Raw genomic sequence first — 72,089 nt, forward strand, 5'->3', positions numbered from 1 at the left:
TTAAAGCATCACGTAAAAAACTGCAGTTACGCTAATGCACAGTAAAAGAGGCTACTGCACATTAAGCATCATTTAAAAACATGAGGTTTTGGTACCATGCATTAGGACAGTCTAACGTGCATTTATTTAGTACCTCACATTGGAGGTTCTAAATTCAATGAGCACTTGGAAAAGTGCATGAATGCATGTGTAGACGCGCCCACTGTTGCTTTATTTTCTGTACTTCCATTTCTGACATTGTTTTAGTCATAAACAAAGTAGTTCTGGCAGCTGCAGGCCTATGATATAAATCCTATACTTATGTCAAGGTATTTCTCTGGGCCTCTCAGCCACTTGCTGTATCTAGAAACCCCGCTGACACTTTTGCAGCTCTATGGGATCTGCCTGCTATGGTCATATTTATACAAAGGAAGAAGATATGGCTTAGCGTTTCCAGACCTTATGATGGTCTCCTGAGCACTGCGCTTCTGTGCTGACAGCATACACACCGCCACTCTTAAAATGCTGCGCTGGCTTTTCTAGCCACTGAGGGCATCGTGTTTTGTACTACCCGATGATGTCCTTGAATGTTTGCAAGACGTTTGTAAGGAAATGCAAAGGGGAAAGACAGACACTTTGCAGGTTGTTTTAAAGTTAAATACATTTTGATTCAAACAGACCAAGCTATCTTGGATGATAGAAAGAACTGGCTTGATGGATAACAGAGGTTTATTAATCAAACAATTGACACAAGCTCAGTATGGCAACTGCGTTACCTAAGTCACTATAAAACCTGTTTTGGACTGTGTATAGTACATTAAAAATGTCACATTCTCCTGCTGTGATGACCGCAGCGAGCTGTATTTCATGGCGGTGGCATCACAGCTGTACTCTTTGTCTGATTTTCGGAGGTGCTGAGTCCCCGCAGCTCCCATTGACGGAGTGAACCTTTCATTATGAAACCACAAACCAAGGGAAACTTGGCTGGACCAGGGCCTCCACATGGAAACAAAACCAGTGGCATTGCACGTGTGTTTATTTTTATCTCTAAAACATTGCATTGAAACAAGATGTAAATTTTTCTGGTGAATCTGGTCAGGTGCTAATTTTATGAGACTGTTTTGTGGGTTCACTTCAAAACTTTCCTTCGGAGGTCACGTGGAATAAGTGACACGACTGATCTGGAGATGAAGAGCTTGACAGATTAAAATGAGAAGACGGTCATTCTTGCAGTGCGGAGATGCTCAAATGACAATGATAATATAGTCCAGAAAGATGATCTTAACAGCTGTGCTTTTGATGGACTTGGTGAAAGAGGTGAGTGCCAGGAAGGCCAAGAAGAAAGTGGTTACAGTAGTCAAGCTGGGAAAATACAAGGGCTTAAACAGGAGTTTTGACTGTACTGGTTGAGAAAAAAAAAAAAGAAATGTTATGGGCATGAAGCAAGAAGATTTTGAAGCAGGAAGAATGCCTTGGGCAAGGGTGCTGTAGGTGTCAAATATAACATCCATACTTCCTGGGTGAGGAGCAGGTTCTTCAAATACAGCTTGACTTTTAAAAGCGATCTGTGAAAAAGAACAAGATGGACATTTCTAGCTTCACAGAGTTCAAAATGCTCAGATTACAACGATCTGGTCAGAAAATATGGAGGAGACCATTTTTACATTCACAGCACTCAAAAGGCGGTCAACCAGTGTTACTCGAACTTAGGAAAACCTCAGCTATCAAGTGTTAAACACTCACCTTTGGCACAAAATGAAACATGGGCAAAAATAAACCCAGATGAGAGAAGCTTGAGAAGGGCATGAGCAACTGAAAAATGGAGGCTCGCATGGAAACAACTACTGGCGCTACAACCTGGATCCTGCGTGAGTATTAAATCAGCTTTCAAGAGAGGGCCCTGAATGATTCTCAATTTCAGGTCAAGAATGAGTATTTGATTACCTCCACATCTCTGAGAGCTGAGGAGGTTAGAAGAGAAGGCTTTTCTTTTCTCAGACTTCTCCTCACTCACTTGCTTGAAAACTTTTCTTTGTGAATCAAAAGGGAATTCTCCAGCTTCTCTCCCACAGACGCTAATCCCGTCTTTTGTTTCACCATGTGGTTGTGTAAGCAGTTCCCTTGAGAACGGGGCTCCAGGAATATATAATTAAATCAAAAGTTTGGCACTAATAATTGATTTTATCACTTAGTTGGGCTTTTTCAGCTCTTTGTGAGATAGTCACGGGCTGCCCATTTCGAGTGGTTTAATTACTAGGTTCCTGCAATAGTGTTAAAACCCTCGGATGCTTTTTATCATATATTCCGCCATGTGTCACGATGCTTTGTACCTTCAGTGACCTAGGAGGGGCTGACAACCCTTCAGAACATGCGCTGACAAAGCCAACATAGCAGCGATTGTTTTTACCATGAGTAATCACTAGGAGAAAGCCTCATGTTCTTGTTCTGACAAACGCAAGTGGATATGCTTAGTAAGCATCCAGGGTTATCGCCATCAGGCCGTCAGATGGGATGTAATTAGACACATTTTATTCAAAAGTCTGTCACCGAATAAAAAAGTATATGGGGAAACCAGTCAACATAAAAACAGCCTGTTGCTCGAAGCCAGTATTACATAATGAGTCCAATGTTTTATATTACAGCATCTCCACGGGACAGCAGATTGCCAAGGTCTCTTATCTGGCCCTGCCTCACTTCAAGGGCAAGATTATTGCCTGTTGCTCCCTTCTCAGTACTTTGCACCTTTCCCTTGCTTATTACCTGTATTGCAATAATGTCTAAAGGCACCAAACTGACACAAGTTGGTTTGGGACAAGATCTATCATGGTATTTAGATGATGGAGACAGGTTCCTGCTGGAGGTCTTGAAAATAATGATCTTCACTGAATTTTATTGCAATCCATAGGGCAAAGGCACTTAAGAGCAGACCTCCAAATGGAATTTAGGTGCCCAAAGCCCAAATTGCTAGGGGCTAGGTGGCTAAATACCTTGAAATACCTGGCCTCTGGGCTCCTTAGAAATCCCACAAGGCTCATCCCTGTGTCCCTAACTGCCCGTTGAAAATCTGGCTCCCTAGTCCCTGCCCCAAAAGGCATGTAACCTGTTTGGAAACAAAATGCAGTCGGTGAGTGCAAGAAAGAAGTGAGCGGGACAAAGGCAGGTACCGGATTGGCAGGGGCAGGGAGATCATATCGTTTATACGGCTTAATGGTTTCAAGCAACTGTAAAGTGTTTTTAAAACAGAACATCTGTTATCCCGGCCCGTCCTCCTACCTCCTCATGTACAGCTGGCGGATTTCTTGTAGACATCACAGTGGAGAAGGAGAAAGCAATAGTTCAGGGAGTGCCTTTAATGGGTAATGGATGTTGGTTGGTCAGTTAGATGTGCTAAGAAGATGTTCTTTGGGCTGGATTAAGGGTTCATTGCAGGACAGTGAGAGGGAGCAATAGAGAAGAGGGTTCAGTAAGCAAGGCAGGAGGGTTATGTTAAGTCTGAACTCATGTTGAAATGCTCAGAAGAAGCTCTTAGATTGGCTCAGGGGAGAGCTCCAAGCAACCAAACTCCCACCTCTTCTTACTATCAGATAACTCCCTCTTTAGAGCTTGAAATGGTCTTTCTCTAGGATTTTTGGCTGTATCCTTCCCATCTATCACACCCTAAATAACTTTTATCCACCCTTATGATAACTAATAATTTAGCACTGCAGGCTGCAGAGGCCCTTGGCTGTCTCCACAATCTTCATCCATTTCCATCTGGTGTGTGCCTTCATCTTTCAGTCGTCAGCATTTAATTTCTGTAGGCCTGACACCAGGTCATCTAGGCATCTTTGTCTTAGTCATCCAGAATGCCTTCTCCCCTCCAGCACCCTGAGGAGTGCTTTCTTTGGTGTCCAGATCGGTTCCATTCTTTCAGTGTGGTCCAGGCACTGTGGTCATTGGCTGAGTACAAACAGCTAAAAAGTCCAAGGTTGAGTCAATTCAATCTTTGTAGGTTAGTCTAAACTGCATAGATTGAAGTGATAAGCAAGTGAACAGGCATTCACTTCTGATTCCAGAAGTGCAGCTGCATTCCTGCAAGTGGCTCAGGCCAGAAGCCAGGGGTACTAAAGCACACTTCCCTGCTGGGCTGGAACAGACAGCTAGGGCTAAGGCTAGCCTACTCACCCAGGGAGGGAGGGTTTGTAGGGGAGATGCAAAGCATCCTGGGATGTTGGGGGACTGTGAGTTCACTTGAATCTGGAGGGGATCTGCAACAGAAGGTCAGTACAGACAACCCCCACGAATGGCGAAATCTGTGAATAAGGCACTGGGTTCATGAATGCAATCTGTGTTCATGAACACAGTGCTCCCGGCCACTGGGGAGAGGAGGGGGGGGGGGGCATAGCTGGGGCGGTGGGGCTCCTGTAAGTGTATAAAGTATATTTAAAATGCAGGCTTGACATTCGTGAATATTTGAAACCACAAATGCTGAACCCGTGAATAGCGAGGGTTTCCTATAAACCGATGTAACCTAAATCAGTTTAGTCTGATACTGCATCCAGGTTTGTCTTCAACCAGTTTCAGCCATTCTGAAAGTGTTTTATATGCACTGAACTTCCACTGTGTTACAGATTTGAATAGGTTTCTGATCCCTTATACGGGTTTATGTGTAACTAGCTGAAGTACCCCTTCTTCTCCCGGGTCGTTATTTTTATAATTGCAGTGGTTGTTTATTTTCAAAGAACTTAGTACAACATATTTGAGTCAAAAATATCGTTTATTTTTAAAGAACATAGCACAACATATTTAACATTTAATATTTAATGTGGAGCGAAAAAAAAGGCAAGCATCAGTATAATAAGGACAATTGAGTTGGAAAAAAAAGGCACGCGTCAGTATAATAATGACAATTGAACTGAATTCACTGCATCCTAAATGGAGTGGTACCAGTTCATTATCTGAGAAGCAAAGTAATCCCAGTCAATGGAAACCCCCCCAAAAAGTCAAGTGAAAAATAACCCACCTATAATTTTTTTGAGTGGCATTCAATGATTTTGGAAGGTTTAGAGTACACAGGACCATTCTCGAGTTGTAAGTGAACATACATATGTACAGACTTACATGTCAGTTAATATATAGAGATTTCTGTCCCTAGCCATTGTGTTCTGATTTCCTGAGTCAGGGTTGGGTCTCTGTATAATTGTTTTAATGCATTATAGGTTCCTAAAATGCCATTCTTCTTAAGCTGCTATGGGATCATATAGTGCCCCAAAGATTTTCCATATAATCTTCCTTTCAGAATAATCTAGTAATATCTTGTTTGCTTGTGATAGAGCCTAGGTTTGACTGCCGTAGGTTATACATGGCCTTACTATGGTTTTATGTACTAGAAGCTTAGATTTCCTGGGAATGAGCTTGGATGACAGGAGCTTGTGCAATGCATAGTAGGCTCTGTTTCCTGCTTCCATTCTTCTTTTAATTTCTTCCTTTATCTTACCAGCCTGTGCTGTGATACAGCCCAAATACTTGGTGTGAGTCACATGCTTAAAATATATGCCGTATATTGGCACATGAGGTCCATCCTTAGAGTTTTAAGTCTTTGAACATTTGGACTCTACACTGGAAATGTGTTTTAGACCAATCTTCTCCTCCGTTTTTCATTCTCTCTCTGTCAACTGCTGTAAAGACACCGTTCCTTGTTTTAATTCAAAAGTCACTTCAAGACCTGAAGCAAGAATTAGCCTTGCACCTGGAAACCAGTCAGCCTATTCTGGTTTTGCATTTACCACGTGACTCCACGAACCGTCTATTAGTTTAATGTATCAAGTAGGTATCTGTCAACGGACTCAGTGCAACCTCCTGGGAACAAGCAGGGCACTTTGTGCTTTCAATTCAGAGCTGATTTTGGAGCTGCGTGCACCGATTGCTCTATGGTAAAAATGCTCTAATGAAATGATAACCAGGCAGAGATTAGCATACCCATCTTCATGTTGTCATGTTAAGGTTTTCTTTAGTTTTTCTTCTAACTTGGAATGCGGTTTCATTTATTAACTTATTTGCTTTCCTCACAGGTTACTTACCTATCATCACTAACTACAGAACAAACAATTGCTATACAGTAATGAATAGCAACCTTTTTTTTTTTTTGTAGGCACACCTGGTTCAAATATTTAAGATAAATAGGAGTAACTTTCAAATTCTCTTCTTTGCATAGCATCAGAAAATTGTCGGCCGTCTCCATCACATTTGCTCCAAGACAGCTGCAGGGCATTTGCCAGAAATTTCGCTATTTATTCAGAAGCAAAGTACATTGTGAAGCCATGCCCTCTCAACGCAAAGTTAATGCATTAGAGGTGAATGTTTGAATGTACGTCTCTTTGTTCCTACACCCTGGTGTTATGGTAAGTTATTCTACACAGTACTGGCAAAAGCCAGTCCTAGTGTGATACCGCTGACTTCAGCCTGCTTACAACAAGCTTCAGTTTGTTCCAATAAGTTTAAACTTCCTTCTAGTACAGAAAAATCAGAAATTCACAGGAGAGGCCAAAAATCTATATCTTTTATGGCCCTAATCCAGGAAAGCACTTAAGCAATTGCTTAACTTTAAGCATGTCAATAGTTTCATTGATTTCTTGGTCAATGTACTTAAAGCTAAGCCAGTGTTGAAGCATAAGGCTGGATCGGGGCTTAGGATGATAATGGAACAAAAGGCAATGAATATCTGCAATTAAACTGATCAATAAAAGTATATCATGAGTCCTAACTGAGTGTTAACAGGTAACTGGAATTAGGAAGTTTACTACTGTAAGCCAAAGAGATGCTGGTATAAAGCACTTAATTAAAAGGGAATTAACACTTAATTTAATTATTGTGTATTTCTTTATGCAGTCAGACTTGGTAGACATACAGATCCCAGGCACAGGCACCTGGGATGTGTAAGACTCTTCCTCTGTCTTACCACAAATACCACCCTAGATCTGAGAAACCTCCCAACCAAACCAACAATTCATAATAAAGTTTCAGCTTCAGAAAAAGTTTTGCTCAGTTTGAACAATGGGCCCTTTGTTTCCTGCCCTTGCCTTTGGGGTCATTTGCAAACATGCAAAATGACAGTGCTACCCCACCCCTGAGATTTATGCATGTGGAGAGTTATGATTTAGCTTTATATTATACCCACTTCATGGCTCAACACCTCCTTGCCCCATTGAACCAAATGGCATTACGTTGCGATCTGTGAAATTATATCAATGTAAGACTGGTGCAATGGAAAGTGGGTTTAAAAGGCCACAGTTTGCAAGGACGTAGCAGATCAGGCCCCGTGCATTTATAAGGGATGATTTAAAAAAAAAACATTGCCAGCCCTGCAAATCCAACAATTACAAATCAGGCCCTGAGAAATTATCTTTAGTTAAAAAAGGATGAGGTTTCAACAAAACAATATATGCTGATTGCTTTCCACCTTCTGGTTTCTGAGCAGTGAGGTTAAACCTAAGTTGTATTTCCTACTTTTTTGGTGCAACCAGACTGATTAGAAACTTAGTTTTAAATAAAAGAAAGTTGAGATCCTCCCAGAATCCTTTGACTCCAGCAGCTGAGGCTTTAAGCAAAACACCAACCGTGGTAAAACTCCCAAGTAAAACCCGGAGGGTTTATAGTGTTAATAGCATGTTGATATTAACTCCCCAAGCTCGTGGGTTTTGAAGTGGTCACACACAGCAAAGCAGCTGTCAGATTTATCAAAGTATATTTATAAGGAAAGTATTCCTCCGAATAACAGGGCCTCAGGATTGAAATATGACAGTCACTCCGCCCCATGCCTGCGCTGTTCTTCATAAATCACATCCGACCTCCAATACCATGTGTATTCTTCAGGCCCATCCCAGGAAATTCTTCCCCAGCTCTCAGAGCCCTTGCACAGCTAAGACACAAGTAAACACGAGAGCAGAGTCAACAAAACGCAGGGTCTCTGCTCCCTTTCCTTCTCCTGGCGAGGGAGGAATGCTACCAGAGTCTGCCTTGCATTGCTGGGCTGGGCAAGGTCCTTTCTCCTTCCTTTGTCCTACTGAAAAATGAATGTCATGTCGTTTGGATGCTGCATTGTGTAGCAAAAACAAACACGGATGCTTAGCAATTCTATGGGAAAAAGTATGGGCATGTAGGGAGGAAAATGAAACAATAGAGCCCTAAACGACCTGCCTAATCTCATATATCATCAGCATAATTGCCTATTTCTATGTGAGCCAGTGTACTCATCCCCACATACCAGGCTCTCTCGCAATTGAGCTGTCTGATTAGTCTTGAAAGCACAAAAATCCAGTTCCTGCTAACTTTTCTTATTTCCGCAGACTGACAGAGGATTGGGACTGGGCTCTGTTCCCAGTTCTGCCACTCACTCACTGAGTCACCCTGGGCATAGCACTTCATGTGCCTTCCTGTCTGTGAAAAAGGGATATGGACATTTTTCTGTCATTTAAACTTACTGGGAAGCCCACAGAGGAAAATGACTGCTGTTAAACCCATTGGCAAAATTCCCATTGACTTTCAGGGGAGCATGATCAGGCTGTAAAGAGCACAGTTTTAGTATTCCACGTCTACGTGGACCAGAGGGAAACAAGGGGAAACAATGAGGAGATTCCAGCTAGAAAAGCAGAGTAGTTCTATTTCTTCTGCCTTTGATGAGTAGAGGTGGACAGGAAATTGTCCAGGCCCTGCTCCACATTGGGGATGGGATGGATTCTAGAAGTTGTGCTTTTGGTCTATGGCAGTCACAGACCTTACTGATGTCGATGAGCCTAAAAGCTGCATTTAGTTATATCTGAAACAAAAGGGGATGTTGGCCTCAAACCAGACTGAATGCAAACGGGACAGCTGGGGGTTGATCCAGTTCCAACTGTGTGGCTGTGTGCTGGTAGGAAACCAGACTAGAGGGTAGTCAGAAAAAAGAAGAAAAAAGTCTCAAAGGAGGAGACAAAAAGTTAAATGGAAAAGGAATAGTTGGGCTATCGGAAAGCAGCATGAAAAGAAGAAATTGCCAGGATTCGAGGGTCCAAACTTTCCTAGTTAAGGCCACTGTCTCTTTGGTGGTCACTGTCTTGCTATAGACCAAGCAACCAACACATCATAGTGCCTTTGCTTATCACCGTGTAGACTCTGACTGTGAATCTGACCTTCTTCCCCAAGTATGGCTCCATATCACATAAGTGGTGCTTTCAGCACACTTTACACTACAATTTCCTTGACAGATAGACATATCTACCTGCTGAAACCTGTTGCTATCTCCCAAGAGGTGAGGGAAAGATCAAGGCTCAGGTGGAGCATTGTTTCAGTGCATGTCAGGCACACTTCATGGCTGCAGTGTATCACAGTATTTCCTGGACTATAATTTCAATGGTGCTTCTTCATTTATACTCATACTATTCTCCTGTACTCCTGCATGCACAGAAAATATGGACTATACCCACAGAAGGGCTTGGGGCTACAGTGCTTAGCTAACTTTTAGTTGCCTGTTGTGGACACCATATCCCTGAGCTAGGTGCCTGTGTCTTGTGTGCAATGCATAAATTTGGAGAGCTAGGCTCCTCACAAAGGGAGGATCAAAACCAACTTTCTGATCAGTGAGGCAGTTATGGTCAAAGTTAAAGGCTGTCCTGAACCTAGTAGCTCATTGGGTGAGTATGTGGGAGGCATGACAGTTTCTGTAGTCAACACATGCAAGAGAGTGATGCGGAGAACATCATGTCTGCCTGACTTTGACTTCTCAGTCCCAATGAACAAGTGAGCTTCCACCATTTATAGGTGAGCCAAGTGGGAGCTGCATTCAGAGCAAAGCTTAAGCCCACACCTCCGGATTTGTAATGGGATACCATAACTGCTGTCTCCTTAGTCCTTAAGGCTAAGTACAGACAGTCAAAAAGCCCGAGGCTGAAGTGATTCAGACTTTGAAGCTTAGTTTAAACTGCAGAGATTAAACTGAGAAGCAATTGGACAGCCATTCACTTTTGATTCAGGAAATGCAGCCACATGTCTGCAGTAGCTCAGGCCAGAAGCCAGGGGTTGCTAAAGCATGGCCCTCTGGCATGTAGCCAGCATGGGCTGTGTTTTCACTTCCTCTTCCTGCTGCTCCTGAGGTCTCTGGGATTTGCAGTCCACGATCACAACAGCAGGACTCTGAAAGGTTGCTCATCACTGGGGATCCCAGCTTAGCAGGGAGTGGGAAGGGGAGGGAGGGAGGGAGCAAGGGGAAGACAGGCAGATGCCTGCAGTCTCTGCCAGAGCTGCAGCCAGGGAGCAGAGGCGAGGGGCCAGCCCTGCTGTGGAGCAGAGAGTCCAGCCCAGAGAGCATGCTGGGATGCTGGGGGAGTCTGATATAACTTAAACCTGGAAGGGGTCTGGGACAGACATTGCATAAACTGGTTTGACCCAAATCAGTTAAGTCTGATACTACATTCAACCAAGTTTATCTCAAACCAGTTTCAGTCATTTTCAAACTGGTTTATGTGCACTGAGCATTTGTTCCATTACAGGTTTAAACCAATATCTGATCACTTAAACCGGTTTATGTGTAATGTCTGTCCCTAGCCTTGGGCTTCAGGTACTTCCAGACAAGCTTGGAAGCAGGAGTTCAGGTACCTGGGGAATTTGAATGTAAAAAATGTATGATCCTACAGATAATAGGTGAGAGATTTTGGGCACTGCAGTTTTGGACTGAGGTGACTAACATGGGAGTTAGGTGGGATTTAAGGCGAGTCTACATGGTAAAAATACCATGCCTCTACACAGGATGTCTCTTCACCCAGAAGCAGTGTGGCTGTGTCCGGAGATACATTGGATGAGCTAATTAGTGCTGCTTGTTCACAGGGCTAGTTAGCCAGACAGCTGCACTGCTTCTGGCTTAGGAAGCAGCCAGTGTAGAGCTACATAGCCTGCTTGAAGGCACCACTGCTAAGGGCAGTATATTTACCATGCAGACATGGCTTTAGGCACCTATATCCCTTTGTGAACCTAGCCTTAGGTTTGTTTGGGGAGGGAGAAATTTTTGTGTACTACAATGTAGAAAAAAACTGAGGTGTGACAACCCCTCTGCAGGATTTTACTTTACAAAACCGGACTGTTTTGTTTGAAACTGTGCATGTCTCTTCCTATCTTCATTTGTTACATTCAGATCCTTTGGCTGAAATCTCCTCCATGCCCACTAGCAAAGAGGTTCCAAAGGACTTCCGGGTTTGATGGTTGAAAAATCTGTGGGTTCAAACCAAAGGTGGATGAATATATTGCAAAGCATCAAGCATATAATAAATACATAATAAAAAGGGTGACGGAAAGAGAGGCTATGCATAAAACTGGGAGTTGGAAATCTGTGTTTCGTTCTTCGCTCTACCCTGGACTTATTTAGGATCCTACGAACATGGACCTCTATGTTCAGAAAGACCAGTTTGCAAGATTGGAGCTTAAATGTTTCTGTGCCTTAGTTTCCTACTGACTGAAACTGGTATTCATACTGACAGTGTCTTTTGGAAGGGCTGTGATGCATAAAGGGTACGAAGCGCTCAGTTTATATTTCTATGACACATCTCATCAGAGATTCTCAAAGTACCAACATAAGATTTTAACTATCATGTTTTATGATCAAACTATTATTCACTGTGACTTAGGCTGTGTCTTATATGATGGTTTTGTTTAATATTAAGTTTGTCAGTGTTTTTCTTAAATTTATTTTCACAATAATTGCTACCATCTATTTGAACACAACTAAAAAGGACTAATACATAAAGTTTGAATACTGCAACCAAAACGTACCCTTAACCAGAATAAAAATCAACACATTAAAAAATAAAGTCAGGTTTCTAAGTGTAGAGCTCCGAAATAATATCAATAAAATTACAAGGCTTACTCTCCTTTCTTGTGACATTAATTAGGGCTCTTCAGCAAATTCTGTAGTTGCATGCACCTAACATAATGGGCTCCTGGCCCTTGTCTGTAGATTACATGTGCATTAAGGTGCTGTTTCTAATGCACATTAACTTTAGTACCTCCAATGTGAGGTACTAAAGAAATGCGCATTAGGCTGCCTTAATGCACAGTAACGAATGTGCACAGTTTTAAAGTGATGCTTAATGTGCAATAGCTTATTTTACTGCACATTAGCATAATTGTATGGTTTTTTATGTGCTGCTTTAATGCACAGTAAAATAGGCGACTGAATGCTGTGTATATAAGGGTTACCCAAGAATATTTATGTTGCTGCTTTCACGCCTATTATTATACCATACATACATATATATGTATGTGTATATATATATATATATATATATATATATAGTAATAAGTATAGATGTTATATATATATAATAATTATACCACACACACACACACACACACACACACACACACACACACACACACACACACATATATATATACCATATATAATAATTATATATATATATATACACACACACACACACACACACACACACATACATACATATATATGTATATATGGCATAATTATTTTATATATATGTGTGTGTGTATACATACATATACATATATATATGTATGTATGTGTGTATGTATGTATGTATGTATTTATGGTATAATAATAGGCTTGAAGCCGCAACACAAATATTCTTGGATAACCCTTCTTTCTTGCTGCTCTTGCTCTCCACAAACCCCTTGCCTTGTCTCCCTTCTGATTGTTGCTTCTGGTGAATAGACTTGTGGGAAGAGAGTTTTTATGAGTGCCTCCTTGAGCAGTGAGAGTGGTGCAACTAACCATTGACCAAACAGTGAAATGGGTCTTCAAACACAAGTTCATTTCTTATGGGACTGGTAATGTTTGGGGCCATTCATAATTATAGTAAGTAGACAGCAGTTTGACTGACATGATTTTTGAGCTAATGCTTTCCTTTAAGCTTTTATTATAAGTAAATCATCTTGCTTTAAAATAAGCCAAAGATATATACCATTCTATTATGATATGTTATAAAAATCTTTCGTTCCTTCCTAGATCAATGGGAGCTGCGAATGCAGGGCATATCTTAAGAGCAGGCCTTTTGAGTATAGCATGTGTGATTTACTGAAGGCCCCGCACAAATTATATTTGTCTTCAACCACACTTCATAGGCACGCCATTGACAATTTGCCTTTTGTTTTGAATACTTCCAACTGCAGAACAAGCTACATTTAATTGGCAAAAAATGAACTCATTCCTGGCTTGATGCGGGTCTCCATATGTCTTTTATAAATAAAGTAGCCCTTTTCAATGGTTTTATCACTTTCAGGCTATGGCAAAATAAGTATGATTTATGATGCTTTGCTAATATTTCCTGTGTAGAGGCTAACCTCAGATCGCTCGGCTTCTCCCCAAAAGTAGACAATTTAGCATCAGAAAACTGATGTGAAAATCCTATTTGTTTGTTCAGTTGAGGGATAGAAAACATGGGAAGCTTTGCAGTTTTTCACTGTCATTGCTGCTGTTATAGGCTCTATAGATGGATAAGTGTCATTAAAAGGCTTTAACTGCTTGCGGTGACAGAAGCTGGCTACGAGAAGTGCAGCCCTAATGGGGTGTACATACTGTATATGACGCTACAGTAATCATGGCCACCACAAAATGGCATGGTGATGATGGATCTGCTGACTGGTGGTTGTTTCTCCTTGACACTATTTGTACAGACCAGAACACAAATGAATGAAGTTTTTCATGAGCGTGTATAAGGCAGTTGGCAATGCATATACACAGCTGTAGGACATGACAGAACAGACCTACAGATTATTGTTTATAAACAGGTTCCTTTAAAGCTGAGGTCACAGTTGCTCTGCTAGAACTTGAAAGGTTCATTAAATCTATTGCTGCTGTCACCCCCCCTCCCATTTTTTTATTGTTGCATTATAATAAATAAATAAAATAAATAAATAAAAGGGCTTTTGGTAAGTTGGAACTGGCAGTTATTCAGATGCTGCTGCTTACCCCAGAGCTTGCTTAGATGAGCTGTTGTGCTGTAGCAGTAGCTGGATATCTCTGCATGGACGGTTCATCACAGAACTAGCGACCCACTGAGGGGCACATTCATCGGGGGCCCAGGTTGGCCAATGCTGCCATGAAGAACCACAAAATGAAGGACTTGGAGAGGTGCATGTGCTTGGTGCTGGGCCCCTGCCTATCTGTGATGTTCCCTATATGGCCTCAGGTCTGTCATTCTTTGTTGAGGCTGGGTTGTTCCTTGTTAGAAGTGTGGTGCCAATGAAATACAGATTAGATGACCCTGGGCACGTCTACATGTGCAATTCGTGTGATAAAGGTTTACTGAGCAGTAAGCCTTTCCTGGGAGCATGTCTACACATGCTCCCTGTTGGGAGTAAATCTGTCCCCAATGGGAAAAGCCCAGTACAGGGCTGCTTCAACCCTGCTGTAGCCCCAGGAGCAGCCAGGCTCCCCCCGGGTGCTAGCCCGGGATGTGGCAGGGAGCACGGGGCCAGGGCCCATGTGCAGGGGTCAAGGAGAGCCCTTCTGGCTGCAGCAGCAGCTGTCTCCTTGCCCTGTACACACTGGGAGGAGTCCTGATGTGCATAGGACTGGGAGACAGCTGCAGAGCTCTCCCACCCCGTGCACACGGGGACAAGCCCTATGCTCAGTGGGGCTTCCTCGCCCAGCCCGGAGCTAGCTGGGCACTGCCTCAAGAAGGACAGTTCCTGGCCAGCCTCGGGCTGTGCAGAGAAATCCTCTTGCAGCCCAGAGCTGGCTGGGAGCTGCCCCAGAAGCCAGACAGTTCCCGGCCAATCCTGGGCTGTGCGGGGAAGCAGGGAGCTCTTGACTCCCAGTGCTGCTCGACTCCCAGAAGTGCCCGGGACAGGGGTGGGAGCAGAGAGCTACCCCATCCCAGCTCTGCTCAGTGCCCAGCTCCTGGGGACAGCCTGGAGCTGAGTAGTGCCAGGACTGGGGGAGTTCCCAGTCCCCTGTGACTCCCTAGTGTTGGGGATGACTGGGAGCAAGTTTGCTCCTGGCCAGCATCTACACATACGCTACTGCGCAGTATCTATAGTGCAGTTAGTTTACTACCTGTAATTATGGGTAGTAACTAACTGCACAGTAGACTCATTTACCGTGCAGAAAATATGTGCACATGTAGACAGTGATGCTTTACTGTGCAGTAGATCAGTCTACTGGGCGGTAAAGCATCTATGTAGGCACACCCAGGGATGTCAGTCTATATAAGTAGTATTCCCAGTGGCGCTATTCTTGGTGTGTCTGCAGTGGTGGTAGTTTTGGTAGAAAATGCTTAGCTAGAGAAATACTGTGTAGATACAGATTCTGGTGACATTTTCCAAGAAATCAGGGAAGCCTAATGACTGTGAATGGCAAGGATTACCTTTTAATCTGGACAGAGTTAATATACATTGCTCCTGGTAAGGAAACTGCTGGTCAGTGCTAAGTGGTGCTTAACTAGGTGGTGGGGATGAAACTGTGGCTCTCAGTGTTTTCAAAGAAGTTATCAGACATAGTTATAAAAAAATAAGAAATAAAGGTCAAATCAAAAAGAAGAGCAACAAATGCACTTTTTACTCCTTGCTATGACACCGAGAGTCCTTTCAGTTTTAAAAATATAGCTTGTTAGACCGTAGCAGTATTATGAAATGCAATCTTTCAAGAGCATGAATCAGCGCCTCCCGCAATGACAAGATTTGCTTAAATATACTGACATGGAAAAATGTGGCATTTCAGATTCCTTTCATTTGCTTCCTGACGCTAGACTGTTTAGAGCTTGGTTTTTAAGATTCAGTGAGGGCTAGAAACATAATTTATTTTAAGTAAAAGCTGACAATACAATATCAAATGGAAAGGGATCTCCAGCTCTAAGGAAAAACACCGAACATTGCAAGACTCGCAATACAATCGTGAAGGCTGGCAACACTCCGTTAGTTATTTGCTGGGGTGAATGAGAGAGGGCCGTTAAGCAGGATTCTCCTGTCTTAGCGCGTGGTACTCTGAGACGTCTGCAGAGACACGTGTTGATTTCCTTGGATTAGCCTGATCATGGTTCATTGAATTTAGGTTTTTTTTCCTCCCGTGTTGTTGCTAATTCAGTAACAGAGGCTATGCTCATAAATGCAGTCAGGCACATTTTTCAAGGGAAAAGGAATCCCTTTTCTAACAAAGGTAGCTTCCCAGTCAAAGCACGTGGAGTGGTGAAACTGTAAAAACAAGCATTTTCTTTAATTCTGTCAAAAAAAAAAAAAGGACACAAACCAAAGCTTGGAAATGTGAATGTGAAAATCAGGACCCTGCAAATTTGATGCAGTGTTTGACAAAAGTCAGAAAAAAAAAAGAGCAATACAAAATTGGTGTAGGAAACATGCGTGGATGGCGTCTGGGTGCCAAGGTGCTTGGATGGGCTGGGAGCAAGACAGGATGTTTCTGGTTTGGGTGTCCTGTGTCATATATATTAAATACAGCATTCATCAAAAAGCGAGGCCCGGATCTCCTATCAGACCCCCATCAAGAGACCACTGCACCCATCTGGCACCCTGTGGATTCAACTGGACTCTGTGTGGGTGGTTCAAATTGCACATCAGGACCTACTGTGAATTATCTTCAAATATGCAAGTATTTTATACAATTATTCTGCCCACCATAACAGAGAAGCCCATGTAGTGTTCATTGCCAGTGTTTCTGCACCCATAAACTCCCTGGAGCTGCTGAAGTCAGTGCTGGTGTCATTGACTTCACTGGTGGCCCAAATTTCGCTCCAAGTATGTCCTCTTTCTATTCTGCCTTCCCAGCACAGCGCCTCATTTCACTAAGCAAGCTTGGAGTCTAAGGGGACCCAGAACACTGGTCTGAACTGCCTTTGAAAATGAAGGATGAATAGCAGTGATTAATAGCACAATAGGTGTATTTTACACAGCCCATCATGTATTGTGCAAGTGAAATCATCTTCTGAGAAAAGTAGTTAAATGCCATCCGTTTTCAGTTGATATTTGTTGATGCAAGGTAGGCTTGATGGCAGGCTTGTGCAATTAGTTCAGGTTCGCTACAGAGAGGCTATGCACAAACAATGGGGTTTTCGTGCAGAATAGACACGTGGTCTGTGCTGCCCAGAGTGTTTCATATTTAGAGACAAGCACAAGCCGGCAGTGCATCCCCTACTCCTTCCTCTATGGGGCACAAAGGAATCAGTTTGGTATGCACTCTTAATTTAATTGACCTCTTAATTATAGTCTATTCTCAGTGAAAAAAAAATCAGTAATAGGAATGATTGTGCTAATTAATTAATTTATTAACACATCAGGTGGGGAGGGGAGAAGGATCTATTATGATTAAGCAGTAGTGGGGGTGGGTGACAGGTGCGCCACTCGCTGCCACCACTACTGCTCTTCTTACCATAGCAGCACAGGGCACAGAGGGTGTTACACCTCTGTGACTAGGGGATCTAGGCACCTATTGAAGATACAGAAGACACCACCTGATAGTGTATTAAATCCTGGCTTCTGAGAGGAATATGTCCTAGCAATGCTATGTCTGGACCAGTGGTGTGTGTCCAGGAGAACTATTTTTGCTGTTGTTGGTTTGGCTCTTCTTGGCTTACAATAATGACACTACCCAGTCGTGAAGGGGATGGCTTGAGTCCTGAGTGACTTGAACCCCAGTCTACCCCAGTGAGGTGGAAGAGCAGAGAATGTTCTCCATAGAAACCACGAGCTTTTCTCTTCTGGAGGTCTTTGTTGGGAAGGAACAGCAGCGACTTCTTTGTAAAGAGTGAGTTTTTGGAGCAACTGCAGTGGAGATGTGTGTGCAATAAAATCCTAGACGCCACCAAACACACAGCTGGCTTTTGTGACTTAATACTAGACTCTAATGCCAGGGTGAGTAAAAGGAAGAGACTAATTTTCCTTAAAACTACAACACCCAGAAACCGACACATCTACCCAAAGATGCCATTATATACAGAATCCTTCATGCCTACTTAGACCAACTGCTGTGGTTTTCAAATATGCAAATGGCTAAATATTGTATCATATATTCTGTTGGCTAGTCTTAAAATTATTTGCTCCTGGCTTTTGAAATCAGGATAAATGGGTATTTTCAAACCATCAGCATTGGTGAGAACTTCCAAAATAGGCATGACTCTAGCAAGCTTTCCCAGCTGGGAGCGTTGTGCATGGACTATATCCAAAGCCAGCTGAAATCAAAGGGAATCTTTGCATTGACTTAAATAGGTTTTGAATTGGGCACTCTGAGCAGTAGCGTTGGCTCATGGACAGAGTGAAGATCTTCAGGTTAGGAGCTCCTCTTGTGATCCTTGTTGTCTGCATTCTCTCTTCTGTAAAATGGGGATAGTATTTCCATTCCTCGTTGTGGTTTAGCAAAGATTAACTTGTTTGCACATGTAAGGCTTATTGGCTAAGGTATGCCGGTTTGGGCCCTATGACAATTCACATGATCAGAGAAACAGTCTCTTCCCTTCATAAACAAATCACTGTTTATTCACTATCTGTCTCTCCTGAGAAATCCAGCTACAGGGGAGTGCGCCTGTCATTTATGTGAGCTGAATAGCAATTGTTAAAATCCTGCTTTCCACCAACTTGTGCTCCTACTGATGTTGTTCAGCATTCTCCATGTCAGAAACATTGGAAACAGATTTTCTGGGGGTGAAATAAAGAAATATTGAACAGTGCTCAAGAGTCCAAATGACAAAACACATATTCCTCCCACAGATAACATTTCTGCTTTGGTAGTGAACACTCAGGTTTCCTTGAAACCTCTATTATTGAGTTTTTCTAATGATGTTTGCTTTAGGGTTCTGGTGGCTTCAGGCTTTTTGGAATTATATTTAAGCTTTCTTAGCTTTCAGCACCATTAAACATATTTTGAAAACATATTAGAGGGCATACGAAAGCTTGGTTACGGCCAAAATTTAGGTTTGAAGACAAAAAAGATGAAAGGAGGGGGGAAAACGATTTTTAAAAATATAATTGGAAGAGAAATGTTTTTGTTACATTTAAAAATATATATTTTCAGTCAAATAGGTTGCTTTTCCATTTGCCTTGACAGGCCTGTGAGTTCAAACACATCAGCATTATTTTAATAGATGAGAAAAAAAAGGGAGTGAAACTGACCAGAAGCCAAAGTGAAATTGAATGGTAATTTCATGGGCAAAGCTGAGAGAAACGCAGAAAGTCAACAAATAATGCAAGGACTTGTTAGAGCCTGTTGACATTTCTCCAGCAGAAACAGGGTTTTTTGATGTAAAATGGCTTTTTTTTTTCCTTCACAAAAAAGTCTGGAAAAAATTCATTTCATTTGAAATGTTTTAATTTTTGAAAGAAAAAAAACTACCTCCAATTTTAGGAAAGAATATTCAAATCCCAGAAAATGTTACCTAAATTAGCAACATTATCAATTAGTTCTTTTTCCATTGGGGGAGAGGGAAGGGGGGGAAAAGGGCAGAGGGAGAGATCAAAAAGGACAAGTTTTGCTCTTTTTAAAATTTTTCCAGGGAAAATGTTACCAGTTTAAAATTGCCTTAAAGAGCCATACAAGAAAACATGGAAATAGAGCTGAATTATGCAGAACATGCATTAATGAAAATTAGCTAGAAGTTTTAGCAGGAGTGACAAACAATGAGGTTGCAAGAGTAAATATATTTCAATGGCAGGAATCATCAGGTGGTGATTTTACAAGTATCATACCTCAGTTTACTTTCTTAGTACTCAAGGAAGTTTTGGTTTTCAGGAAGACATGCTGTACTGTTAATCTGGGGTTATTTAAGGGTTTGGGTGTAGGCACAGCTAAAGCAGACTGTGCTCACTTCCTGGAGGCTCTGAATCAGAATTGAAGCAGAACGACTTCTTGGGACCTGGTGCTGAGCTGAGACCTAACTTTAGCACAGGTGCACATTAATAAATCACAGCAAGTCTGAGTAGACCTGGACTCTGAATATTGATTTGTCCTCCCTTAGGAAGCTGCCCTGTCAAATGCCAGACATTTGCTGCTGCTTGGAAGACAGGTAGCAGTCTTAATAGAATAGGGGACAACCATATTTTTAACAAATCTCATTTGAGTTGAAGATGCACCTAGACTCTGTCTCCGCTCCATCTTGAAGCAGTGGGAGGTAAGTCAGGACAGCTCAGACTCCACAGTGTTGTGCCGTTATCCCATTTTGGGTTACTCCTGCCCCCTTATATGCAAGTTTAAAAAAACCCCAACTTTTTACTTTAAAAATATGAGGTATTACTAGAAACAAAGGTAGTGATTAAAACTATGTAGGAGGTAGGTTGCCACAGACTTATACCAACTTTATAATTTTGCTAGCTTCATCTTCAGGCTCTTTAAAGTTAGTTTCTGCTTTGATGTTTCTCATACCCAACTGGCTACCTGGGAGCAGGGGAGGAGGCAGGCAGGTTGCCATTGTCCAGTCCCATCATGGCTATTCATGTTCCTCTCTTTTTGTCTTTTTAGATTTGTATCCCAGCATAGTCATCAGCTGCCTATTTGCTAACCTTGCATATGGCTTAATAAGGCAAATGCAACGTGCTCAGCCAAACTCTGTGCGCTACCATCTATGGTGAAAAGGAGTGACTTTCACAGGCCAGAAGAGTAAATTCCATGTTCTACATACAGAAATAATAAAATATAATAGAAAGCTACTGCCCCTCCTTGTTTGGGACAGGGATGTAGAAATGCTTACTTATAAATAGGAGAAAATGCACTCACTAGAAAGTAATGAAAGCAGCAATGTAGGCTGATATTTGGGGAATAATACATTTCTTTACCTGAAAGAGCCTAGCAGTAGTATTGTTATGCTGAGTGTGCTGGAAAGGCAATGACATTTTACAATCTTAACTCACAAGAAGATATGTTAAAAATCAAGCGCTCAGTAGTCATCGTGCCCACAAAAAAGGTAAAGGAGCCAGTAAACAGCTCTGAATTAGAATAAAACTGGATTATATTAACTTCACTCAGAAATCTGGCACAGAAGCAGCATTTATCTTAAAAAGTTACACCAAATATAACACAAATAGGAAGAGTCAGACAATCACAGAGAAATCGGGCTAGAAGATATCTGAGGTGGTCACCTACTCTCACCCCCTGCTGAAAGCAGAATCACCTCTGTTTCAATTTTGCCTCTCTTTCTCTAAATTCCAGTGAGGATCACTTTTGAATCACAGTACTGACAGAGTCTTATTTTCTTTCACATACGAACCCACCTACTCTTTGATTCATTTGCTCGTCCACGCTAGTGTTTCAGGGCAGGGCCCAGTATCTATCTAGCCACTGTTGGTTTCTCCCTGTGCAGTCTTGAATGCAAGGAGGTGAGTTGTGGCTGGTTGATCATTATTGCAGGAACACAGGACAGGGGAGAATTGTTTGAAGGTTTCTTAATCTTGATTTCCAGTAGTTGGACATACAGGTTCCAACGTTTTAGCAGGAAGTTCCCAAGAGATCTGCTTTTAAAGATCTTGCTGCATGTCTTGGGCAAAAGCCGGTCAAGACATCTCCATAGCAATCTTAGATCTTTTTTTTTTTTTTGCTGAAAAGGACACAATCTTAATTTTTATCTGGATTTCAGGAAAGAATTCCCTCTTGGCCTATGAACCTACCTGCCAAGTTGCAACCAAGAGGGAATTTCAACTGCAGAGTTGTAAACCCCACTCTATCGGGTAAATAATAAGAATGTAAGAAATGTTCTGCTCCATGTGTTTACACAATAGGGCCTAATGGCTCCAAGGGGGCCTTTAGAATTAATTGGGGGAATAATCTGTGTTTTAAAAAGCCCCTAAATACGGATTTCCCTAATCCACACTTTGAAAACCGTTTATGTAGAGTTACGCGATCAACTGCAACAGCGACAAGGGCATCTGCATCATGGTGCATCTTGTCAGATAATACCCTGCCCTGCCAAAAAGCTGCTTGAGAAAACAAGGGAACTTCATAGGCAAACACTGCTTAATCTCTCCATGGCCTGGGGGACATACTGGACACAAACACTAAAGATGAGAGCAACTTGCCTGTCTACAAAAATGTGCATGCACAAACCAATGCTTTCACAAGTGCATCCTGTAGCTGCTTAGGGGGCTGCCTGGGGACATTAGCTGTTGAGCACAGATCCTTATTTCAGCTGGTGCCAATGTGACACCGTGCTTATCCTGGGGAAAATAAATACCTGGGACCTTCATCTGGCATAAAGAAGGTCAGTCAATATTTTATCCATAATAAAATAAAACAACCACCATCTCTAACTACTACAGCAGCAGTGGCAACATGTTTAACAATGCAGGAAGCCATCCTTCTCATTCATAAAGCTGTGGGTTACTGGAAAAGTTCTCTTTCTGTGAGCAAGCAGGCCAGGGCTAGCTATTCACAGCCTACCATGCTCTGCACAAGCACTGCCCTATAGCATGGATCTGGGTGGTCGTCGTCATCATCATCATTTCATCTATTCAAAATGGGAAAATGCCACTCAGTCAGTATGTTGTGGATTTACACCCACTTTGGGCCCATGCAAACGCCTCCCAAGATTCAGGAAAATGATGAATGATGAATTCTTACATGCAGAAATAAGTATATCCACCAAAGAAATACAGTCGCTTCAGGAAGAAGGCTTTCAAAGCTTCAGTGAAAGGCCAACACAGAACATGTTGTGGAAAAGGAGTGAGGAGGACAGAGTTTGGCCAAAGGACTGGAGCCAATGCCTGGTCTTGTAAAAAGTGCCATAATATTTTTACAGGGGTGTAGGTTGTAGCTGTGTTGGTCTAAGGACATAGGCAGACAATATCAGATTCACCCAAACATCCTTGTCTGCTTATGATATTTTTACAATTGAGGAACCTCAAGTTTTAAGATCTTGATCAAAAGACCTTCAGATAATCATAGACACTTAAAATAATGCTTCTCTCTCTGTGACTTGGTACCATATATATCATGGTACCACAGTTGGAGACACCTTAAAAAGAGCCTGGTGGGCATGAGAGAGACTATTTCTGTTAGGACAATCTTCATTCTTTTTCAGGATATCCAACAAGGCCTGTGTACCTACAAGAACGATTATGAAGATGAAGAGGATTGGGTAGGGCACTGCTGGGGAGTCAACTGAATGTTGTCGTAGAGCTGGTCTTTTTATGATGTGCACATAGCCACTGTAATTTTGGGAAAGAAATATATCTGAAAAATCCTCAGAAATAGACCTCCCTTCCCCCACATGTATATATAATACCTATATGTTTAATACATAGCAGTTTTAAAACTTTGACCATGCTTACTCCTACATAATATAATTAAAGCCTACACTACAGAGTCTATAGGGATTCTGTTCCTGTGGCCCACAGTCTTAAAGGGGGAAAAAAGCCCATTCAGCAATGAAGTGGTTAAATCAAAATAACAAGAGTGATTTATCTAGTAGCTTTCTCTGGCTATACTCAAGGGGGGAAAAATCTACCTATTTGTCAAGTCATTGACAATAGCCTATTTCTTTCTTGCTACCCATACGCTTTATTAAAGAAACACTTGACCTACCTGTCATATCAAACTGCTTCCTTTATCCAAAACAGAATAATATAGACATTTCCCTTAAGGGAATCTTGATGCAAATATATAAGGACAGGTTGCCAATTTGTTGAGCATATTAGGGTACAGAAAACTGTCAGGGGAAACAGCTGTAATACAGACTGTTCTAACAAGCTCATTTTTCTTTTTTTCAGCAGCACTTTTGGTCTCTCTTTAGTTTATATTATACCATTTGTACATTAGGATTTTTATGGACAGCTGTCAGATGCAACTGTCTTTTTCATTGGGAGGGGGGAGGGAGATCTTGAGCTTCCTTGGCGCATCTCCGATCTATTGTTTAGTCTCTGACAATAGCTGTCACAAATCTTTCATTTGCAAATAGTTACAAACAAAGTTATCAGATGGAAAGCCTGGAACAAGTCTTTGAGTGGCTGGAAAAGAGACTTGGCTGTGATTTAGAAGGCATACACAGATATATTTTTTCCTGCATAGGCTTTTAAATACATCACAACACTTTCCATGTCCATTTGTCTGCTTGCACATTTACAGAAGCAACTTGAAATCCGGCACGCAAACATTGGCTTGATCAATAGGCCGGCTTTGAAAATGGTATAAAAGGGTCCAATTTAGGCCCTTTAGATCACCAAACTGCTGTAATGGCTTCAAGGTGGATGACAGAAGGGAAATGAGAAGTGCTTCTTAGTCCAAGAAGCTGATTTTAATGCATCGCTTTATAATGCACTCAAATCCTGACATAAGAGTTTTACTGCATTGTACAGACCCTAATCTTTTTTAAATTGAGATTTGTGATTTGTAGTGACTTTGCACTGAGATCTCCAGAGAGCAGGAATAGACTCTGCAACTTTACAGTTGTACAGTGGCTTGTGGACAAGGCAGAGACAGCCGTGATGGAATAAAACCCAGATGAAGATGTTAGGCCTAATTTATTTTGGCTGTGGCTCCATTGGAATCAATTAAACTACCCCAGGGATTAATGCTGTCAATTTATTTTTGTTTGCATATAGGACAGGGGAGATCATTGGCTCATACAAGTGACTCAGCAGGACAGATTAAAAGTACAGGCAGCTCCAGAGGTGGTGGAAATGAGTGTGTTTGGGCTGGATGACAGAACCCAGAACTGGTTTGTTCACTACACCGCAACCCCATCTCCATTTCACGGCTTTGGTTAATGAACTTGTCATCCTAGATTCTTTTATTCTATAAAGCGAGTATTAAAAGGTGATTATTGGATCCTGGACAGAGTAAGGGCCAGGCTCTGTGGTTCCTACTCGGAGCAAATGAAAGGGCAAAAGCTCAAAAAGAACAATTACAAAAACCACAGCCTCGTTCTGCGAAAGGATGTCTGGTTCCCAGAACGTGGTCGGCGCTACACAGGCTGCCTGAAGAAAATCTGGTAGGAGAGACTGTAAATATTTTATTAGGAAACGAGGAAGGAGCTGAATTCCCCAATAGAGCGCAGGGCTCCATTTAGATGCTCCCCATCCCTTTGAATGCCCGCATTAAATAAAAAGCAGGATATAAAACTTACTGTCATGCTGACATTCAAACCCTCCCAATGAAATCTTTATTAGGGTCAGAAGTGCTACTAGTAAAACCAATAGATTAACAATTTACTATGGACCTGATCCTGCAGTACTGATGCTAGTGGCCCATAAGCACTGACACCCACAGGATCCAGCCCCAGGAATCCCTTATGTGGATTATTTACCTGGATCAAAAACACCTGTGGTTTTGCACCCTGCATTATCCATATAAATGAGAGATGGGTCAGAGCTTGAGACTCCTGGTACAAGCTTTCCCCAAACCCAGATGTGTTCGGATTGTTTATTATGGTATTTATATTACAGTTGTAGCCGTCGGCCCCTGGCAGGGATCAGCATCTCAGTGCGCTGGGCGCTGTACGAAGTCAAACATACCATGACAAGTTCACTCCTGGACCCATGGAAATTTTGCCATTGATTTCAATAGGGTTTTTATCTGGGGAAAATAAAATTCATTCACACACTGTTTGTCTCCTGGGGAAAGGAAGATATGATACCTACTAGTGTCATTATTTATATATACAGTATTCTGCCAAAAAGGCAGGAGTTTTGCCGGCTTACACAATTTAAGAGAGAGCAGTAGGAAGCTGCACAGTAGCTATCAAGTGGTTCCTGAAGAGGAGGGGAAGAGATCAGTAGAAATGCCTTGATTAGGTTTAAAACAGGGCTCGCTCAGTGATGGAAGCATCAGCCCAGGACATTTATAAAAGCAGGCTGGGCAAAGCGTGAATAAATATTCAACAGGGATAATTGCTGAGAATGAGTGAGATGCCCTGGTTGATACACACCACGTCTTGCACCTAATAATCTACGTAAACATAAGGATCACATACTTGCTAGCTGATATAATGGAGCTCATTATCAGAAACCTGTCCCCCTTTTTGGTGCAGAGCTTGCATCTGTAATATATTTTAGGAGTCCAAACCATAGCCACAAGCATGGGGGTGATGGAGAGGGGAAAGGCACCTGATTAGAAATCCACCGCGGTGCATGCCTGGAGATATACTTTCAGATTACATATATAATTGGAACTTGGAGCCGAAATGAACCAAGTTTTAATTCCTGCCACTGACAGACTGTTTTGCCTTGGGCAAAGCCCCTAAAAATCTCTTGCCTACATTTCTTAATTTATGAATCACAAAAGTGATATTTGCCACGTTCTCAGGAAGGAATTGTGTGTTAATGGCTCCATACTTGGAAAATGCAAACTAGCCCACAAAGCCCAAATTTTGCAAACGCTTGCATGCACTCTCTATTCTACATTACATGTCAGACTTCCAGATCAGACGAGGGGAATGACTTGTGTGACTGCAAGGTGCAGGACACAGGCCACCGTGATTGCAAACATGAGAAACAATTCCTAACGCTGTTGTCCTAGGAAGCTTACATCTCTCTACATAGTGTGATCTCTAGTGATCTTCTACTATTATTTTTATTTCTTCATATATATAAGGTTTGGCCTTATACAAGTGGTCTTGCCGTGGGGAACTTCCAGTTTATCCCAGTAAAGGAACAGGGCCACTGTCTTGGGTAAGCAATTGTTAACAAATATCATTATGTACTATGGGACATTGGAACATGCAGTTCGCTTGAATATTGCTGTGAAGGAGTCACAGCTTGCTGATAAAAGGAAATTTTAAGCCCTTTCTTCTTAAATAATTTTCAGATGCCAATTGTGTCCCTTAGGCATACAGGTGAGGGTAGGTGGTCAATAGATTCAGGAGTTTTGTCCAACTTAGTGATATTTGTGAAAGCTGGCAGCCTGCTAGCTGAAATTATACAGCTCACTCTACACTTTGATACGTTACTCATTTGGTTTTAATTCTTTCTGCACCATGCGGTCACAGCTTGTTTTAGTTCCTGCTTATTTTTTCGCTGTTTCCAGTTATTTTCCCTTTTTTCCCCTCGCTGGAGCTTGTGAATTTCAAGGTCAGGCTGGAGTCAAACTTTACCATTTCAGTGATGAAATGCAAGCAGATGTGGCCGTTTCGTATGACATTGTCCACACCCTTCCCGTTGAGTTCTGTTCTGTGGGTGGTGCCTGGCAATATGAACAAAGTCTGATCGTTTACAGCTCAGGATTTCCATTTCTTAGATTCAGATTTCAAAGTGAATGCCAGCTCGGCTAATGTTTATCTAGGGAAGCTGAATAGGGAAGTGACTTGAAACTGAACAACACCGTGTAATGTAAACGCAGCAGGCATCCTATCTGTTTTCATAACCCTTAGGCCCATCCGAAGCAAGATGACAAACTTTCGAGTTACTGGTTTCTATAGTTGTGTTTTCCCCCGTCGGCATTGGGTGTCTAACGTCTTCCGGCTCATTGGGAACACCAGGCCATCCCTGCTAGTAACTCACTGACTTGCATCACAATGTTAGGTGTGGATTCACTCAAGTATGTATGAACTCACCCTTCAGCACCATCATTTTCTGTGACTACATTCATGTCACTCTGCACATCTATTTTTATGGATCCCGTTCATGAAGGAAAACCACCTGGACTACAGTAGGAAGGGCTCTCCCATTCCCAAACTGCTGTCCAAGCATGACGGTGGCCTTCTAAGGGAGGAGTTGCTTTGTTTCACACAAAAAGTAAAGAGAGGGTACCAGCAAATTGGCATCTATGGGCACCATTCCTCTTTCTCCGAGTTACATCTCTTCTCTCATCTGCTAGCAGTAGACTGGAACTACTGATGCAGTTGCAGGAGGAGGGTGCAGTCACTGTGAAGTATATTTTTATCATCCACTCTCCTAATTTTTTTTGGTACTCTAGAGTATAGTGAAGCAGGGAATTAAGCCCTGATCCTGTAAATAGTTACTGCTGGGAAAACTCATTATAACAGGTATTTCTATTGGCTTCTCTGGGACTACTCACATGGCAAAATCATGTGAGGACAACCGGGCCCTTAAAGTGTCACAGTAAAATGAATGGCATTAGAAATATAATAGCACCTGCATTTCTAGAAGAAAGTGAAATGTGTGCATGTAGCTAATCTATTGTCATTTTTTCAGTCCTCTCCTGACCTGATGAGAACAGCCCACGTGACACAAATGCGAAGGTGGGAGTGAGATCAACTCCTACCGCAATACTTATCTCAGACTTGGAACAGAAAATAAAATATGAAAGATTCTCACAAGCAGTGACCAATTTACTATGGCAAATTAGTCTCCCTGTGTACAGATGAGGATTAACAGATATATAAACTCTCGGAGCAGGAGATTATATCTGTCACAGCAAGCAAAGGGATACCAGCTCACTGGTACCCTCTCTTTACTCCTTGTGGGAAACAAAGCAACTCCTAATTTAACTTAAGCAGGCAGATAAGTGAGGGTTACAGCTCTTTACCTTTGCCATAGCGCTGCAAAGTGGGCAGAACATTCTCATGAATCTCGGCCTCAATATATCTAAATGAAACAACTATACATGTCCTGCCTGGTAATAGGATAAGATGAGTTCAATGCAAAATTTCTATGCGCTCGTTCACAGTGACAGACCCAGTTATTCCTGCAGCTCATGATCCTTAGATAATTTTCTTTCATGTTTTTGAAAAGTTCATGGCATTATTGTGCATTGGGCCGGTACACAATAGAATCTCACTCATTTACATTCACCGCTGGCAGACCCATTCACTATATTTTCTAATGAGTTCTTAGTAACGTGAAACCTCTCTGTAGTTTGTCCTGCTCCTTGTTTTTAATCTGCATTTAATTTGTGCAGGGAACGTGGGCGAGATGGCTGTCTTCATTTGTGAAGGCGAGAATGACCAGGTGAGCTGATCAAGTGAGAATGAGGGAATTTCGAAGTACCTTGAAAGTCATTTGGTGCTGGCGAGTTTTCTTTCCCTGCCTTGCATGTACTGGGAGTTACTTGACGGTTATTAGCATGCCACGAAAAGGTTAAAAAGCAAAACTAGCTAAATGATGCAAAATGGCATAATCTACCCCTAGCAAGATTGCAGTCAAACACCCAGACTCTTTTTTTTTCTGTGCTGCTTTCAATATTTAGTTCTTTTGGACAGGAGACGATAAAAAATGAGAGCAACTTCCCCAAAATAAAGCCAAACAAATCCAAATTTCAAGCCAGCATAACTAGAGGGGAAAGGGTCCATTACGGTCATAACAAAGCCTGCCAGCACAGCAGAAAAAATGTAGAGAGTGTTGGAAATATCTCACAAAAACCCAGGAGCTGCATATAGAGCAACAAGCCTCCACTTATACTATGGCCATGGTTTTGGTGGGGTTGAGCAAGGAGTGGCCTAAGGTAAAGACATGGAAAGCATGAATTTCAGAGCTGGGCTTGCAAGGTAAGAGCTCTCACAGACACGGATTAAGCTCAGAGGGGCACGTAACACAAGCGGACTGTACAGTCACATGCACGGCCAATTTACTCACATGCGAACTTGAAGTCTGAAGTGCTCCGTGCCGTTACCTGCGTCATACTTCACATCTCAGACACTGTGAAGGCGGAGGCTATATTCCTTCCACACGCGGGAGAGTGTCACTTAGCCGAAGCCAGTGGGAGCGCGGTGTGCACGGCGGAGTCAGGATCGCACCCTTATTTTGACTAAAGTCGATCACGCAAAGTCGTGCCGCTCGCTTCCCACCAAAAACTCTCCTCTGCCTCTTGGCCCTGATATTCCTTTCCAGTGCCTTTGCTTTATATTGTTTTGTTACCATTAGGATTAATGCAACCCATTTAGCAGGCTCAAAGGATATACTGTTTAACTCTGAGTTCATTACTAGCATACACACAATAGGAGTATTTAGTATGCTGAACTTTGGCAACATCGCTGATTATTAGTAGGGTTTTGTCCCAGGCATCTAGGGTGCTTTGGTGGTCTCCAGACGTGCATTTGTCTTTCCCTCCTTGGTTTTGAGAAATGGTGACCTTTTTCATTTGTCTGCTGCACAAATTTCTCACTTCTTGGAGACCCATGTTTGATTTGGTTTGATGCTAGCCACAGTAGTACCATTCTGGTTTCCACGTGGCTTTCCAGCGCTGCTCTGAACAGCCACCCATCTTGAGGTATGGAGAAATTTACACTAACATTTGGTTCTTTCTTCCTTCCTTTTTATGGACCTGAAGAAAAAAGTGCAATATTTGCCACTGAGAGAAAATCACATTTTTCCCACTTGCAGTGTGATTGCACGAGCTCCCCCCCACCTATTTTTTTTTAAGGTCAGATCTATCAAGAGCAGGACGGTATGAATTTCTTCACATATCGCCTCCCTACTCCTGTGATCGCCTGGAATAATTTTTGCTAACTTTACTCAATGCAATGCTGAACCCATGGTAAATATATTCTAAGAAACAATTACTGTAACTCTCAGCAAAATTATTGGGAAGCTCTAATCCAGAAATAACGCAGTATCAAGATGACAGAAAAGCTCGAGCTAGTATTTCTCTCAGGTTTTTTTCCCCCACCCCCGCCTACTAATGGTTTTGATTCTCATTATTTCTCAAATGCCGAGGGTAAAAACCCTCCAGCCTGCCAATTAATGGCCAATTTATTGATACAACTGCTTCCACCCAGCACATTTTTCTAGATGTTGAAGCTCTTTGGGAAAAGGCAATTTGTGTGGAGCTGTGTGGCAGTTTTCAAGGATTTCCTCTCGTTGGGTAATAGAGAGATGGACTCAGACTTAATTTAATTAGGAAACAGAGCTTTTTATTAGCTGACTTTAAATGCAACTGATTACCATAAATAGGAACCTGGGATCCATGTTTGCAAAGCACATTTATCTGTCTCACTTCCATTTTATTAACGGTTATTACTATTTTTTTTAAGAATGGGAAGAAGGATCTTTGAATTTCCTGAGCTTCTGTGAGACATTCAATATTTGTTTGTACATTATTCCAAATGTGAACAGATGAAATATATTTTTGCCATATTGTATCTGGGATGATTTGATTTTTATGCTGCTTAAGCATAGGGTACATTCAAGACATTGCTTCTGTGGCAAAAAAAGAAGACATACTATTTTATTGTTACTGGAACACATCAACCTATAGCTTGTTACTGCTGTTTAGCATACCATGCCCTTGATATTGGCCCATTATGTTCTGCTTAACAATTAGTCATAAAATATTTTATTAATAGTATTTCCTCTCCATATATTAGCCACACAGTATTTCAGCCCCTCGTGTACTTTAATTAAATTATTCCCCCAGTGCCAGGTTGCGGTAGTTTTCTCCTTGCTTTAGGGATTAAGAAGCTGGTCTAATTTTACTCCCACTGAGTTCAACATGGGTATTTACAAATATATTTTCCCAGCTAGGTTGGATTTGCAGAAGCCAAAAGCTTTCGCACACACTGTATACAAGAAGTTGCTATATGTTAAAGCAAAGACACCAGAGTGGTAAAGAAGCAGCCAAAACTGGCAGAAAAATGTAAATGCTGGGGTTATGGGAGGTATAGAAATAATTAAGGACGACTAAAGAAAGGAAGGTGGAAGAAATGTGCGTGGGTACATTCATACAGACATGCATGAAACACTAAAAGCAAGTGGCAGTTATGTTCAGTTAGAGAAAGTAATAACTGTGAAAAGATCTGGTTGCTTTATTTGTAATGTATATTTCTGTGTGGAATATTATATTTTAAATTTTTTGCCATGATAATACAAGCTATCACAGCGAAAACATACATACATGTGAAATCTTTGAAGAATTGGTGACATGACCAAGGTAACACAAGAAGTCAGTGGCAGAGCCATAAAAATCCCAGTTCTCTTAATCACATTAATTCTTCTCGTTATAGTCAATTGTACTAATAAAGCTGGATTGTTTTTTGGATCTTACAGTATTTGCCACACATCCATCTTGCTGGTCCATCATATACCTTCCGACTTTTTCCAAAACAACTGCTTAAACAAGGAAGAAAGACACTCTTGAAGCCCATCTACGAGAGCACTGCCTTTCCCTTCAGATCCCTTCAAAAGATCCATATTTTCCATGGAGGTAGATGAGAATCTGGCTACCCACTCACTTAAATGGGAATACTTCTCAGAGCAGATGAATTGCCAGCTTAAGTCTCTACATAACCCAAACTGCCCCTTGAGATGTTTAAGTAAATGCAGTACCAGAAAATACAAAAGGAGGGAGCTAGTGCCAATGTTCATAATCCAGAAAAACACAACGAGACCCATAGTAGCATAATCCTGGGGGATAATCTTTTCCACAACTCTGTATATTTTGGTTTCTTGAGATGAATAAAAGGAAAAATAGCTGCAATGAGTTTTCTTTGGATCCAAAATTAACATGCTGGAAAAATTAAGGGAGTCAGATACTTCACTTTGCAAAATTTTGAAACATTTTTCATTGCCACAAAGCAAATGCTTGTAGAGAAAACAATTATAGTGGAGAAGAACATCCCATCAAGTCAATTTTAGCTTTATTTTTGTGAACAGACTGATTTTTGGCCTATCATTACAACGACGATTATGAAAATCCTTTCAGTTTTCTACCTTTCTTGTATGCAACTGTTTCTGAAAGGTAGATCTGGTACATTATTTGTGGTGCCACAAAACTAGCCTTTCAGCAAATCTGCTGTTATTACAAAGTTTGACGCAAAGCAGATGGCACGGAAGATGGGCAAACGTATACAAGAAGAAAACTGCTTATGTCTAATAAGGAAACATTATGTAAACATTGTTTTAATACAACTGCGGGAACAGCTTTGAGATAGTCACCCTCCTACTTAGATAGATGTGTTTCATGAGCTGTACTGAACGCTGATATTTTGCTCCGGTAGCATGCATGTAATAATAAAAGTGAAGAATGTTGACTGCCCAGGTATACCCGAAAGCAAAGGTTATGTGCATAGGCTCAGGCTTGTATTTTCGATGATTGATGCCTTATTGTCTGTAGATGGCAGGCTGCCTGTCTAGGAGAAGGCACAGCTGGCTTCTTTTTATCCGAAGATGCATTATTGACTCCACACTCACAATCGCCACTGTTTGTTTCCTACTTTTAACCCTGTTGGAAAGTCCTGCCCAGGTCTGAGCTTGACCTTACCAGCCCCTTCAGCTAGTTCAGGGATGTCATTAGTAACGGCGACTAGCCTTCTTTGCGTCCACTCTCATTCCTTCTCTCTTCCTTAAGCTCCTGTTCTCATCTGATGTGTTTGCTGCACATCTTATGAAAATAAAAATCAACCCCTGACTCATTTGCCTCTCCAGCCACTGCCCCATCTGGAAATTCGTTGAACGAATGAAGTCCACATCAATCTGCCCTTGGTTCCTTTCAATGTCACGTCTGTCCCTTAGATTGCTCCAGATTTACCAGGGATTTTCCTTATTTTGCTATGGTCATCTCAAGGTCTGTACTCTATCTTAACCCTTCCTGGCTTGCCTGTTATGTCCCCATCCCTCTTCCTTCTAAGATTTGGAGGTGTGTCATTTTTCTCTGTTATCTGATCATTCTGGCAGCACCCTTGGATGACCATGGGCCTAATGCTTCTGACACCACCACTCTTCTCAAGCGTGGTTTCCCCATCATAGACACGCACAGCATCTTTCCCATAATGGCGGTTCCTGGAGCCCCTGACCATATTGAGTTCCCGCTTTTCCTTAGCAGTGTCTGTACATGACTATCCATCCCCAGTGACTCTAACATCAGTTTTGTAATGGTGAAGGGATTCTTGATTTTGGTTTTCTGTTGCATGAACTATCAGCAAGTGACAGTGCATGCTTCTGCTCCCTGCAAATTTTGGCATTGCTTTCTATCAGCCCATTGGGTTGGGAGATGGTGGGGAATAAATTGGGAGGTGGCCCATTGGGAGATGGTGGGGAATAAATGATGTGTCTACCACACACTCCTTAAACTCATGATCACTAAACTGTGGCTGGCTGTCAGTCCTTACTATGCCAGATCTGTTATGTCTATCAAAAATGGGTTGGACATTTTTAGCGTAGTGTCCTCTAGTAGGATATCTTCTTATTAGAGACGCACAGGTTTTACATAGACAAGCCTATGTCTACTTTGCCAATTTTCCTGTGGTGCCACCAGGCTCTTCCTTACCTGACCTAGCCTGGGTTTTGACGTATGTGACAAAACCTTAGTATTTTCCTTCAAATCATGGTTCACTTGTGGCCAGGATAAAATTTCCGGCCCTTCCCTTAGGTTTTCAATTCTTAAAGGATCTTTCCATGTTTTTTAACATATTTGTGTTACATCTTCCAAAAAACCATTTAAAGAGAATCCTATCTACTAGTGGGAGCTCTCCTTCTTTATTTTGATAACAGGCACTGGGAGTAGGCTGTCCTCTATACCATCACCAATTTGTGGTGTTTTCCAGGGAATTACCTAGAGTGCCAAAGCCAACCCAGATAGCATCCTCTGGACACAATGTCCCCCCAGGGCATGGGGAATGTGTATGTAGAAAAATATGTTTCCCTTTGAAAGTACAGGAAAATCTCTTTTTACATATTAATTCAATTCTTTGGGGCCTATTTATAACTAAAAGATTGTGCTATTTTTCATGCAGTGACCGGTGAGTGTATGAATTTTGTTGTCTTTCTGCTTGCTTTATGAATCCCAGGGCAGTAATGCCTCTTTTTTAGCTTGGCCTTAGGGGGAGAGGAAGTTTTCTAGGGACAGGAACCATTGGATTGTTGAGTTCTTTTACCTCTAATCTGGACTTCATTGAGAGTCTGTTGATTTGCAGACTTGAAATAACAGCTTCCTTGTACCCTGGAAATCATCCTCAAACTCTTCCTTTATTGTTTTAACCTGATAATGTGCTCTCTTGATGAGCCTAAAGGCTCAGCATCATTTTAACTGGAGAATCGGTACTTTTTCTAGGGCATTCTCCACCCCTGAGTGTGTTTTTTAGGCATGTTTTTTCCCCCCAGGAAGTTTTTTTTAGAGATGATTTTCTTACAACTGTGAGCCTGGAGTTTTACCTGTTTATCTTCTATTGCCTTTGGGTTTTCTTGCAGGGCTCTTATCACTATTCCTGGCATCACATTGTGTGTTGCACTTGTGTTCAACTTACAGGTAACAAATATCCCAATAAAGTGACTAATAAAGGTGGACCAGGAATTTGTCTCTTGCTAGCATGTGGGCTAGCGATCTTGTGAAGAATTCTTCTGAGCGAGAGGTGCGGCTGTCACCCTCATTGTTCTCTTATGCTCACTGGTGCGTCCACACGTACACATTTACTGTGTAGTAACCGAAAATTACTGCACAGTACAGCTGCATGTCTACAAGTGCATGCCTGTACTGCACAGTAACTATGGTGACTTATGCTGAGTTGGGTGTAAATTTGCTACCTGCATTATGCAGGTAGCAAATTTACACCTGATTAGTACGGCGCAGTAATGCACATGTAGATGCCTTACTGCGCAATAACACTGTGTGTGTGGACTGATTTGGGACTAACTTTAGTCCTAAGTCAGTCCGCACAGAGCGTGATTGTACTGTAATGGCTTCACGTGTAGATGCCAGCCTAAAAACCACGTATTGCGCAGTAAGTTACTGAGCAGTAAATGCATGTGTAGACACACCCACTTTGTTGGTGTTTTCAAATTCTTGTGAAATAATGTAATCCACTGCACTGTTGCCGGATGCTGGGAATGTCTTGGCGTGGCATGTTTGTCATCCCACATGCAGCTCCATGTGATAATTATTGTGGATTGTGGCTCCTCAGGACCTCTTGCCGCAGGGCACGTTCCTGGTGGCATTTTGGATTCTCTACACCGTGTCCACAGCAATACAGCACAGCCCGCCCTCCAGAAACATCAATCTGGACTCTTTCGCTTCGCAAATTCAGTTGCTTTATCAGGCAAATTCTAAGTTTCCCAGTCATCTCCCTCTCTGAGTGTTTTGTCTCAGATTCCAGCCATAATACAATGTTTTATTAGACAATCAGCTGGCTCCCAGAATTGCAAGACTGACTGATGGATAAAGACCAATTCACACACACTTCTGTCATTACCCCTTCTTTTTGCACTTTGTTTAAAAATCATGTATTTCACTTTTCCACGGGATGCTGCCCTTCAAATTCCCGCGTTGAGTTTTCACATTTCACCTTCTCCCCGTGAGTTCATTGACAGCTATTAAAATCCATTACAGGCTTCAGAAGCAGTTGGTGTCAGAGCTGAGACTACATTTTAAGTGGTTTTCTTTATTTTTTGCTTGCAGATTGAGAGCGAAGTGTCATTTAAACCTTCTCCCGTTATATTCCAGATTTCCAGAGCATTGCAAAAACTTTGCAGAAGCTTTTGATTTCTCCTTTATTACATGCATGGCATTTTCTTAGCCTGTTCTGCTCCTGGTACACAGCTGGTGTGTCTACACAAGACGCTCGTTGCTACTCTGGGCACTAACCTTGATGCGATGCTACGGCACAGGAGCAATTTGCTCCTGCACAGCTTGCCCTTGCCAATTGGGGCAGAAATGTGAACTCCTTTCTTCCCCAGACCCCTAGAGAAAGTACATACAAGTGGAGTCTGGGGTGTCAACCCCAAATGAGTATGTTTTACTATTTGAGTGGGGAAATAGTCTATGCTATTCCTTTCTAGGGAAACTGAATCCTGGAGGGCTCTGTGAAATGACTGCAAGACTTGGAAATCTAGAGCTCTTTAGAAAGGGTTTTTCAATATTCATGAGGGAATAACACATTATGTGCAAGTGATAATACCGTGGTCTATATTAATATTTCAGTTACAATCCTTATTTCCACTAAGGAGGAGATTCACTTTGTGCCACCTAGCGGACAAATAGGAGATTTTCAGTTCATGGAAGGAGGAGCAGAGCTCCTGATGAATGCATCTGCAACTTCATTTTGTTGGAAAATCTCTTTGATAACAAATTGATACACATTTCTTGTCATTTATAAAGAAAATAAGATGCTCTCCTCTGCTACAAGCAATATGAGGCCAGCATAAAAAAAAATAGTTCCCTTGCGCTATTATTTATTTCTTGATACATATTGTTTTTACATAGAGTGTTACTTTTTATACTCAGGCTAAGGTGGGTTTATCAAGGTTCATCTTTGGACATATCATTTGAAAAATGAAGAACCTTTTGCCACAGTGTAATGATCTCAAATAGGGATGGGAGCACATTCATTTGTTTTGCAGGAATTCATTTGCCCTTTGATATGTATTTGCTTCTAGAGTAATTAAACTGCACGGATTTCAACCCTATTCTAATGAATTAAGTTACTAGTAGAAAGGGAATGGAGGCAGAATTTTTAAATATATACTAGAGAACGGTCATGGAAAGCAATATATGAACTCTAAGCACAAATATTGCAGAAGAAATCTGAATCTAAGAGTTTTTCATCCAAGCAAGAGTCATAAATAAACCCTGAATCTTGGTGCTTAATTAAAATTAGCCAAAGCATCTCTAATTTCATCTTTTTCCAAGGAAATGCTTATAAATCCTCTGGATGTTAAAAAAAAGGAAGGAGAAAATTGCTAATAAAGACTGAATGTTGAAAAAAGTGATGTTTATTGCCAGATAATTTTTGCAACAATAACAACATTAAAAAGGGTAAAAGTTTCTGATATATATATATTTTTTGCCAGATGAACTCAAATTCTCTACATGGAATTTTTGTCATTGCTTTCAAAGGGAAATGATTTCGTTCAAAATCTCTTTACAAAACTCATCAGAAAGACTGCACGAAGTATTTTATAAGAATAATTTGTTGCTGATGTAGCCACGTAAAGGGAAAGATATAGAAGCTCAGACCAACCTGTCAAGAAATGCATGCTTCTGAATTAAAATGATGGGGGGAATCTCATTTAGCAGAATGTAGCTGAATTTTGGCTAGGACCCCAAGATTAACACCTTCATCCTTGGAAAAATTAGCATGAAATCTTTACTGACCACAACTCATTTGAACCTTAATATCATCCCTTATTTTTATGAATATTTTGCAATCCATTTTTGATGAAAAATTCATAATATTTAGTTAAAAATAGTTAAAAAGAACAAAAAGGGATAACTACCATACAGAAGAAATGCTTTGATTTTTAGCAAACTGAAAAGTTTCATTTGCTGTCTAAACCAAAACCATCAGAACATTTTTTTGCAATTTGCAATTGAAATGAATTAAATATTTTCCTTTTTTTTAAAAACTGAAACAACAAATCCTGAAAAATATCATTCTAGACTGACTCCAAAAGATTAAATCTGAAACAAAATATTTCATTTTGTTTTGAGTTATTAAATCCTCGTTAAAAACGAAAACAAAACAATACACAGTACACAAGCCAAGGTCAATTAAGAAATGAAAAGTCAGTTTGAAAGGAATATTTCAAACTGGAATATTTATTTTGGAAAATGGTTAAACAAAATGCTTTGATTTTTCTTATATTTCCCCCCTTCCATTTGGGCTAAAAATTGATCTGTACTTGCAAATACTTGTGGTCCCTTGAAAAATGTTGTCTAGCTCACTCATTTTTCTTTCAGTGAAAAAAAACCTTCCATGAAAATGATTACCTATAAAAAGGCGATGTATTACCTGTTGCAACCTCAGGGCACCTAATCCTGGTTTCCCGTGATGAAAGAAAGGAACTGGCATCATTAATATTTTTCGAGCTTGTTCACCCCTCTGCCATTCAGGTTTAGCTTGAGCGGAGTCACCCAGGAATAAAACCCAGTGCAATGAAACGAGGGATTAAAGCCTCTGAATTCAAGCGGATGCTACGTGGGAAGTGTAAAGCTAAAGATGAATTTTATTAATGCAGAGGGATGACACTCAGTCATTTTGCTATCCATCTGCCATTTAAGTAATGCACATTTAGGTGTGTAGGTGAGGAGCTACACCTTGAAGCACAACCTCCCATTTTCTACAGGAATAAAACAGTGGCATGAAAGGGCTCCAGAAGTACGCGGTGTATAGCTTGCACTGGGCATCCGCTACACGACATGCACACAACAGCAATCGCGGTTGGTACAGGAGCTGGACCAGCTCTTTATCCTCAGCTCTTCTCAACCAGTCTCACATGCTTGGGTCAGTCCCTATCCTGGACGAGACAGAAGAAGACAGCGAGCGGTGGGAGGAAATCCAAGGCGAACGGGTTCTGGAGGATAGTTTTAATCTGAGCGAGGCAACCTAGGAGCCAGCAGCAAGGAGAGCGAGGAAGTGAGAAAGGGCTAGAAATTGTACAGGACATTTTTTGAGGCAAGGGACTGGGAAGCACAAGCTTTTGGAGCTTGCTTTATCAAGCATGTTATAAAAAGGCAATCAACCCTGCTGCCATTTGGCAATTAGTCAAGACATGCTCACAAACAACCTGGAGAGCTGAACCTAAGCACCACTTAAGGCGACCTTTGGAAGGAAGAAAAACAAGTTTAAAAGAAAACAAATGTTTCATAGTAGCATTGGAAACAGCTCCGTTTGACTAAGGGTGTGTAAGAACATTCTTCCTGCTGGTGTGGGAGCTCTTTGTGTGCCCAAAAGTATGTGGCCACATGACACAGTTATGGCCTTCAACCTCTTTTCCTGCTGTGACGGCTCTACCTTTGCAGAGAAAGGTAGCCACCTTTATAAAAGTCCCACCTGTTGTTTCCTTGGAATTTGAATCTACTTCAAAACTCCACCGGTTTGAATGCAGAGCTCACAATGATGCCAATTCATCATTTACTGGCACATTCAAAGGGGTCCAGCATTTAATTGAAGGAAGTGATCGTAATGATCTGCTATTTACAATTTGCCAGAGCGAAACCACCAAAGCTAGCCTATACTAAACAGTGAGCTATTCTGAGAAGCAAATTTTATATTTATTCCTGGGTGTGGGGTCCTGATTTGATTTGATTTGATTTGATGTCAAGCTGATGATAGTGACATCTGATGAGGTCTTCTCATACAATTTAAGGTTAAAACAGGAAAAAATCGAATGAGATGAATTGAACAATCTTGTCATTTGGAATCAGATATTCTCTCCTTAGCACCCTGCTGTCTGGGGACATATGTCTCTATGAGTTATCGGCTCCATCTAATCCCAAACCAGAAAATCCACACCCAGCTTGGAACTGATCAGCTAGCAAAAAAAAAAAAAAAAAAAATATATATATATATATATATATATATATATATATATATAAAAATTAGGACCCAACAGTTTCAAACCAGCTTCCCTCTCAAATGCAAAAGCGCTTTGGGAGAGAAGGTTTAAGCTTGGACCAGACTTGAATGAAAATCCTACAACAAACATGTGAAAGCTGCAAAGAAATGTTTAAAGCAATTCAGATTGCTCAGCCATGTGTGGCATGCAGCAGACAGCCTGAAAGATCTGGTTTCTGTTAAACGTTGCTTTTCCTTGCATTATCTGCATTATAACTTATAAAATGGATGATTTGTATCAGCTGTTCAGCTTTGTTGTTATTGCCATTTTAGATAACACGCTGCTTGTCCCAAGTCTTCTTTTCCCGCAAAACATCCCAGCTATGTGAAACAAAAGATGCAATATTTTTTACAGCGCTGTACATAATTGCATTTGACAATAACATGGGCAACCTCTGAATCTTATGTGTTTGGGAAAACAGCTTCCTAAGATTCCAGGCTTGCATCTGGAGCCGTGTGAGTTAATACTCATCGGAAAGATGCTCTTTGTAGCTATACGGCAAACAAGGGAAATCTTCTATTTCAATACAGAACAGCTTGGAAATAGTTCACCACTGTGCACCAGGGCAGAAATTGCATAATGTCCTGATATTTTTTTCCATGGTTGAGGATACCCAGATAGGCATGTGAGGCTTATTTGGGACTATGTACCGTGCTATTTTTGTAGGGACCGGCTTGTGGTTCCAAAGGGGTCCGAACTTGGCTTGGGTATTAAGAAAGGGGGCATTTAATATGTTTGCAAGTGGTAAGCCTAATTTCATGGTGCGTCGGGGAATGTAACCTTTTGGCATACCCAGCACTGAATGGACATTCCCGATCACTTTATGACCATAGGGCTGGCAGATTTGTGCATGTGGAGAGATCTGTGGCCAGTGCTTCATATTTCTGTATTGATGAAGGCTGTGGAAGAGCAGTTAATCCACCTAAGAGGTTGGGATCTTCCCTGCAGCACTTTAAGGTCAATGTTTATGTGCTTCACAGGCTGCAGAAGCCTCTATTCAACCACAGACTCCTATGTGACAGGTTAAACAATGGGCCACCGGCTGAAGTTGATGAGAGTGCATTCAAAACCTGAAAGCAGTATTTGGCTTTCAGCTGGCTCATCTAAGTCCAGTGCTTTATAACAGCCTTCTCTGCGGAGCATTCACCATTTGCCTAGTAATATTCAGCACACTTATATCACTTTTCACCCATTAGCCAGTCTTCTTAACACTCATGTGAGGTGGGTGAGCAAGAATTACCTGGGTTTTATGGGCAGGAAAAAAGGGAGGCGGGGAGTTTAGGTGACTTGCCCGAGGCTATAGGGGGATTTGATGTCAAAGCTAAGCAGGGAGCTCGGGAGAGGTTATGAATGCCATTCCTGTGCCCAAAGCAGGAGAGCGGGCCCCTCCTTCGGGCTGGTGAAAATCTTCCAAGGGCCACTTGTGAAATGTACTTATCTCGTAAGCTACAAAAACTGTGACATTGCAACCAAAAGCTCCTCGCTGAACAAGCCTACTTTTCAGAGGAAATATTAAAGAACTTAACAACTTAACACTTCAACAGTGATAAAAACATATTTGTCTGTTACGCCAAAAAGGGCCGGCAGCCAACTTCTGTAATTGAAAAGACTTCCTTAAATATGTAACGCTGCATGAGCAGCAAAGGGGGCAATTCATATTTTTATGAAAACAAGCACAACCCTAATGGTGTGCTCGTATAATATATGCCTGGAGTGTAGGATTTTGCCATCTCTTTTCATTCCTATCTCCGAACAAGCTGGGAACCACTGCATATTTCAAGAACAATCTCAAATATCAGGGTAAAAACGTACGGAAAATGACTGCAAGCCACAGCATTAAAAATAGAAGGCAATATTTTACTTTCAGGGGGAAAAAAATAGGGTCAGATTTTCAGCTATTGTAAATCAGCCTCTTTACCAGAACGATATCATTTTACAGGAGCCGAGATACTGACCCTTATTAAATGCAATTCTGGATGCCTAGATATAGGGCATATCATTGCAAAAGTGTACAACAAATTATTAATCTATTTTGATTTAAAAACCTGTTGAAGGCTCCGTGTTGCATTTGTATCAGACAACTCCATGTGACCATTCATAATGCAGCTCTTTCCAAAACTACATTCCCCTCTTGCAAAAATATTATAGTTAAGGCTGCAAAGAAGTTTCTATTATAATCAACATGTTTCACTAGCACATCATTTTTTATAAAAGTCTCCATTAAGACTTGAACTCAAAACAAAGGGGATTTAGAGGGAAAAGTTTGAGGATAAACCTTCCAAATCCTTTAGAATCATGCTTTTTCTTGTTTTCATTTGGGGAAAAAACCCTTTCATGGACAACTGGAAAATACTCGTAGTGATCTCATTGACAGCATCAAGTGCTAAGTGCAATGACAATATCATAGCTTAAAATAAAAGGGCAAAATAATTTTACCGAGCTTTGTTGAAACTATTCATTTTGTTAGAATTGTTTATAAAATCTGAAAGAAAAATCGGATGTGGTCATATTGCCTAAAATCCAGAAGTATCTGCAAATCTGACATCTACATCCTCTTTTTCGGGCTTTACAGAGCCAGTCCTTTGATTGGCGTCAAGTGGCATAATTCCTTTGAAGCCAATACACACTGAATGCCTGTCCCATAAATGTCTTCTTCTTGCTTTTTTGGATGGAAGAAAGTTGCAAGGGTGCTGTGGATTTTGGGTTTAGAAAGAAAATTCTTTGCAGGTGGGTCACACGTTTGAGGTTAATATATCTTGGATTGTTGACAGTCATTCTGGATAACAGAAGCATAAAGAAATACCTGTTTCCATATGAAAAGTAGAGCTTGTTGGGAACTTTCTGATGAAGTATTTTTGGTTGGAAAATGCCAGCTCATCAGAACTAATGTGCTTTGCAGAAACATACTGGTTTTGATTTTGGCAGGAAGGTTCTTCAGATCCAAGGTGGAATTTCTGGTTAAAGCAAGAGTAAGCACAAGGTTGTCCATGCGCTTCCAAAATAGCCAGTACCGCAGTGGTTCTGGGAGAAAAACTCTCTCAAAATTATTTTTTCCCAAAAGGTCTTCAGTTCATTTGGGGATGGAGCCAGATGTCAACATCTTGAATTTTTTGCAGGGAACAGAATAGTCTTCCAGCCAGCCTCAGTAGAAAGTCACTTTGACCATAAACAGGATGAAACATTTATGATGCATCCTATGGCAAAAAACCAAATTGACTAGACAAATTCATGGGTGATAAGTCCATTACTTAAACACAACAGTCAGGGGTGTATCCTCTGGCATGTCTAAGCCAATGTGTGACAAATGACAGATCACTCTAGATATAGCCTGTTAATTTACTTTCCCTCTAAGTTAAGTTTAAAATGAAGTTTATTTCCTACCTATGGGGACTTTTTACCGTCTTGTACCATCTATACTTTTTCCAGAGCCTGACGAAGGGACTTTGATCCCGAAAGCTTGCAGAAAAGGACAATTTTCTTGCCATTTTCCAGTTGGTCTAATAAAAGGTATCCTTTTAGAACCAAGAGTTCTAGTTTTTTGTATGTCTTTCCCTCTAAGGCACCCACTCCTGCACTGTCAGAGAAAGGATATAGGGCTAGACAGACCACTGGTCTGACTCAGTATGGACTGTCTTATGTTCTTATGTTAATATGGGGGATTTCTGGTCTATCTGTAATGCCTTGCTCCGAAGTGATGTGCACACTGCTATGAAAACAGTCACTATGGGGCTGTTGCCTCCATGAAATTCCCACGCACTTCCATATGCCTTGCTCATACTTCAAAAGAGACAAGAGAATATAGAAGTCTTTTAAGGACAGAACTCAGGGGAGGAAAGAAAAGAAGAAAAGCGGCTGGTTGAAAATGCACCTAGACCTGGGAAGTGAGCGCCTGCAGCTGCCGAGCACACCGCCCGTGTGGCGAGGTGTGTTGTCTCCAGTGTTGTACAGGAGCCAGAAGAACACGTGTGTGCAAATGCTGAGAGGGATCACTGCCGTGATGCTCGTGTGTCAGCTCGGTTCTGCAATGGGGTTGCGCCTGAGAAATGAAAATACCATCTCCTCTGGGCACGTGGAGGATGCTAAGGATAGTGAGATACGGTAGTACTAAGCTCCTTCTGGACAAGATCTGCTCCCACCGGCTTTGACATAATGTGGATCCAGCTCTGAGCCTGTTTGCAAGGTCTATAGGTGCCTTAGAAAAGGGCTGATCATTATCCTTGAGGCTTTCTCTCTGCATTTCTGGTAACATTTTCATCCAGTGGTCTGCAGACGTCCATCTCAGTGGCCCACAGCTCTCTCCCTCACCAGCTGCTCCCAACTCTCGTGGTTCCAGGCATTGGGGTTTTCGTGCACACAATCCCGGTCCCTTTTTCCTCAAGCCCCAGACATTAAAGCCCCACGGCCAGTAAGTGTCCTATACATGAAATATTTTTTTCTCTTAAACATTAACAAAGCTTCCTTTGGAGTGTACTATGTGCACAGCTCCCTGAAGGACTCCTGTCTTCAGGCTGACTACAGCATGCTGCATTTACAGTACCTTTGGATGATGAGATGGGGGGAAAAAGGTTTCAGGCAAGGAGTGTATCATTTTTTTCCTTTTGTGGTAAAGCTTAAAAGATGCCTATTCGAACATTGCTCTAGTTAAAATCACTCCAATTTACTCAATCACATTTTCTGGTGCCCTCTGCTAGAAAGGTTAAGTGACTGTAGGACACACAGTGTCCTCCACATCAGCGTTATGACAAATAATAATTCCTATCCCGTGGTTGTTAGAATTGAAATGAAGAGACACCGAAGCGTTCCCTGAGTTTCAGGTGCTATGTCACAAAATGCTGGCTTGTTAGTTTTCTAGCTGGAGGGTGCACAAGAGCTGTCAGATCAAATGTGCATACGAAATCAGAAGGAAAACGGAGGGAGATATTGGTCCCGAATATTTAGTCACTTAGCAACCGCTCCACCTTGCCGAGAGGGTTGCCTCCAGCAACAAATACAAAAACCAGCCTTCTCGCTGCAATGACGGTGGCTGGGTGTCAGCATGCGTTCCCTCACTTTCTCTACACTCACGTCTATTCCTTTTGTTCGCTACCATGGAGGAAAATGGTATTTTCTTGCTCTTTAGTGCCATCAAGATTTTGGGGACTAAGGTTATGACAGCGGCCGAGAGAAACAGGTTGCTGCAATCCTCAGCAGCCACACGACACAGCTCCCCACATCCTTTTTGTCATTGCAGTTTGCAGAAATTGTGTCTATTCACATTTGCGTCACACTTAATGAACCATCAGTGTCCCTTGCAAATGATTCTGTTTAAAAACGTGACTGGTTAATAAATAATTAATAAATAATTTCTAACCGATATGACTTGGCCCATGTGCCGCACATTTCAGATAACCCATCGCTATGTGCCCATCCTAGGTCTAAGTGGTTGTTACTGAATATCTTTGGGTCTAGGGGTTAGATCAGGGGTGGGCAATTATTTTGGGCAGAGGGCTGCTTATTGAGTTTTGGCAAGCCATCGAGGGCCATATGACAAGCAGCCCAGGGCAGATAAATTTAATTTTCTAAATTTTTAGGGGCCCTGCAGGCCAGATTTTGCCCACCCCTGTGTTAGATGGAGATGTGCCTGATCAAAGGCTGAAGGGATCCATGACTTGTGAGATCTCCCAAGTGGATATAATTCAGACACAGAATCCAGTCCTTTATATTTAAGTGATGCACTTGCAGGAGTATGTACGTACACATGCATGTGTGTACACGATATATCAACACGCACACTCTATTCACATGTTCTGTTATTAAGACATGTTTTCCATATGCATTGGGGATCTCACCTGACAAGATATTTTTCAGAATATTCCCCTGACTTTCAAGGTTAGAACAGCTTTCATCAAAATCCTGTAATATGCATTGAATTTAGGTGCATTTAGACAATTATATATTTAATACCAGCCATGGATAAAACAATAGCAATACTTAATATTTATTCAGTGCTTTGTATCTTCAAAGGACTTCACAAGTATAAACAAACCCTTTCACCTCCCTATGAGATGGGAGACAGGCATAGAAAAATTAAGTGTCTTGCCTGAGCCCATCGAAGGAGCCAGTGTCAGAGCTGGGCTTACAATTCAAGGATTTCTGGTGCTTAGTCATATACTTAAACCACTACGTAATTCTGAAGAATACATTGCTACATTTAAACACCACATAACAAACATAGCCGAGTCATGTAGGCTTCCATCCAAAAAAGGATTCAGGGGCCTAAAGGAGGAATTTAGGTGCCAAAGTCCAAAGCTGCTATCCCCCAGACTGCTTTTCAGCTGCTGGCCCACCCTGGGACTGTATAAACTCATTGGTGTGGCTGTATTGGACCTGAAATTTCCCCATGCTCCTGACTTCTCCCCAGGTCGAGAAGTGTGTCTGCTTTAACAGGGCTGAAGAGGTCACATGTATCTCAAGCCTAAGACGCATCAGGATCCAGAAATGTTCCTCTGCCTAAGTCTCCTGGGAGGCTCAGTATATCAGGCAAGCCTCACAACAGGTCTGACACAGATGGACAGGATTGGGTTGCACAGAAAATACAGTGGTGGCTGCTGCTCTCCATTAACATGCAGTAGGACAAGCTACTGTCCTAGTGGTTAGAGCGTCTGCCCAGAAGTGGGAGACCCAGATGCTATTCCTTCCTGTGCCTCTGGAAGTTCAAGCCCATATTCCTTGCCTCTTGGGCATCTGTCTGGGCCATTGAGTCATGCTTACCCCTCCTTTCTTTCTCAGAGAATCTTGAATCCTTTTCTGCACAGCTTCAACAAGTGAGACTCTCAGCCCCTCGCCTATGGCCTTGAGGTTAGGGCACTTGCAGAAGTGAAGGAATTGAATCTAGATCCCTTAGCTTGTGCTTGGCTATGACATAAAGAGGAGGGCATCACCACTATCATTTCAACTGAAAGAACATGCTCTGTTCCTTGAACGAAAGGGGCTTTGGTACCTGTCCTCAAGGTACCTGTGGCTTCTGTGTGGACACAAATGCCACCCCACATCCCTAAGTGAAAGGGAAGACTGAAGACCCACTCTGTCCTAAGAATTTCCCTATTGGCAAGGCAGGGCCATGATGAGCGTGCTGACTTTAGGTGGACTGCAATTCCAAGGGCTCGGGACAGACATTCAAAAATCCTGAGCCTGACTTGATTCAATCTTCAATCCTGCCTTGGCTGAACTGGTTTGCAAGTGCACAGACATTCCCTCTGGACTGAGGAAATTCAGGCACATGCCTGCAGGGGCTCAGGCTAGAAGCTGGGGGGTGCTAGAGTAGCCCTCCTTTCCTTGCACAGCGCTGAGCTGGGGGTGGGGGTGTGACCAGGCCCCGGCAGGATGCTTTGATTAGAGAAGGGTGTAAACCTCCACCTTCCCTGTACCATCGTAGGCTTTTCCTTGCTTGCTGCTCAAGGGGCGGGAGTGTTGCCAGACCCTAGCCCCTGGCTAGCACTCTGAGGCAAATAGTGCATGCATCAGTTGATGATACTGAGCTTTTCAATCTCCCTTTTCCTGCTTCTTCATACTCTCTGCAAACCTGACAGGCGAGGGAGCCAGCAGGGAGATGATAACAGTGTTTATCGGCCCATCAACAAGACAAAAGCCTCTCTCATTAGTTCAAGCTCTTCTTAAACAGCTTTTTTCCAGGGAAGGAAGCAAGGGACATTACCAGATGACTTGTTGATTAGATCCAAAAAGCCCTATGCAGACACTGTCCTGTCTGCATGTCCCAGTGGACCTGGACACACACACACACATACACACACACACACACAGCTCTCAGCATCAGCTAGCTTACCATGTGCCTAGGGTCCATAGGGCTGGGCTCTGTGCTGTGGGAGATGGGAGGGAGGGAGCCAGGGAGGGGGGATCCTTGCTTGAGCAGCAAGCAGCGAGGTAGTGGCAGGGCGGGGGAAGCCAGGTAGACCCTGCTGTGCCTGTAGTCTCCACTGGAGCTCTGGCTAGGGGTGGGGGGGCCAGGCCTGTTCCCTGGAGCAGAGAGCACAGCCCAGCCCATCCCAGGGCTGCAAAGCATGCTGGGATGCTGGGGGACTCTGGTTTAACTCAAACCAGGAAGGGGTCTGGGACAGACATTGCATAAACCAGTTTGACCCAAATCAGTTAAGTCTGATACTACATTAAAACAGGTTTATCTCAAACCAGTTTCAGCCATTTTGAACCTGGTTTATATGCACTGAACTTATGTTCTGTTACAGGTTTAAACCAGTTTCTGATCACTTAAACCGGTTTATGTGTAATGTATGTCCCTAGCCCTAGGTGTCTAACTCTACCTGGAGTGTAAAAAGAGTGTAGATGTCTGATGCAGCCCCTGGACTCCAGTCTGGGACCCAGGGGCCTGTTAGTGAGGCAGCCATAATGCCTCACTTTTAGGTGTCTGAGTCTATTACTGGACCTGCCCATAGTCATTAAACTCAGTAATAAGCATCTGGTGTTAAAATAACGCATCATATCAACCTCATTGCCTTAGGGTTTTGTAAAGCAGGAACTTGAAGCTCAGAAATTGGAATGTGAATAGCTGTTAAATGGCACTGTGCAGTGTGTGAGATCTAATTCCTTATGCATAAGATGGCTCTTTTATGTTAAGTAGTGAATTCTCGTAGTAAAATTAAATGTAATATGAGCGTAGGAGGTTTGTAGGCAGAGCAGACATGCAAAGTATTGTGTATTTTACTGTGGAATTCACATGTATAAATAGGGATTATTAATCAGGTTCTCAGATATGTGAAACAATCCTCCAGCTGCAGCTCGTCACCAACACATACAATAAAGTAAAGCACATTCTCTCCTTTATTCAAGGCCACAGCTCAGAGCCTTTATTTACCTTCTTTACTTACTTGAGGATTTCCCTTGAAATCAGTAGGAGGATGAGCACAAATGACTGCTCAATAGTGGGAGTTAGGTCTTCTCTTTCAGGTGTTAGGATGGCTGCTGCCTTTTCGTTAGGTCAGATAATAATCATTTTACTCATGTTGGTTAGTTCACCTGTTGTCACAGTTAAGTCAAGGGCATGTCTTCTTGAGCAAGATAGTATTTGCTATGAATAAGGTGGCCCATAATGATGAAAGCAGATTGTTCAGGTGGACCAAATGTGAGCTTCACATGTGAAGCCCAAACGATGGAGACGTACGTGGGTTGCTGCATCCTTGCTGTTTTAATATCTCATCGTTCTCTGGCCAGTTATGTGCTGGATCCTGCCCCCTGACATTCTTGACAACCTTTCCTTGACTTCAGTGGGAACAGATCTATTTTTTATCAGCTCAACAGTCTTTAAGTAGTTTATCGTCTTCTACCATCGCTTTTATTAAAGGCCTGCACACCATTTGATGGATGCCACTACAAGTAATGCACAGAAACGGGTGTACCTTTCATTAAACCTAACCCACAAACCACTTTAACTAATTGAAAAAACATTTCCTTTTTCTTCTTTTTGGAAGAGTTCTGCTGCCTCTCTTCTCTGGGCTGTGTCCTGTGCAGAAAGAATGAGTTGCTACCCGTTATATGGCGTGTCCTGCCCTTCCCTTTCTCTGTAAACACGAACAGCTCGATTCCATGATGTGTTTTGATAAACTGCCAAGACCCAGCTAATGTACTGTTTGCTGACAAGTATTTGTTATTAATCCAAGAGCAAGGAGCTTGTGTGCTGTGATACTTAAAAAAAAAAGAAAGAAAGAAAGAAAAAAAAAAGAAATATAGAATCTAAATTAAACAAGGGTGTGGAATCTTAAAATACAGCTACTGTTCTTCCCATCATGCAGTTGCAAATATTCTGCCACTGGTATCTGGACGGGTTTTTTTTTTAAATATCACTTTACTCTTTGCTCTTCTGAACACGTTATAAAAGCCCAGCTCTTTCTAAAATACTTTGATAAAGAAAAGAAATAAACAAGGCGATCTGGAGTTTTAGGACAAATATAACACAGCAACACTGCGGCCGTTAATGACCTCAAGATGCATGATGTGGCTCTGAGGAATCTCATGGAGACAAGTGCAGTGAGAACGTGGATCTTTCTCTGAAAACCCAGGACTCTACAACTTTAAGTCTAGGACAGGGGTGGGCAATTATTTTGGGAGGAGGGCTGCTTACTGAGTTTTGGTAAGCAACCAAGGGCCGCATGACAGGCAGCCAGGGGCAGATAAATATTACTTTTCTAAATTTTGTAGGGGCCCTGTGGGCTGGATAGAATGGCCTGGCAGGCTGCATCTGGTCCGCGGGCTGCATTTTGCCTATCCCTGGTCTGGGAGAACCTGCATTGGCCATTAGCACTGAATAATACGCTACCTATGCTGATCCCAACCAGTGGAACACATGCTTACTGGGCCAGTTCACTCCATGACCAGTTCACTCCATGGTCAGTTCACTCCATGGCCATATGAAAGAAGTTTCCTTAAAGTTTCCTTAAAGACTCAACGACTGTGCACTGTGTTCAGGTTTCCATGAAGGGCTCTAGATTCGTGCCCCAGGTGCAGCAGGTCTGATAGGGAATTTCCATCTGTCCAGGAAATGACAGCGAATAGCTTAGGCAGTGGGGTTGTTTGACAAACACACGGGAGCCATGCACTTACATGCTTATTTCTCACTGCATCTTTAACAGCAAACAAGGGATCAAACCGTTTAGCCTGTGGTACAGACAGGTTTCTGAAACGAGACCTCCCACGACGCAAAGCGAGGAAGCCAACCATGAGCCTACACAGAGATCTCACCTCCAGGGCAGAGCTGTTTTACAAACCAAGCCGGTGAGATGCTGATCTTCTGCTTGTGGCACAATGATGACATCAGTAAATGAACTGGGGGGGGAAGGGGGTGGATTTCAAACAGGGGCTTTCATTTGCAAGTCCACGGTGCACAGCCCGATTTGCCTTCCAATTCAACTGACAGATTTTGAGGGGAGTTCTTATTGGTGATAAATGATTATAAGCTCTTATTTATACTGGCTGTTGACTCATCTTAGGTGGAATTATGTACAGAAATAAGTAAATAGCTTCCTATTCAATTTGATGCATATACAGTTATAGTCATGATACCATGGAAAGCTCCTGTATAGACAAGATTTGTGTTTACTGTGTACTTTTCTAGGTCACTTAGCACACTGCTTCATAAATGTGCTTTTAGGAATGAAAATCCTGGTGTGAATGGTCTTGCAGTTGTATAAAGCGATTCACCCTTAAACACTAGCAAACCTCTGACTGCTTTTAAATACGTATTGCAAACACATTTAGGATGAGCTGATCTAATCTGGCAAACCTCAGGTGCCTCTAAAGATATCTGAATATTAGTAAGTGAGGTCGCTTATTCTCTGTACAATTCTCCATGGACTGAATAGACTGAATCCTGATTTTGGCACGGCTTGAAGTAGCACCTTGCAAAAAAGAAACTCGTGGGGATTTGGTTACAGTCAATGTTCACTTTCCTCATGTTCAGCCTGATTTTTCTTAACTCAGTTTCATCCTACATTGTACTTGTGAACAAGAACAGGACATGACATAGCTTGGCTATTTATATTTTCGACATGCAGAGCCTTTAGCAATCATTGTGGAGAATGTCAATCTGCTTGGACACTGCAATTGTAAGATTCACTAAATGCGGTGAAAAATTTGGGCTTAAACAGCACATGTTTTGCGAGCATTTGTCAGCTTTACTTTTTCTATATGACAACGTTTTGAAAAATGCCACTGCAATGAGATGAACAATCTAGGCATTTCAACTGGCTCTGCTGTGGGCGCTGGGAAAGCACCTCCAGAACTCCCTTCTTCGGTATTGTAAAAAACACCGCACATGTAACCAGAATACTCGCAATTTAAATTTAGACAAAACATGACAGATCAGACACATGGTAGGAGTAAGCATAAAAAAAAATGTTGGTGCATGCACTAGGTTAACAGCTGTCTAGCAGTCACAAGTGGTTTTCCTCCTACCCATTGCAATTGATGGCACATAAAATGTAGCCCTCCTCCATCTGTAACTGAATTATAGTAGCCAAGTTCAGAGTACTTCAGTATCCAGAAGAAAAGGTGAGAAAAGTACAAAAAGCGAAAAAGCATTCAAGTAATAACCCCAGCACATAGTGGCAGCTAGGTAGAAAGCTGCTAATTTGACGGGGCTGTGATCATGTGAGCAAACCACTGCTTTCCCCTGCTTAAGAGAGTAGGACATGTACCTTTTCAGTCACTTGTGACAGAAACATCAGCTTTGGAGCATGCTTCCATTGTTTGCTGAAATTGCTAGTCTTTAAACCTCCTGCGTTCAGTGGTATTTGGGGAAGGCCATATTCACCAGTGCTATCTTTATTTCATCTGAGACAAGATTGGCCTTGCCATTGTTACGGGGATTACTGCGCCTCTCTTTTTCAAATACCTGACTACATTATTGGCTTCATGCTGTTCAAGGACTTCGTGACAGGCTCACACCCACGCCTTGGCTGTTCTGCTGCATTGCTCACCGGTTTTCTTTTTGTTGTCTTTTGCACAGAGAGATGCAAAGGTAATCTGGAGTTACTTAAACTCTTTGGCTTGTTTTGTTAAGATTTTATCTAGAGCCTGCATTTCTCAGTGAAGCACTAGCAGATTCATCAGTCCTCTACCTAGACCTCTTACATGTATACCATGGTTGCCTACTACTATTCCAGCCAGGTCTTGTCAGGTCTTTGCGATTGTCAAGAGGCATAGGACCCTGTTGTGCCATACAACAATGATTTTTTGAGAGGTCCTCTATTGTAGCATTGTTCATCTAGATCGGAAGGCAGGGGTGAACGAAGAAAATGTGGCTTGTTAGGAATAGACAGTTAAGGTTGAAGAGTTGCTTCTTTTGTGGAAAAATCTAGAACTTTACAATTTATTATTTGCTAATCTGTAAAAGTGGCTTTCAGGCATATGCAGGAACTTTAGGACATGACAAACCAATGAGTTATTGACCCCAGGAGGAAAGAGAATATGAAAAAGTAAGTACAAGATAAAAAGACTGACATTTCAACGTTTTTCTGATGGGATGTCTGAAATAAGTGGAATAGATGCTTTAAATGTGATCACAGTTGCAAACCCAATAAAATGTTGCATTGGGGCCAATCATTCATGGTACTCAAGGAAACACCTCCAAAGACAAGGAGCATCTACAAGTCAGCGGGATTCAGAATCAGGCTGACTTCCAGCCAAAGTGTCTATGGAGATGCAAATGTTATTGCCTGGTGCATAAAGCAATCAGCAGGGAAAAACTATGAAGAACAGTTAATTAAGGAGGAAATCAGGAAAAGGAGAAGAATTCAAGATGAGATAATTTAAGGGTAATTGTGTGTGTGTATCACTTATCTCACATGTTTATCTACCTCTGCTTATTTTATAGATCTTGAAAATGTCAAAGCTGGGCTCCTGTTTGAAAAGTGTCCTACAACTAGTATCTACCTCCAAACTCCCTTCATAAAAACAGGGGTTCACAATTTATTCCTGTCTTGTATTAGTGTACAAAATGAGAAACATAAGGGTAAGAGGAAAGATTGTGGGGACAGAGGAGATCCTGGGGGTGACAGTCACCCCTCACTTATCTGAGGCAGGAGAAGGACCACAGCCAGAGCCTGGGGCACTGCACCGCACTTCTGCTGTCTGGATTGGGGGCTGGGGAGCTCGGAGCAATACTTCCAGCCCCAGAGAAAGGCAGCTGGAGAGAGACTGCAGCATCCAAAGAGAGAAAACGCTGGAAGACTCTCTGGTCGGTGCCAGCCTACAGCTATCTGTGGAAGAAGGGTGCATGGCAACAGGCACGGGTGGTTGGAGGAACACCCAAGAGCAGAGCGATCACCAGTGGACAGCCAGGGTGACTGGCCAGGTGCAGGAGTGAAACCCTGGGCAAAAGCAGGTAGCTAAGGACCTGGGAGGTGTGCATCCTGGCACCATGAACCTGCTGGGAATGGGGCAACACCAAGAGAGTGGCTGGGGAATAGTGTCAACTCCTCCCCATCCTGATATCATTCACCGGGAAGATACCAGGCTAGAGAGGGCCTAGGTGTTACAGCACTTTCCCCCCATATCATACTAACCCCAGTGTTAGTACCTGTTGCATTCTCTATTTTGAGAATGTATTTCTGCTGCAGAACTTTCCTTTGATGGAGCCACCGCTGTTATTATTGATGCTGAAGTGACCATGGAGAAAGGGAGCAGAAGTACTTATTCAGCCTTACATTGGATCACAGGAAAGTAGTAGGGCTGTGCAAAGCTTCGGTCCCTGATTTGATTCGGCAGAGATTCGGCCCGATTTGGTGGCTGAATCTCTGAATCCGAATTGAATCAAAGGACCCTTTAATCTCTCCGAATTGAATTGGAACCTCCGAATCGATTCAGAGAGATTCGGAAAGATTTGGCAATTCAGACATAGACACAGCTTTAAATGTTTTTTCTACATACCTCTAGGTAGTAGGGGCTCATGAATGCTGGGGCACATGGAGTGTCCCACTGAAGTGCGGGGGCTCCCCAACATGCTTGGCAGCAGACCTGGAAGTGGACCAGAAGCCCCCCTCCTCCCCCCTGGCTTGGTGACTGGTGCCTCCTGGGTCTGGGGGGGCACCTGGGGTCCCCCCATGGCTGATCACTGAGCTGGGGGGGATGCGGGGGCCCCCCACCCGCATCCGGTACTTTCAGTCTACTTCCGGGTTCGCTGCCGAGCACGTGGGGGATGCTCCATCTGCCCCACCATTGCAGCGTTCACGAGCTGCACCCAGTACCTGGAGGTATGCAGAAAAACATTTAAAGCTGTGTCTTTGTCTGAATCGCTGATTCTCTGAATCGGCATCGTATCTTCAGATTTGCATTCAGCCGAATCAAACCAGGGATAGTGATCTGAATTAACGAATCAAATCACTGTCCCCAATTTGGGCCGAATCTGAATCCAAATCGAATAGGGCCCATTTCGCACACCCCTAGAAAAAAGGGCTGGAAGCGATGTCATTAGGTCACCTAGTTCAGCCCCCTGCTCAATGATCCTGACTAAACGATCCCAGCCAAGCATCTCTCCAACCTGTTCTTGAAGTGTGTGTGTGTGTGTGTGTGTGTGTTTGTGTGTGTGTAAGAGAGAGAGCGAGAGAGAGAGAGCGAGAGCAGGAGGAGTTATTAAGCAACAAAGGAAATGCTCAAGGAGAAGCCAGACTCTTGAGAACAGCAGCTGGTATTAAAAAAGCATCGAGGCTGGATGTGAAAATCAGGCTCCTTTGCTAAGATGCCACCAAAATAAACAAGGTGGGTGGACATAACTAAAATGCAAGTAAAGGGAGAGGTTTGGCTAGGCAAAGCTAGTTCAAAACAGGAGGAAGTTGGCAGTACTATACAGCAGACAGAATAATATCAAGCTGGCAAACTGAGGAACATGCCATATTCATAAAAATAATACAGGCCTCTCTCTTTCTCTGTAGACACCAAGGGCTGCAGGTCTAAAATGATCTTGACATTTCCATGGGGTTGGAGCAGTGCAGCAAATTTGCCATTGACTGCGGCTTCCCAGGATGCTGCATTCATCAGAGCGACCAGAAACAAGGTGCCACGTTGACAGATGCATGGACGTGAGCGCCACATATGATGAAGTGCTATTTCCAGAGCATGTTGTGCAATGTGTGAGAGGTCCTGGGAGGCACTGCCCAGCTCCAAAGCCCATGTCATTAAGAAATATGGCACTCTGTGCAGGAAACATTTCTGCACAGACCACAATGCAATACTTTGGAGCGCGGCTTTCCTCGCAGCCCTCAGAGATGCAGGGTTGTCATGTCAGGCGATCATGCCAACACTGTCCACATGGTGAAGGATGGTGGTCACGCTGACATAACGTGCTTTGCCAGTTGTTTAAAGGTGATGATGGATGTCTTCCTGTGCCGGCACTGTGCTACTGAGTGTCATTAAAGGCAGAATGTTTTTCCCACTCTGCAAGGCCAGAAGTATCTTGACTGGACTCCAGGCAGAAAACAACTTGCCAAAACATGAGCTCTAGGCTTAAGCTCCAAGTCACAGGAATGCTCCACAGCCTATACGTGATGGCCACAACCTCCTAAATGCCCCATTAAAAAGGTAAAGGACCCAGGACACTTTCATTGCACAGAATAAGTGTCTGCTGTGTTTTATAAGAATTACATCAGAGAAGCTTCGGCGCTAGAGAGGAAAAGACGAATTAGGTCATAGTCTAGTCGGGCTGTGCAGATGAGCACAGAGCATTCCCTAGAGTTACTGGATGGTTTCTATATTGTTTTCTAGTCTAATTTTACATCCTACATCTAGGTAAAAAGTCTCACCTGGTAAGACTTCTTATACTTCCTTTGCAAGACTATGGACTACTCAGCAATGGCTTTTGACATCCGGGGCCAGTTAGGTTCTTGTCTCTACTGGGACACATGCACATATAGTGCATTGCTGAGTACCTATTACACACTCCCCTCCGTGCCAATTCACAGGGAACTGGAGTTGTTACAGCCCTCAGTTACAGGGAGTTGGCTCCTTACCTCAAGCTCCAGCAGCTCCTTCTCATAGCTCTGCAGGGTCCCAGCACACACGCTGCTTTGCCAGCCAAGGAGGCTGCAGTCAGGCACGCACGCACTCCCAGGGTGCGGAGCTTTTTGTACGACGCTCTCTGTGTAGTTTACAACAGCACATGGCATATTGAGACATGTATAGAGCAACACATGGATCATCTCTTGACTAGGATTAAATTCCATTCATTCTAGAAGACAAGTCAGCTGTGACCCTTCCAATGAATTCAGGAGGAAGACGCACAAAAATGGTACACTGAACATGTCTGCAGATAAGCTCTTATACCTTAGGCCTGAATTAGCTTATTATGCAATACAGACACCCATATGTGTCACGAGACTGACTTACATTTGAATCCCTGCCCATTTAGACTTGAAGATGGTTGATCCGTACAGTATAAAATATGACGATTCTGGATTCCCAGCTTTCCACACTTACCCCCAGCCTGTCGGCTGACACATCTGTTCCCCAACTTTGTCTTCCTCATCTTTATAGCTCTTGCTACCATGAAGGAAGCCTGCAGAGAGAACTTGTGATAAAGATGGTTGACACACATGAACTCTTGCCTGCAGGCAGTGGAAACCAAAAAAGGATCGAAAACCTTAAAATGTTTCTAAGCATTTTCAGGTATCCAGGTTGTAGCTGTATTGGTCTAGAGGAAAAGGCAATCAGGACTCGTAGTAGAGGAGTCAATAGATGGAAAACTCCTCTGGGCAAATCTGTGATGATGAGAATTACCTTGAAACAAAGGCAGGGGAAGCATCTCAGGTTTCAGGTGGTCACAGTTGCTTACTGCTTGGGAAAATATGAAGATTTCCTTTTTAAAAATCGGCTAAAATTCAAGATCTTCCATGTGTCAGGTATCCAGGTAATTCGCATCATCACAGATCCTCACAGGAGGTGAGAGGCTCCCTGCCAGCTATGAACTGCCGGCCCAGAGGAATTTTCCATCTCTTGACTCCTCTGGAAATCCTATGAAATATGAACTTTCATTTCTACCCAGGAGAACTTTTACAATCTTTTCTCCAATGCCTGATGAAGGGTGTTTGTGCCCAAAAGCTTGCAATTAAAGATTTTTTTCGGCAAAAATCTTGTTGGTCTAATAAAACATATCATCTCTACTATGAGCCCCGACTGTCTAAGCATTTTTAAAATTACCACTTTCCACTAAATCCTCCATGAATGGCTGTAATAACTCATCCGGTAAATCTGAACTAATTTCTCATCAACCTAACATTGAACCAATGATGAGGTTTCAATCCTGTTATTTCCTTTACAAGTCTAGACTGTAAAATGACAACTGTTTAAAGTTGCCAATATCACCACGTTGGTTTAATGGGGTTTGGAAGAGCGGGGGTGGGTATGGGATGGGACATGGGGAGATACTGGTTGATTTAAGGAGGTGTGAGAATGTTTGTCCTACTGCCAACACCAGCCAAGAAAAGACTGCTTTTCTCTCCTATTATAGGAGTAGAAATCCTACACTGGGACTAGGCATGAACAGGTGTGCAAGGCAGAGTGAGTAAATGAGTGCAAGATGCATTCCCTTAATGCTGTGAGACCCGGAAGAAGGCCTAGTAACAGTCATAGACTTTGTATTCCCTGGAAACCAATTCCCTAAGTCACATATCCTAAACCATTCCTCCCACAGCTGTAGGAAGCAATGTGCCCTTAGTTGCCAAGGATCATTTAACCAACCCTTTCATATATAGCTCTTATAACCTTTCCTCATAAAGTAACTCCAGTGGGAAAGCACATAATTGCAAAGGCAGATATTACCCTAACCTCTGGGAATAGCTGGCTCAAAAATTCCTTCCCTAAATAACATGAGCGTGTAAGAGGGAAGCTGTGCTTGCTTCCGTCCTCAGACCTGATGAAGAATGCCTTGCATTCAAAAGCCTTGTCTAACTTTATTCCAACCATGCAATTGTTCCAATAAAAAAAAAATCACCCCCCGCCCAAAACCTTGTGTCTCATGTAAGGGTGAAAGAGAAAGAGGTTACCCAATGGAAACAGGAGGTCCCAATTTTTTGTAACAACAACCTGGACGTGACGTTCTGGCAGGGTCTGTGGCATTGCTACCGGTGCACACGTTACCGTATATCATGTAGACAAAACTAGATTCCATAGTATTGACTTGAGTTCGGTTGTCATACCCTTGTCACGGCTGTTTGGAAGCTTTAACATCTTAGACTACTGAGTTGCATGAATGTTTTCTCTAAATACCATTTAGTATATCTCTGGGTATGATGACCTGTATATGCATAGCTGTATATGCTCATTGGCTGAAAGACAACAAGCATCGTCTTATGCTCCTCAGCACAAAGAAGGTTTATAGGGAATGTATTGCAGGTCTCTTTAGCGCAAAGCACCCTAAAGCCCCCCTCAGTGGGAGGCATGAAGTTATGTAGCTCATTAAACTTTAAAAAAGCAAGGAGAGAAGCTGCTTCCAATTATCAGGATGAAAATTAATGAAATAAAAACTACAGACGGGCTGCAGAATTATGCAATAAAAGGGGCTTTGCTGGCATTAACAAAGCAGAGTGTAATATTTGTGGGGTTCTAGCTCAGTCTGAGCTTGAATGCATGGCGATTCTGCACATAAAATGTATCCAAATGAATGAATTAAAAATCCTAGATAATCCCACCCAATTTTCTGTTCATGGGTAAGTGCTATTGGATTGGGAAGCCTCCTAAGAAAGGGAAAATGTCAGGGGACATTACTGTCTGAGCACTAAAATAAGCTCTTCTCTCTCCTATTTGAATGGCCAGGCAGGAAGACAGTCAATACTAAATTGCTCTATTGATATTCTAGATCTGATAATAGCAGTGACCTAATATAAAGTGGCACTGTAGGGATTTACAAATTTGGAAGACACAGAATTGAAATGAGTTGCAAACCTCATGGGGCTTGACCTGTAAATGCTTAAGAACACGAGTAACATAAAGCGCATGAATAATCCCATGGAGAGGCCTTAAACTAACCTAGAAATGATCTCATCCACAATGGCAGGCCTGGCTTCGGATCTGGATTATGAGGCTGTATCTGCAAGTATTGGACACATCCCATCTGAGGTTCTGCTTCTGCACAGGACAGAGGCAAGCTATTGTCTTTATGGAGGACAGATGCCATAACCCTGTCAGATGTTATTGAGTTTCATTTCGTTGGCCTGGGTTCTGCAGTAGATGATCATGACAGCTCCTCTTTTGGTCTTAATAGCTATGAAAGATGGGTATATGGGTTCAGGGCTGCCGTTTGAACCTCACCCAAAGCTGAAGGGTGTTTTAGATTTAGGGCCCTGTCTCTAGGTAAACCTCGGGAATAAAACAAGAGTGATTTGCAGGCTGCTAACAAAATGGCCCGTGGGTTTTTGAGCTTCAGGGAAACTTCAGGTCTGCAAATATTTGAAATGGTAGAAAAGAAATGAGCAGCCCCAGATACAGCTGCTCCCTGGTGCTGCATTCGCTCGGCGTTGAAAATCTTCACTAACAATTTATAGCTATAAATGGGATACAACATTTGACAAGGCAGCTTGCCTTGTCCACAACTGCAGACACGGGGAAGAGAGGCAGCTCGTTGTTTCTCACCCCATTTTCACACAATGCTGCTGGGGGAAGGTTATTCTGCAGCCTGGCTTAATATTAGAGAGCTCAAGCAGAGGATTACAGTGTGTTTGCTGCCTGTCTCAACCGATGAGTTGACCAGGAGTGAGCTGTGAGGAGTGGTAAGCCGGACCCACCACAACACTATATTCAGAAGGGGATGTTGGACTGCACATGACTCAGAAAGGCACTGAATTTGGCCCATAATATTCTCTGATTGCTACTGCATTAGCATAAAATACAGTAAAATACTGTATGGGCATAAAATACCAGCCCAAATAGTGAAGCTTCTCCTGGTATTAGAGGACATTTACTCATGAGTGGTGTTACTGAATCCAGTGGGAATATTTGAGCAAGTTTCAGTAATTCTACCTTTTCCCTTCACCCCTGCCCTGCCTTTGTTTTGCCGGACACAATGTGCTCCATTCACATTATTGGGTTACGTTCAATCCCTACGTTCTCTTTTCTTTCTGGTTTGCTTCATATGTATGTGCGTGTATATGTGTGTATCATATATATGTCTATAAGTAAAATGTTAATCCTTTTACACACACACACACGCACACACACACACTAAATAAAAATGCCATTTTTTTGAAGGAAGCTGCTCCTGGAGGGTTCAAGTTTTGTTCTTGTCGGTACGCATCCTTGAAATGCCACCTTTTTCCTGTCCTCTTGAATTCTAGGAAAGAGCACAATTGCTTTTCTTGACAGTTCAGCAAAGAGCGTTCCCTCTGTTTGTGAATGCTGTAAATGTAATCTTTGTTTCTGAGCTGTCGTAGCGATGTCTGTCTGGCGTTAGACGGATTGGTCTGGAAAGTGTTCACTCAAGGACTAAGAGACCGCTGGCCTGGTGAACAGGGTACAGTAAAAGTAGTATACATGAAAATGTGTTAGTGCGATTGCTGCTCCTACAACCGCAGATACAGAATCTCCGGAGAGGGGAGAATGTTGCAATCTAAACATTTATATTATAAAAAATGGGAAATCATTTGCTTAGACATAAATTAGCCCCAACTTGACAGATTTATTGCTTTGTGGAATGTTTTAATGAGAAGAGGAGGGTCCACAATCACAGGATACGTTTGACATCAAAACGTTTGAAATATAAATACAGGAGGGCCAAAATTGCTACCCCACATAGTTAGCACTTATCTGGGGATTTGGAAGGAATTTAAAGGAAGAGAGATGTGTAAATTGGGCTCTCAGTTCAGTTCTGATTGCTCTGAATTCTGACGTCAGGTTTACGCACAGGCTCTGTGGTGGGACACGTGAAAGGGACAAAAGGACGAAAGGTGCAAATTTATAGGCTAAGAAGGCCAACATAAGTTAGTTTGCCAAAGGCAGCTCCACCTCCCTCACTTCATCATATGAGTCCCTTGGTACCCCTGGCTTCAGGGATAGGAGCTGTAACATTAATACTTCTTTTAAAATATGTTCAATTTATTTTGACCCTTTATGCTCTGAAGAACTTTACATTATAAGAACGTATATGGTTCAATGGAATATTAATGACTTGCATATATTATCTACTGAGCGAATCTGAAGAATAATTACGGCCTAAGTGCATAGCCGTGCATTGTGGTTGGTGTCAGGGCTGTACACCAAAGGACATAAGCACTAAGTGACTCCAGGAGAACTATATGCAACAAGAATTTGGGCTAGATTTATCCACAACAATTAAAGGTGGCTGGTCAGAAAAGACTTATGCGCATTCAATATTAGAAGTTGGGTAACCGTTGAAGATCGTTGCGTTTCTCTTCACTTCTGTCAGTAAGAGCTTTTTTGGTTTTGTTTTTCAAGTGACGCTTTTGAAGGAGAAGTAAGACTTCCCTAACCAGTTTAGTGGAACAGGTCTGTCTTTTTCTTTAGGGGTCTTCTGGCTTTGAAACTCCTGCCCTGGGCAGCAAAAAAACATGTGCATTTTGCTGGAGTGAGAGCCAACTAGCTTCCATAAGAAGCCTGACAGTGAGCTCTCCAGCGCACCACTTGCTTTTGTGGTTTATGCTTTCAGTCCTCTCTCCATGTGGTCTGCGAATGTTTAGGAAGCAAAAAAACGAAAAGAAATCTTTGACAGGGAAAGGGAACGAAGGCAAAATGAAAAGAACAAGGATGCCAAGAGCTGCACTGAGAAATCATAAATATAATATAATATTAAGGTTTTGGATCCAGATGGTAACTCCTCATCAAACTGCTTACATATTGGAGACTGGGGGTGGGGGGTGTGGTTTATAGGCACTCCTTGAATAAATACAGACAAATGAGCTATCAGCTTATGGGCCAGAGTCACTCGGCTTTCACACCAGACTGAAATTCAGAGCTGGATGCAATGAAGAAGCAAAGCTATGTGCTGGCATCTCAACGAGCCATTTGGCCAGGAGCAGAGGGATGAATAATTTGGATCTGAAGGCAAGTTTTTTGAAAGGCTGATGTTATTTTTCCATATCTGAATCATAATAATACATACATGTTGAGGGAAAGAACATACTGCGCCTTGTGGCATAACATTAGTTGTTGCTGTCATATCGAGGATCTCAAAGCACTTTCAGACTGAACCTTGAGAGGTCAGTATTATCCTCATCATCACCTACCTGGCCAGATCCTCCACAGGTATAAATCAGCAGACCATAGCTGGGTCAATTAACACCTGTTGGGCGCGTCTACATGTGACACTGTCGTTGTAGCAATGCATTACAGTGATGTAGCATCCGCGGGCAAAAACCGTGATGCCACAGCTACACTGCTGCAGCAACGCGCTCCTTCGGTATAGTGGTTGCTACCATGGCGTAGTGGCAAAAAATAATTGTGCTGCCAGCACAGTGCAGTACAGGCTGTTACTGTGCCATCATTTAGTACTTCCAAAAGAAGGTACTAAATGATGGCTTTGTAATAACAGCGCCGTAGGGGCAGGTATAGATGTACCCAAGCTGAGGAGCAGGACACACATGCAAAGATGGGCTAGACATTACTCCAGCAATACTTAAATTGAAATTAGTGGGATGTTAGGCTGAGTAAAGACTTCAGAGTGGGTAGGGGTCCAGGTCTGAGCTCTGTTTTTCACTCCATTGGCACCAGTGGAGTTGTCCCTTATCTACAATAGGCCGGGGGCAGAATCTGTTCAGAGTCAAGGGCGTAAAGGGAATCAATGAAACCACTGGGACTGGAACCAAAGGCCATGTTTAAACTTCTTGAGTACCATGGTAAGTAGGCCTCCATTGAAGCAAGTCAGGCCTACATCATGTGCACTGGTGTCCTTGCATGGATACAATACTGCCACCTTCGCGTGGCACTGAGCACGTGCCAATAAGCACTCCAGTATAAGCACTGTAGTACAGGGGCGAAATTGCATCCACTCCAAGGGGTAGTGTACATGGACTGGGGGTGCTCTTCACTCTGGCACTTATGGTCCTCAACTGGTGTAGACATGCTGAAGGTCCTGAGCACCATCTCAACCTTAACAAGCAGCCCCATCATTCCTCCTTCAGCAGGAACGCTCCTATTGCTATACAGCTCGATGCAGAAAAGCATAACTGCTGGACTGGGAAGAGAGCCTCTGGACTTACAAATTCACAGCTCTTGAAGCTGAAGGCAGAGTTAGAAAAGCCCCGGTAAATTTTTTGAGACAAATACCAAAACTGATGACTTGCTGCATCAGCTCAATATGAGCTCTGTTAGAGAATATAAATTCATATTATTTGGGTGTAAATTAAGTAGTCTCTGTAGGGTGCTTAAGAATTTAACATTCACTTCAGGCTCCAAAATGTGTGGTGAGAAAAGGAAAAAATGTACATAAAACAGACAGGCTGATTTTCATGAATGATCCTTATTAATAAAACCAGTTTCGAGCTATATCAATTTTGGGAACTGAGCAAACAGCATCCCAAAAAGGCATTTTAAAACACATCCACAGTAGTCCTTTGACTTAAAAAGCAAGTGCTGTTATGTGTATGTTAAGGACATATTGCAACTGATTTTAATGATATATACTGTACTTATTTTTCTGTTGTAAATTTATTTAATCCAAACATTGTCTGTGGCAGGCACATGGGGGCATGGAAATAAACTGTATCATCTCCCATGTCTTTGGCAGAGTCCAGTGAAACAATGTGGCTGAGATCAGGTCACCTAAACTTAAAGAGGTCTAAAGAGACTATTAGGAAGGTCAAGTGTTTTATATTTTAATATAGATTCCTCCCCCACCCTTTTTTTTAATATAGACCCCTACTCTTGCCTGCAGAAAGACCTGCAACCTTTGTGGATGAATTTGTGGCTCAAGGACTGGACTCTCAAGTCACTTCAAGACCCATCAATGAGCTGTCGTAGAGATCATTCTTTAATCAAGGGATTGCAGACAAGACCCCATCTTCAAAGTAGGAAACACCACCAAGAATTGCACTCCAGGATGGAAAAATGTGATGTTTTCACTGCTGTAATATAGGAGACTCCAAAGACTCCTCCTACCTAAGTATAGACTAGATGGAGCAATGATTCTCAGCCAGGGTGATGCAGCACCCCAGGTTGCCTTGTGATCCTTTCAGGGGTGCTGCAGCATGTCACGCAATATTAGCATGGTTAACTGTGAAAGCATGATTCAGAGAATCATAGAAAACGAGGGTAGGAAGGGACCTGAGGAGGTCAGCTAGTTGACCCCCTTGCTCAAAGCAGGACCAGCCCCCCAACTAGATCATCTCAGCCAAAAGATTCACAAGATAAACCCAGAGATTTCACATAGGAATCGGTAGTGTCAAAAGCATTTTGACCTGTTGTGGTCTTTCTGAGCTCTTTGCAATAGAAGAATTACTCTAATATTTTTCTGTATGCAAAAATGGACTGAAACCTAAGAGCTAACATTTTCTGAGGCCTGCCTCGAACCTATCAAGGAGTGCCTTGAGTCTAAAAAGGTTGAGAATCACTGAGATGTGGTATATGAGAGAGAATCTGGTTCCTCAGAATATTAGAGGGGGACATTCAATCATTCTAGTCCCTTTATACCAGTGACATATAAGGGTCTAAAAGCCCACCACCTAGGACTGTCCTCTGGGTGTGTGTGCTCTGACCACTAGACCATGGAGATACTCATGCTCTTGCTTGTCCTTCTGGCTCTGTGAACCTTGCATTCCTTTGTGAAGTGAACAAATCAGAGATAGTCCAGTGAAGGGCAACAAAAATGGGTAGGGGACTTAGGAACATGTCTTATGAGGAGAGGCTGAGGGAACTGGGCTTATCTAGTCTGCAGAAGAGAAGACTGAGGCGGGATTTAATAGCAGACTTCAACTCCCTGAAGGGGGGCGGGGGGGCTCACAAAGGATGGAGCTGGACTGTTCTCAGTGGTGGCTGATGACAGAACAAGCAGCAATGGTCTGAAGTTGCAGCAAGGGAAGTTGAGGCTAGATATAAGAAAAAACTCTCTTGCTAGGAGGGTAGTAAAGCACTGGAACAGGTTACCTAGAGAAGTTGTTAGAGGTTATCCATTGTTAGAGGTTTTTAAGACCTGGGTAGACAAAGCCTTGGCTGCAGTGGCGATGCATAGGGAGTGCAGGGGGGTGTATGTGCACCCCCTGAGAGCACCGGTGCACCCCCTGATCAGCTGCGCTCGCTGCTTAGGTGATGGGAAGGGGGGGCAGATGGGAGAGCTGGTGCCCCCCCTGCAAGCGCTGGCCGATTGCTGCAGCCACTCCCAGAAGCGGCTGCAGCGTCTCCCGGAAGTGGCTGCGGTGATCGGCCGCAGCAATCGGTTGTGGGGGAACTCCCCCCGGGCAGTGTGATCTGCCATAGGGGGACCCCCTGGGCAATGAGACTGGTTGCAGGGGGGGCATGTGCCCCCCCTGACTAAGGCAGAACCAGTCGTCAATGCTTGGCTGGGATGATAAAGATGGAGATGCTCCTTCTTTGAGCAGGGGGTTAGATTAGATGACCTCCTAAGGTCCCTTCCAATCCTAATTTTCTATGACTATATACACACTATGGTTAGTCTAGAAAAATCTACCCTGCCTTCTACTTGACTTCAGACTGACACGGCTAACTACCTCTCTCGTTGTGGAAGACAGGGATGCCAAAGGAATTTCAGTTTAAGCAAAAGCATGGCAAAAGGAGCAAACCGGGCCTGATGAGTTTGAGCAGAAATTGCACAGTTGAGTTTCAATATTTATAGTTTTGCAAGCAAACTGAATACATCCGTCACCAGGCCTGTACTAATGAAATAACATTTTTAGCCTTTTTGTGCAAAGTGAGGCTCACAGCAGCTTGACCTTGAATTTGCTGTGGTTTTCCACAAAAAAGAAAAGGCATGTTCAACCAGCAGAACCAGATCCATCTTTTGGAAAAGGCTGTTTTCACCTAATCAATCCCATGTTTGCAGTTTTTTCATTGGTAATGAACTGCACCGATTTTGCTGTGCACGTAATGAATTCAATGGTTCATATTCGCAAAACTAGGAACCCCGGCCAAATTTGCAAGATCTTGTGAAAAGTCATGAGAAACATCAATCTTGGCATTCAAAAGTTTACAAAGCAAGAGCCGATCAGTTTTACAACAGCTGCTGTTCCTATAATTTATACATTTCATTTAACATTTCTTTTACTTAATAAGTATATAATTCATACGGAACTGAAACTAAATTGCCCAACACTTGGTTTCAATTTTGCCACTCCTGTTTGGGAATTTTAATGCCCTACTGCTATTATTGGTGCAATGCTTTTGCTGTTCTTGGTTAATTTCTTGTGCGTGCCAGTCAGCTTTGATGAAAAGCCACAATATGTACAATAAACCTTAATACTAAAACCAGCAAATTAATCAATTCCTATTTTCTGACTTCTGAACCTGCCCTAAGGTGAAGGAAACATGATCTACAGAAGATCATGTTGCAATTAAAACACTTCGTATGAATCAGCATCACAATACAGGTGCTAAGCAAGCATCTATACAATTAAGTTGATTTACCAGAACTTTTTGGACAACCCTATTGTACTTTTTCACATCATTAGGCTTACATTTAATACTTGAAGCAAACAATTGCTCATTAGTGGATTAGGGGTAATTACTAGCAGCAGTCATTATTCTCCAGGCTTAATGGGCCAATTTGCTGCTGTAATAGTACCCCACTATTGTGGTGCTCAAGCACAAAAGCTGTGGGTTTTGGAATCCACACCTCGAGGAATCGCCATTCACTGCAAGTCTGACTTTCTGTGCTGCAAATGGCCATGCCATCAAAGCGTGCTTCGCAGAGGATTGGAAATGACAGCAGACAGTGGCTTGCAACTAAGTGTGAGGTCGCAAAGCAGCCGGTAGGAAGCGCACCTTATGAAGGTTACGTGGAAGAGCAAAAAATGATTCACAGCTATGGAACTAATGGGGCGTTGATAATAAATCTGTTTCAAAAGACTTCACTGAAGCAAATGGGTTTATATTGTGAGCCTGGTACGTTCAAAAATATCTAACATTTCATACTGTTTGTATTGCCTTGAAAATCTTTGAACAGTAGACTGGTATAAAGAACGTATTTGACAATACTGAGTCTATATGAATAAAACATCCCTCCCACCCCACTCTCTCTGCACACACATTACATGTGTGCATCTCCGTAACGTACTTATATTTATATAAATTAGCGTTTGATACCACCGGCATTGTTGCGGTCTTAAAATCAGCCAAGACGGTTGCACACAATTAACGGTAGGTGTAGTGAAGATCACTGTTTCTTAAATTGCTAGTTGAGCCTAAATTTTGCTTCTCAGTTGTGTTGTGCTCTAGGACTACAGCTATTCAGAAGAGCTTGTGAGCAAACAAAAATGATCTAACACACTCCGTATTCAGACACTCTTCTCACAAGTCCTGACTCCCTGGAGGCTTGTAATGGTTCATACCCCAGCAGATGCCAGGGTGAATTTTTAGAAGACATGAACTAGGTGGCTGCCCACCGATGGGGGCATTAGAAAATTCAGTGCCTGTATAATCCTGATCGTGTTAATGAGCAGCGTAAAATGATATCGATGGCCATGTTGGTATTTCTTAGAATTATTTGTTCAGTCCTTTATTCAGTCCCAGAACACCAGATCATTTTTCTGCTTTAAAGAAGAGGATTAAAAAAAAAAAGGCATGGTGTTACCCCTAAAAGTGCTACTTCTTCAGCCTGCTGTTCAACTGTGCAATTTGGAATAATTACCAGTGTTGGCTTTGGGAAAGGGGTTTGATGTAAACTGCTGGGATCCACGTTTATCACGTGAGTAAAAAAAATAGTGCCCTGAACACAAGGCCTGTCAGGTACCCAGGGTAGAAGTCACATTCCCACTTTCTACTGGGGAACATGGTCTCTTTTGCATGGCATAATTAAAATCTCACTGGGACCAGAGAAAGAAATAGTCTCTAGTCTAGTGGTTAGAGTACTCACCTGCGAGGAGGGGTGGGGGGAAGAGATCTGGTCCCTACTTTAAGGGCTATTTTTGTATTTTTACATTAAAAAGGCATTGGATAGCATGCAGAACATGCCTTGGTGAGACTTCTTTTAGGACACATGGTGCTGGCTGGGTTTTCTAGTAATTTATTGTATATAAAACCCTTCTAGCAGTGTCCCATGGATTTTAAGAGGGATCAATAGAAATCACACTTAAAACCTGTAGAACTGAATATTACTAGTATTTACACTTAGAGGCATCAACTGAGGCTGAAACCCCATATGTCAAGCGCTGCTGAAATATGGAGTGAGAGTTTATAATCAATGCAGACCAGATTAAAAGAAAAGGGGACAGGAGGGAGAACCGATATACAGAAAAAATTAAACAAATTACCGAAGGCAACAGGGAGCTAGGAAGTCCAGAGCAATATCTATACTGTGTGATCCTCCTTTGTCCAAGGGTTAGATTTTGTATATGGGTTTTTTGAAATGTTCATTGAATCTTCCGCATTTACAGTCATTTCTACAGGAGCGTTCAGCTGGGGAATGCAAAGCAAACAGAAGGTTGCAGAGTTCCCATATCCATATCTCAATACAAGAGATTAATAGATTGGTAAAACTGCATTTGTAACTTGAGCTCTATACCATGGAATTAGCCATAGAGGTCTGGGTAGGGGAAATAAAATTGGTGCAGACAAACTGTAGTCAAATATTTACATTAGTATATGAGATCTTTATTTACCTGGCTTAGATGAAACCCTCAGAGCTAAGAGAAGGTGCTTCATAGAGGAAATCCTCTCATCTATTTACTGTCTGTTAAGTTTTTCAGCCTGAGTGCGCCCTATAGCTTAGTTCAGTGCACCCTATGCTATACTTACAGTGTTGTTCTGCAGGCTGGTCATTTAAATATTTCCTTGCCACAGGACACAGGTGTTCTTACACAATAGCAGATACTATGGTATTATGTGGGTATAAGCAGTCAAAATACCAAGCAGCTATCATATATGGTTGATGAGAGCAAGAATGCTAGCAAGCGCAGTCCAAAAGTGTGCCTGTCTTGAGGTTTCAAGGAGGTACATACTGGCCAATCCTGTTGCCATCTGAATTAACGTTCAAGTCTGAAACCTCTCCGGTGGCTGTATAACAAGCAGGGTTTTTGCTGCAGGGTATCGTGTGCGTTTTCTGCATGCCTGCTTAGCAACAGCACTGTAAGAGTCTGCAAGGCACATTTATAGTAAGAGCAGTTGTTTTCCTATCGAAGTCCACGCTGCTTTTTTTTCTCTCGTGTCAGCTCCCAGCTGAGAACGTGTGTTGAGAGCCCCTGCACTGTGTCATCCCACTAGATTTCGTTAGCCTAATTAGGGCCAAACCTAGCCAGTGTTTAGATGAGCACTAAGATGCCCCGGGATGTGGTTTTGGTAATTCAACAGTGGATGCACCTACCTCAGAGACACCACGGACCCAACAAGCCTTTTCAGTGGACTTTTTAACTGAAATCTTTAGCACCTGCAGTGACTTGCATGTGATTACTGTTGGCCAAATGGGATGTTTGATGTATTGGGCAGAATTCTCCCATTCAGTTATTGTCCCATGTTTGTTTTAATTATTTGCATGGATCCTTAAAAGATCCCATGGTCATTTACCCTGTAAAGAGATGGGAAAACAGCAAACTTTGGTACTCTGCTATCTGCTGGGTAGGATATGTTGGTGTCCTAGGGGACATGCCACAGGCATGTAGATCTTTTGGGACTAGTAGAAAACCCTTAGGTTACTCTGACTATAGACTGAGACTGATTTGTATTAGCCCAGAGGAGGATGGGGCCATTGCTAGCCCTCTGGCACTGGATCCCAGTGAGGGGAGGTTATGACCTGGAATACCGTAGCACTTCAGGAGGTCCCTATTTCTGTACTGGGAAACACTAGCAAAGAGAGGCGACTATATGATTAGGGACAGAAACCAGTATATATGATTGGAAACTGGTTCACAACAGAAGTTCAGTACACATAAACCACTTTCAAAGTGGCTGGACCCGGTTTAAGATAAACCTGGATGGATGTAGTATCAAACTGCGCTAATTTAAGTTAAATTGGTTAGCTGAACTTCTGTACCAGATCCTCTCCAGGTTCAAGTTAGCTCACAGCCCCCCAGCATCCCAGGATGCTTTGCACCTCCCCTGCAAACAACCCCTAGCAGGGTGGGTGGGTTAGCCTTGGCCCAAGCTGTGTGCTCCAGCTGAGCAGGGAGGTGTGCTCTATCCCCACCCCCGGCTTTTGGACTGGGGCACTGCAGGAATGTGGCTGCATTTCTGGAGCCAAAAGTGAATGTCTGCTTACTTGATTATTGGTTCAATCTCCACAGCTTAGACCAGCCTGCGAAGACTGAACTGATTCATCCTGGGGCTTTTTGACTGTCTGTACTTAGCCGATAGGTGCAGGGACCACACTAGTGGATTGCAGTGAGAACTGGGCCCCACTGATGGGTCACTAATGTAACATTTTCCTTTTTTATGATTACCTTTGGCAATGAATTGTAACCTACAGGATCAACTTTAATGGGGCTTGACCCCTCCCATGAAGGGTGATCGCTTCAGCTGCACTGGAGATGTGATTAGGCTCTAACTCCCAACTTGCCATGCATTTTTTAAGAGACCTTGGGGTTTACTCTGAGCTCTGCTACTCATCTTCTAAGTGACCACGGGCAAGTCAATTAACTTCTCTGATCCCAGTTTTTTTCTGGTAAAAAGCAGATAGTGATATTTACCTTTCTTAGTAAAATGCTATAAGACCTGAATGTATGAAAAACAGTAAGATCTAATCACAACAGCAAAGGTCCAGCTACATATATAGGTAATGAAAAAAGATAAGTTGTCTTGATCATTTAAGAAGTACTGCATTCCTGTTAGACCCTAACAGGACTGTATCCCAGTTGCCAACTGACTCTTGTACGTAGATCATACAGGACACGGCCTTCAGCATATACAGTCTGTCTAGCAGGATGTGGGAAAGTCTTCCTTAGAGACATTTTCCTTCAACTTGAAGCTGATTTTTAGGTTTAAAATCTGACTCACGATTATCCCCTCCATATTTTTACTGTCCTGACAGCTCTTATCGCTGCTCTGGGGAGTCACTGAAGCTAATGAAGCCAGGATTTGTTGCACTTCTAATGCTGTAACAAGGAGTAAGTCCCTTGATTCGGTAAGTGAAGGTGGAGCTATTTGATTCCAAACCTGATGGTCATTTTGTGATAAGTGATAATGCTAATAATCCCCAGGTCCTTTTTTGCCTTTGAACTGAACACTTTGCCTGTCTCGACCACGGTTGCCTTTTTGAACTGTCAGTTTCAGGGGATTAGATGCATGTTTTGGCTGGGTGAACTCATGAATGAAAATATTTTGCTTGGCAGTTTTTAAATGCTTCCCCCCCTTTAAGAGCTGAGCCCTTTGGCAACAGCGTC

The 72,089-nt window shown here is 42.5% G+C and overlaps 1 long non-coding RNA gene across 1 annotated transcript; it reads right to left on the minus strand.

Moving 5' to 3' along the window:
- Positions 1-15,306: 15,306 nt before the first annotated feature.
- Positions 15,307-40,010, minus strand: LOC109280945 (uncharacterized). Its single transcript, XR_002087437.2, has 3 exons — positions 38,502-40,010; positions 29,419-30,106; positions 15,307-18,603 (listed from the first exon to the last, which is right to left on the minus strand). It is a non-coding gene; the product is annotated as an uncharacterized LOC109280945 (long non-coding RNA).
- Between the last annotated feature and the right edge of the window lie 32,079 nt (positions 40,011-72,089).

This window comes from Alligator mississippiensis, chromosome 9 (assembly GCF_030867095.1).
Source record: "Alligator mississippiensis isolate rAllMis1 chromosome 9, rAllMis1, whole genome shotgun sequence".
NCBI lineage: Eukaryota > Metazoa > Chordata > Crocodylia > Alligatoridae > Alligator > Alligator mississippiensis.